Here is a 72,089-nt window from a genome sequence, read left to right as displayed (position 1 = left end):
GGCTCGGTGGGACCCCTCCCGGGCGGATTACGAGACTCTGATACCTCTATCTCCTGCTCTGATTCAGGACTTGGACTGGTGACTTTGCACTCCCAACCTGGAGAAGGGGGTGCAGTTTTGTCTTCCTCCTCCCCTTATGTTGACGACGGATGCCAGTCTCTGGGGTTGGGGGGCCACTTTAGGGTCCTTGGAAGCCAAGGGTCGGTGGTCTCAGGGGGACAGAACCCGTTCCTTGAACTGGCGGGAGTTGGCGGCTGTCTGGGAGGCGGTGCAGTTCTTTCAGGTTCCTCTCCTGGGGGCGAATCTGTTGGTTCGTACCGACAACCAGGTGGCTCGTTGTTACTTGAACCGTCAGGGGGGGACCAGGTGCATGTCTCTGAACATGTTGGCCTCCATGATTTCTGCTTGGGCGGAATCTCATCTGTTGGCCTTGAGGGTGGTGTACATTCCGGGACGGTTGAATTTTCATGCAGACGCTTTGAGCCGCGACCTTCCATCTTCTGTTCTGTACCATCTCTCTCTTCCTCTGTTCCTGTCCCTTTGCCTTCGGTTCGGGATTCCTTGGATTGATCTTTTTGCATCCCCTCACAACTCTCTCCTGCCCTGGTTTTGTTCGGAGGTGCTGTGTCCTCAGGCTTGGGCGGTGGATGCTCTTTCGATTCCCTGGCCTTCGGGCCTTCTGTATGCATTCTCCTCCTCCCGAGGGTGCTGCAGAAGATTCGGAGGGAGAAGGTTTCGGTCCTGTTGATTGCTCCTTTCTGGCCTCGCCGCATTTGGTTTCCTCTCCTGCTGAAGCTGGCGGAGGGTCGGTTTGTCCGGCTTCCTTTGTGTCCGTCTCCTCTTCAGTTTCACTCCTGTCTCTGCCTTGTCTTCGTCGTTTGCAGCTGACGGCTTGGCTCTTGAGCGGTTGACTTTGGAGTCTTTGGGTTGTTCGTTGGTGGTGGCTTGTTACATGCAGTTGTCTCGCCGCCCTTCTACCCTTAAGTGCTATGGCCGCCATTGGGGTTCTTTTGTTTCTTGGTGTTCTTCTCATGGGGTGGATCCTGTACTGGGGGTTCCTACTTCTGTGTTGGAGTTTCTCCGGGATGGTATTTTGAAAGGCCTTTCCCCTTCCACGTTGTCTGCTCAGTGGGCTGCGGTTCGTACTTGTCGGGGTCCTGGGGCCTCCTTGGAGGGTGTTGCCCCTTTGGTTAGTCGGCTTCTTCGGAGCTTTCTGCTTCGTCTGCCGGTTTCTCCAGTTCTCGTTCCTTCTTGGGATTTGCCTACTGTTTTGCGTGGTCTGCAGTTGCCCCCTTTTGGAGGCGGATTTATTGTGGCTGTCTGCTAAGGTGGCTTTCCTGTCGGCCAGTACCTCCGCTCGCAGGTTGGGTGAGTTGGGTGCCTTGCTCTTTTCGTTTCCCTATTTGCAGTTCCTCCTGGATCGGGTCGTTTTGCGGCTTGATCCGGCTTTTCTGTCTAAGGTTTCTTCGAATTTTCATTTGCAGCAGGAGGTGATTCTTCCTGATTTGCCTGCTGAGGGGGATTCCCTTGTTCCCCCTTCTTTGGATGTTCGCAGGGCTCTCCAGATTTACGTCCAACGTTCCCTGGGGTTCCGGAGTTCTCCTGCCCTGTTTGTCTCCTGTGGGGGTGTGGCTAAAGGGAAGAAGGTTTCCACTTCCACGATCAGTCGGTGGGTCCGTTTTGCGGTCTGTCAATCTTACAAGTCTTTGGATTTGCCTCCTCCGTCTCATGTACAGGGTCGGTCGACGAGTTCTGTGTCTGCTTCCTGGGCTGAGGCGGCGGGGGTCTCTATCCAAGAGATTTGTAGGGCAGCGACCTGGCAGTCTCAACACACATTTGTGCGACATTATCGGCTTGATGTTTTACATGCCTCTGCTGACAGTTTTTCTGTTGGCGTCTTGAACGCTTTTGTTCATTGATCTTTTATTGATTAAAGTTTTGTACTCTCTATGGATCCCTGGTGTCCTGCGTGTTTTCTTTATTGGTTCTCTGCTTGGGAGTTCCTTACGTTGTTAGGACTGGGACGGGGAGGACCCACGAGGGGGTAATGTCTTATTACTTACCGGTAATCTTCATTACCCCGATTAGGGTCCTCCCCGTCCCAGTCCTCTTCCCTCCCACCCTTCCGCTGTGTTTGTGTCAGAGTCTTGTTGATAACAGGCATGGCGGTAGGTGGGCGGGGCTTATGTACTATGGAAATACTGGCGTTGTGATTGGCTGGGTGGAGGCAGGACTGCCTCACGTTGTTAGGACTGGGACGGGGAGGACCCTAATCAGGGTAATGAAGATTACCGGTAAGTAATAAGACATTTTCATTTCTAGACCCCTATCTTTGGAACAAACTTCCCTTACACTTACGAGAATGTACTGTCCATCGTAACTTTAGGAAACTATTGAAAATCGAACTGTGTTTAGTATCCAAGGCCACTGCCGGCATTTTTGCTTCTACTGCGCCGAGATATCCCAATGGGGGTGATTCATGAGCATTACAAATAACAAAAATTAATAAAATAAACTACTACTAATAATAATAAGAATAATCAGTTTTGTCATTATTGCTAATTATATTATTATTGTTGTTGTTTTGTTGTTGTTTTTATTATCTTCATCACAACAAGATTATTATTTTTAGTAGTATTAGTTTTAATATTAATATTGTTACACAAGAAAGATATTGAAAGCTTTGAATTCATTATATATAGAGAAATGGCTTTTGATACAGTTAAACCCCATTGAGACCTAAATTATCATTTCCACCGGGTGGTTGCTTAACTTTAATGGTTGTTAATTAGTGAAGCAAGTTACTTAACTAAATATACATGTACAAACAAAAAACACAAAGAAACCTGAAACAAATTAATACTGCATAACTGTATTCTGAAGTGCTTTAAAGCAGATCTGTGCTGTAATAAAGGTCTAGTCAAAAACATCTTACCAGAGGCCTGCAGCATGCAAAGGTATTTTAAATCACTGTATTTCTATTGCTTTGGGCTCAGTGGTTAATCATTTTTATGAGATCACGATGGGGCAGGAGGTTTACAATGGATGAATTGTGTGAAGGCAAACTTCCTCTAGTCTACAGAGCTTCCTAATCAAGAATACTGAATGCATTTCAAGGTCTACATTAATCTCTGATGGCATTATAGCAAGGTCAGTTTAAGCTAGATAAGCAAATATGTTTTCATACTAGGGATTTCAAGACAAACCAAAAACCCTGGCCTAAATCCTGGTCCTTTTTAAGACCTACAAATACAGTTTCTGTGGCGTGTCTTTGCATATGCTTCCCCCTCGAGTATAGTTTTATCTTCTTGAGAACGACGTCCAAAATAAACATTTCTTTGTAGATAGCAGCTGTCCCAGTGGCCTGTGCAGAGGCTTGGAGTAGTGATTTATGTGGTTATGGAGAAATAGTTTATATTCCGTGGCACAAAATGCTCGGCTTTCATAAAAATTAGTACTCACTGCCATATATATAGCAGTTTGAAAAGAAACACAAGGTCATGAGGGAGTAGGTGACTTGGTGTTAACACGTTTATGGCCTAGAAAAAAGTAATCCCGGGGGATTTTGCAGGATTAGCAGGCATGACAAGATACAAGGTGTTATTGTTGAATGTTTTTACTGCACTGAAGTGCTGGCAGAAGTTAAAACAACCATTATCTGGCTCCGGATCACGTAGAGTGTTTCATAAGCGTTCATACCCATGTTGTAGTTCCCTAAACTTTAAAGATAATATTAAGAAAGGAGATAGAAAAATACCTAACAGTTTCAGAAGTACAATAGAGTAAACTTGTTTTTCAACATATCCAGACATTAAATCAAGTAAATAAGAGATTGAGAATTAAAATAGTCTACAGTTAAAAACATTTACTGTGCTTGCCTATATATATATATATTTTTTATAACTTTGTATATTCGCATTTTCAAAGTGAACACAAGGCATATGACATGTTATAAGCATAGTAACTGTTGTTAGAGCGTCAATTAGCATATGGTAGTGTTACATACATGGATTGTACTAGTTATTCGGAAAAAAAACGTGCAAACCAAACAGATACCGGTCATACTGTGCTTGCCTATATTTAACAGCGGGACTTACGCATTCCTATACTAATTTAAAGTACATTCAGTAGCATTCTACTGTATAAAACAGATTACTGTTCACACTTAAGGAAAGTGAGAATACCAAATCGTGGCTCGTGTTAATAAATAAAGCAAAATATATTATTTTAAAATATATTTGACCCTAGTGTAAACTGTGGTCCATTTAAAGACTGTTTTTGTTGTTCTCACCAACTGCTTCTTTTTTTATTCAATAACGCTTTTTTCAAAGAACCCAAGAATACCACAAGTCATTTTCCGTCCAAAGTTAATTGATGGGTCCGAACCGTTCTAGGAAAACAGTCAACTATGGGCAGAGAGCATTCTAGAGCAAATTACCCTACGCCTCAAGCTCTACTCCACCTAAATATCTATACGCATGACAAGAATTCGCAAAGCCAATAGGACTGACTTTCCATAGAGAAGGCATATAGAAGAAACAAAAATATTAATTTGTCCTAAATACTGCGATGATTGAGTGTACTTTACCGATGTAAATTAGCTCCTCATTCATTCCAATGGAAGTACTTGTTGAGAGGAGAGGTGAGACACCAAATAGCCAGTTGCATGAGGAACAGAGAAGTACTGCTCGAGGTGAAACCAAAGTCCACTGCATGTAAATGTTAAAGAATTGGTAGCAATACGTCAACTACAGACAGCTGCCCTGTGAAGCCAGACACTAAAAATCAAGAACAGTACACAAGACATATGCCAACTTTAATCCAAATCTGTTATGACAATCTATTGGCTTGAAGGGTGCACCCTCTCTATCAAGAAAAAAAAGGAAACACTTTATTTTGAAAAGACAACTGTATCAGGGCTGAATATAATAAGTTTAGAAAGCTTTATTGAACAAAAAGAGAAAACATGGTACAAAAATGTAATACTAAGAATAAAATACAAATCCACCTAGTGACATATAAAGCTACTTATAAAGGAAAAGGAGAAAAATCTAATACAGCATAAATTATTAGAAGACAACCGATACAAAAGGAAAACAAAAGCTTTTTTGGGGGGAGAAAGACAGAAAAAGGGAAGAAGAGAAAGAAGAAGGAAAGAAAAAGAGAGAGAAAATAGAGGAGAGAGGAAAGGAAGGAAAGAAGAGAATAGAAAAAGGAAACCATAAAATTGGTAAAGCTTTCCAGTGACTCGTAATATACAGAATACAGAAATGTAATAATGAATAAAGAATCCTAGACTATGCAAAACATATATAGGAATAAGCAGAGCAATTCATGGTGGTTGAAAAACAAAATTGCTGGCATTGGCAAGTAGTGCATAAGAAGAAACATAGGGGTCTATTAGTATGGCGTGTGGATCGCCACGGCTCTGGAGAAGTGTGGCTCAATGGTTAGAGCGGCAAACCCTGATGCAGAGGGCTAGCCGGGGACCAGGGTTCAATTCCCCGCCTCGGCGGGTCTTGGGCTCAAAAATTCCACAGACCTGATAATTCTCGCCTCGGTGCCTATTCCAATCATGGAGTCCCACTCTGCAACTCTGGGCAATAGCTTGCTTAATCTCCACAACGGCCCCCACCACGCTAAGGATGCCTAGCCTCCACCTTGGGGCTGCCCAGGAGTGGATACCTCACAGGGAAAGCCAGGATGGGTTCCAAAGCGGTGTTCGTACAAGCGCCTTGAGACCCTTGCGGGTGAGTAGTGCGCTATACAAGTATTAATTTACCGGCAGTGGCGAGCCGCACGTCAAAACACCTCGGCGGTCGGCCTTTTAGCCCCGCTACATTAGCATGGCGGGGGGTACTGCGGTGGATGGAAAGACCGTCCGCGGCTTTTCCGCTGGTAGGCAATCATCACGATTGCCTACCGGGCGGAAATGGCCCACAATATGGTGGCCGTGCCTTGCAGGCACCGCCATCCATATTAGGAAGGTGGCGGTTTCATGCCTTTCCATGGCGGAGACTCCACCATGAAAAGGCATGCAGAGTTCTGGCTGCACTTGGGGGGTACCCATGGTACCCCCCAACATTGGCATGCACAAGGTGGCAGGCACCACGCGGTGCCTGACACGTTGTGCATGCCAATGCACAACATGCATATATTGCATTGTGGTGGGTGCTGCTCACAGCACCGCCCACCACAATACAATATACGCGGGATGCCACCGCCACGGTGGCATCCTAATTGCCAGTGCAGGACCGCCACACCACTGGTGGCCGGTCTCAGCACCACTAGGGTGGTGGGCGGACAGAATTCCGAACGCCATCCTAATAGACCCCATAGTTAGTAAGAAGGGACCAAAAGGCCTCTTTACGGATAAGCCGTCGTTACAAAGGCTCTATCTAGCCTGTGATGCTGACATAGTAAATTCCACCAAGCTGAGAAGGAGACTTTGGAGGAATCCTTCCAATTCGAAGTTATGACCTGGAAGGCAATGGCAATGGCTAAATCTATAAAAGTGCCAAGTTTTCGGACACCCAACCAGTGTGTGGAAGAACTACCCAAAAAAATTGAGATGATATCAAAGGGAAAATTAATAGAATAAATTGAGGCAATAGACTTGCAAATGTTTGTCCAAGAACTAGAAATGTTAGGGCAAAGGAAAAAAAAATGCAAATAAGTAACAGGAGTGTTTTGGCACGACCAGCAGTTAGGAGATAGGGCAGGATTACATTTTGATATAGCTAAAGAGGTTAAAAACAGTATCTGATAAAAATAAAAAAGTTTTTTGATAAGTACTGGCATTGCATGAAGTGTGATGTATCCGGGCCCAGACGGAGTCCCAAGTACTTGTAGGAAAAGTGTGTTGTAAATCTGTTTCCCATAAAAGTCCAATCTTACTTTTGAGACAAGGAGATAAGGGGAAAAAAAGGAATTTATAGATATGAGAAGCCCTAACAGCAGAGGAAAAAGATAACGATTGAGTAGAAGAATCAGAAGCAGAAGAAGAAATGTCCAATAGAAGAGAGAGCTGCTGGGTTACAGTCAGTCTCAGAGACTCAAATTTTGAAAGAGATGTAACTGGTAAGTTGTATTTAGCATGAAGATTCTAGAAAGATAAAAACTGCTCATTATGCAATAAGTGTCTAACCTGTAACACACCTTTGATAATCCAGTCTTTCCAGAAAATAGTACGATTGGAAAGTTTAATAGATTTGTTGTGCCTAATAGAAGAGTCTAAAAATAACTGAAGCGGAGAGCGTGATTTACTAAGAATCGGGTAAAGAGTAGATATAAGGTATGAAATAGTAGGGGATTTAAAGAAGCGAGGAGGATGGACAAAGTTATCTAACGAAGAGAAAGGGAAAGGATAAATAATTGATTCCTCTAATTTATGCCATACTGACACAGGAGGATTGCCAATTGAAGAAAAATAGGGCATGACTTGACGAAGTAGAAATGCGAAATGATATTGGCGAAAATTAGGAAAATTAACTCCACCTCTGTCTTTAGGAGCAGAAAGAGCAGAAAGAGAGATACAAGCTTTCCGATAGTTCCAAAGGAATTTACTCATTATACTGTTAAGGTTTTTGAGGAATTTTAAAGGGAGTTGTATCGGTAACATAGAAAGGTAAAAATTAATTACCGGCAACATCATCATCTTTGAGGTATCCAATCTACCCCACCAGGACAAAAAAAAAGGGGACCACTTCTCCATCATGGCGGAAATTCTAGATAAAATCTCATTCAAGTTCAATTGAACAGTTTTAGCTATGGACGCGGAGTATTTAATCCCTAGACAGGTGATGCAATTAGTGTTCCATTTAAAGTCCATCCCCTCAAACATACTTCTGTGGCAATATTTATTGAGCGGGAGAATCTCAAATTTAGAAAAATGTAACTTGTATCCAGAGATGGCAGAGTATGAAGACAGAAGATCAACAAAAGCGGGCAGAGAAGTAGAGGGGTTAGATATATGTAAAAGGATGTGATCTGCATAAGGAAAGTAGAGGAATTCCTGTGAGAATGAAGGAAAGGTTCAAGAGACAGAATAAAAAGCAAAGGGGACAAGGGGCAATCTTGACGAGTACCTTGTTGGAGAGTAAAATTGAGAGCCGTTAACAAAACTGAAGTGGCGGGCAAAGAATACAACCATGGGCGTCCGCAGAAATGTTTCCACGGGGGGTACATTTTTTACTTCATCACCATCCCCCTTGCACCCTTCTCCCCTCTGCCTTGCACCCTTCTCGCCCTCCCCCTTGCACCCTTCTCCTGCTCCCCCTTGCACCCTTCTCCCCCTCCCCCTTGTTCCCTACACCACCTCCGCCTTGCACCCTTTTCTACCTTGCACCATCCCCTCTGCCTTGCACCCTTCTCCACTCTGCCTTGCGCCCTTCTTCCCTCTGCCTTGCACCCTTCTCCTCTCTGCCTTGCACCCTTCTCCCCTCTACCTTGCACCCTTCTCCCCTCTGCCTTGTACCCTTCTCTCCTCTGCCTTGCACCATTCTCCCCTCTGGCTGCACCCTTCTCCCCTCTGCCTTGCACCCTTCCCCCCTCTGCCTTGCACCCTTCTCCCTTCTGCCTTGCACCCTTCTCCTCTCTGCCTTGCACCCTTATCCCCTCTGCCTTGCGCCCTTCTCCCCCTCCGCCTTCCACCCTTCTCTCAATCCGCCTTGCACCCTTCTCCCCCTCCGCCTTCCACCCTTCTCCCCCTCTGCCTTGCACCCATCTCCCTTCTACCTTGCACCCATTTCTGCCTTGCACCCTCCTCCCCCTCTGCCTTGCACCCTTCTCCCCCTCCACCTTGCACACTTCTCCCCTTCCGCCTTGCACCCTTCTCCCTCTCCACCTTGCACCCTTCTCCCTCTCCGCCTTGCACCCTTCTCCCCTCTGTCTTGCACCCTCCTCCCCTCTGCCTTGCACCCTTCTCCCCTCGGCCTTGCACCCTTCTCCCCTCTGCCTTGCACCCTTCTCCCTTCTGCCTTGCACCCTTCTCCCCTCAGCTTTGCATCCTTCTCCTCTCTGCCTTGCACCCTTCTCCTCTTTGCCTTGCACCCTTCTCCCCTCTATTTTGCACCCTTTTCCCCTCTGCCGTGCACCCTTCTCGCCCTCCCCCTTGCACCCTTCTCCTCTCTGCCTTTCACCCTTCTCCCCTCTGCCTTGCACCCTTCTCCTCTTTGCCTTGCACCCTTCTCCCCTCTGCCTTGCACCCTTCTCCCCTCCACCTTTCATCCTTCACCCCCTCCCCGTTGCACCATTCTCCCTTCTGCCTTGCACCCTTCTCCCCTCTGCCTTGCACCCTTCTCCCCTCTGCCTTGCACCCTTCTCCTCTCTGCCTTGCACCCTTCTCCCCTCTGCCTTGCACCCTTCTCCCCTCCGCCCTGTACCCTTCTCCCCTCTGCCTTGCACCCTTCTCCTCTCTGCCTTGCACCCTTCCCCCTCTGCCTTGCACCCTTCTCCCCTCTGCCTTGCAACCTTCTCCCCTCTGTCTTGCACCCTTCTCCCCTCTGCCTTGCACCCTTCTCCCCTCGGCCTTATTTTGCACCCTTCTCCCCTCTGCCTTGCACCTTTCTCGCCCTCCCCCTTGCACCCTTCTCCCCCTCCGCCTTGCACCCTTCTCCCCCTCCGCCTTGCACCCTTCTCCCCTCTGCCTTGCACCCTTCTCCCCTCTGCTTTGCACCCATCTCCCCTCTGCCTTGCACCCTTCTCCCCTCTGCCTTGCACCCTTCTCCCCTCTGCCTTGCACCCTTCTCCCCTCCGCCATGCATCCTTCTCCCCTCTGCCTTGCACCTTTCTCCCCCTCCGCCTTGCACCCTTCTCTACCGTGCACCATTCTCCTCTCTGCCTTGTACCCTTCTCTCCTCTGCCTTGCACCCTTCTCCTCTCTGCCTTGCACCCTTCTCCCCTCCGCCTTGCATACTTCTCCCCTCTACCTTGCACCCTTCTCCTCTCTGCCTTGTACCCTTCTCTCCTCTGCCTTGCAACCTTCTCCCCTCCGCCCTGTACCCTTCTCCCCTCTGCCTTGCACCCTTCTCCTCTCTGCCTTGCACCCTTCTCCTCTCTGCCTTGCACCCTTCCCCTCTGCCTTGCACCCTTCTCCCCTCTGCCTTGCAACCTTCTCCCCTCTGTCTTGCACCCTTCTCCCCTCTGCCTTGCACCCTTCTCCCCTCGGCCTTATTTTGCACCCTTCTCCCCTCTGCCTTGCACCTTTCTCGCCCTCCCCCTTGCACCCTTCTCCCCCTCCGCCTTGCACCCTTCTCCCCCTCCGCCTTGCACCCTTCTCCCCTCTGCCTTGCACCCTTCTCCCCTCTGCCTTGCACCCGTCTCCCCTCTGCCTTGCACCCTTCTCCCCTCTGCCTTGCACCCTTCTCCCCTCTGCCTTGCACCCTTCTCCCCTCCGCCATGCATCCTTCTCCCCTCTGCCTTGCACCTTTCTCCCCCTCCGACTTGCACCCTTCTCTACAGTGCACCCTTCTCCTCTCTGCCTTGTACCCTTCTCTCCTCTGCCTTGCACCCTTCTCCTCTCTGCCTTGCACCCCTCTCCCCTCCGCCTTGCATACTTCTCCCCTCTGCCTTGCACCCTTCTCCCCTCTGCCTTGCACCCTTCTCCCCCTTTGCCTTTCACCCTACTCTACCTTGCACCCTTCTCCTCGCTGCCTTGCACCCTTCTTCCCTCTGCCTTGCATCCTTCTCCCCTCTGCCTTGCACCCTTATCCCCTCTGCCTTGCACCCTTCTCCCCTCTGCTTTATTTTGCACCCTTCTCCCCTCTGCCTTGCACCCTTCTCACCCTCCCCCTTGCACCCTTCTCCCCCTCCGCCTTGTGGTAAATAAATAAATAATACCCTATTTTTGAATGTATAAATGAATAACAGATAGCTCAATAAATAAGAGTCAAGATTCGAGGTAGTAGGAGTTTCGCAGGTTTATTACAGCATAAAGGACAGGAACAGGACAACCTGCATAGGAATAGGATGGCAGGGCCCAGCAGCGCTGCTGGTGTCAGGATCGGGACAAGGAAAAGGAATGACTTTTTTAATAACAGTGCATGAGCATATATACATAACGCAAACACATAGCATTACATTGCAATAGGCGTAGCAGTGGGTGGAGCAGAAGGTGTGACGCGTAGCAGTCGCGAAAGATAAGGGTGAAAAGAGGTGTAACAGGGCGTATACATAGACATGTGATGCAAACGTAACAGAATATGTCATGAATGGGGCGGAAACCATGGAGGGGGCTACCTAAGGAGCCGGGACCTCTAACCTGATGGTGCGCGCAAACTAGCAATGACGTATCACTAGGAGAAGCTGGGGGCTATGAACTCTGTGCTAGGAGCAGAGACTGAAGTCTGGAGAGTCAGGGCGACATGTACCTAAGCAGTATCTAGTATCTGATGTTTAGAGAACATGTTGATATAAACTAGAAGTTAGGAGGGGAAAGGCTGACTTGATTCTAAGACTGGACCATGCATTATTCTACATGTAGTACGTGATGAAGAATATTAAATGACCATTAAATGCAGTATTTCTCTAACGTGGAGACGTGAAGGCTAGACAATGACGGAAACTATTGATGCGATTCAGTAGCTTAGGAATGCAGAGAAGGAGGACTGAACTGATAACTGGAACTATAACATACTTTTGGCAGACTCAGAGGCTGAGCCAGGCTGAACCGGGCACTGTGAGGCAGGAAGTAAGTGAAGGGTCGAGGATACAGGTGGGGGCTGTATCGCTCCTCAGCGAGGCTTTAGGAGACAGGAGCTGAATCTGATGTCCGGGCCCTTTTGAGGCCTAGAAACGGGGACTTTACAATGAAATAACGTGCACACTGAGAAACGTGGCAACGTAACTTTACATAGGCCTGATATTCGTAGTATTCACGAGGACTAGAAACTGGCATATTAGAGATGGACACAACTATAATTGCGTCATTAATCGAACATGGGGAATGCATATGCATATTTAATCATGCACACATAACATATGATGGATGACACGTAGGGACACAGAACATGGCAAAATTTACTTTTCCACATTCCCTCCTTGTCACTACGTTTCCATCAGGAAACATCAATATTCATGATACCATCTATTATTTCATACAGTATCATTTGCTCGTCTCGAATTATCCTGGAACGGGATTTAGAACGGGGCTTGGGACTAGGAATACAAGAGGTAGCACAAATGCCGCAAATCGCAGGGCCACATTGTATACAGAGACAGCAGCTGAATATGATCGCTACTGCAATACCTAGGAAGGACAATATTTTCCATCCCCATGCGGAAATTATATTCCAGAACCAACCGGACCATGTCCAGGTGCCTGGATCTTGGTGTAACAGATGGGCAATTTTATGGAGTCTGGTTATAGCTGAATAAACAGACGGCGCGTTATTTGGAATGAAAATGCAGCAACTAGATCCGATGACTCTACAGGCCCCGCCCCTATCGGCCAGTATGACGTCAAGGACGAGACGATTCTGTAAAACGACAAATCTCATAGCAGATTGCTCTTCAGTTAAATTACCTAGAGCAGAAGCAGTCTCATTTACTACAGCTTCGAGGGTTCTGGTTAACCTGCGGATTAGCTTACTATTCTGGATAGGTCCTATAAAGAAGAAGAAACCTCTGTTGAAATCTGTATACTGTTCTAGAGCAGTTTCAGTATAATCGACAATTGGGGACTCCCTTCTATGTCTAATGTGTACTAGATGTGTGTTTCTATGATAATCAGGTGGGGCTAGGAAAACAGGTGGCCGTAGGAAGGCAATGTAACAGGTTCCCTCCCAACCGAGGGGCAGACGAACATATGCAGTTTGACCACAAATAAAATAAGAATGACGTGAAGCTTTGAAAATAGATTTCCCACTGTCACTATACTTGACAATAGTAGTACAATCACTATGTCCTACATGTACGGAACCATTATTTCGGACACATAATTCGCCTTTGACTGGCAGTACTGAAATAGCAGGTAAGTCTGGAGTAGTATCAGACTGAACATTCAAGACCATGAAATTCGAAGAATAATTACCTAAATTATACACTTCATTTTCTAGATCTAACCCTGTTCTGTGGGGAAGACCTTGCTTGTCTGGAAAACATGTATTGTTAAGAAAAGACATATCTGTTGAGGATGACGTTAACGTGGACCATGCTCCACACGAACCATTATGTGAAAACGGATAAGGAAAAAGTGGCAGAACTCCCTTCGGTGTCTGGAAAGGGGGGAGTCGACCACACACCCAACAATTAGTGGCATTGCTGGTCTGATGTGAGTAATGTAACATGCGGATGAATGAGTTATTTCGCATAGCGAGGCGGTAAGAGAGTTCATGAGGAGGCAGATCACTAAACGTGTGCTCTACTGTAGCATTAGCAGACTTATTTACATGAAGAACTGGGAAATACAAGAAAAATGCATAACTGGTGCAGGAAATCATAATGCTGAGAAACAATATGAAACATAGAAAAACGATACATCGAATTGAGTTTTGACTAACTCTCTCACTATGGGGGTCTATTTTATACATGTCTGAAACAGTCTAACCGTTTCACCTAGGGGAGGACTTAGACAATCAAACTGACTGACTTATTTTACTAGACCGGAGTTTTAACTTGTACTCCTGTTGCGGAGTTTTCTCTAACAGGGGAGGGGTTGTAGCAATGTCTTTTGCGGGACAGTCCTTGAGAACAATATTTTGGCAATCCTTCAAATCCTGGGAAATGTTCTTTAAGACGGGTTTCAGTCCATTAAACTGTTTTACATGAGAAAGGTGCACCCAGCCTTTGCGACCTTCCAACTTCACGGCTGTACGGGTGGTGAGGAGGACCTGTCGGGGCTCTTTCCAGCGAGGCTCCAGCGGACTTGATCTGTCGAAATTCCTCACCAATACCATGGATCCTGGAACGATTTCATGCGGTGCCACCTCGGTATTGTCTGGAAATGCGGCGGCAACCTGTGAACGACATGAGTTGAGGGCAGACATCAAGGAAGCTAGGTAATCTGTCAGCATATTACTTGAAACATCGGTAATACTTCGGGGTCTAGGAGTACCCCACATGTTAGGGGGGCGGCCGAAAACGACCTCATACGGGGACAGACCTGATCTGGAATGTGCGACCATGCGCATATAAAATAAAGCGACTGGCAGAGCTACTAGCCAGTCCACACCTTTTTCTTTGCATACTTTGGCGATACGGATTTTCAGAGTCTGATTATGTCTCTCTACAAGACCGGCTGCTTCAGGATGGCGTACACGATGAAACTTCCACTGGTACCCTAACAACAGGGAAACATGCTTCATGAGTTCAGATGAGAATGGCTGGCCGTTGTCAGAATATACGACTCTAGGGAGTCCATAACGGGGGAAGAACTCACGAACCAACTGCTTAGCAGTGGTCGCGGCTGTGTAATCTGGGACTGGATATGCTTCTGTCCACCTGGACAAAGCGCATACAACTACAAGGACATACTTGAAACCTCGACATCGCTCCATCTGAATATAATCCATCTGGAGGACTTCAAAAGGGTGGTCAGGGGGCTGGAATCCACCTTGTTCCACCGGGACACTTTTACCTGGATTAAACTGACAACATATCATACAGGTACGGACTTTCTGCTTGGCTGCAGCTCGTAAATGCTTGTTGAACCAAATGTTCTGGATACTGTCTAACATAGCTTTTTCTCCTAAATGTGCTGGACTATGTGCGGTATTAATAATGACTTGAACCATAGAGTCGGGGAGAAACCAGGTGGCTCTACCCTTTGTTAACCATCCTTGATCTGTCTGGACCCCTCCTTGTTCGGACCATTTCTTGATTTCTTCGGGAGTAGCATGTAACTGTATGTCTATGACATCTTGTGTAGGGTCTTTAACTGTCATACATGTAATCGGATCTGGAGTGTGTGTCATGTTAACTGGAATGTCTAGAGTCTGTGCTGTGAGCTTGGCTGTGCGATCTGCTAGATCGTTACCTTGAGAAATGGTGTCAGTAACTTTCGTATGTGCTTTGCACTTCATGATAGCGATAGATGTCGGTAAATGTATGGCATCTAACAGAGCTTGAATAAGGAGACCATGCTGAATCTTGGTTCCATGAGAAGTCATGAAACCTCTCTCCTGCCAGAGCACTCCGAAGTCGTGTACAACTCCAAATGCGTAACGTGAATCTGTGTAAACATTAACTTTCAAGTTCTTGGCGTGTATGCAGGCTTGTGTCAGAGCAACTAGCTCTGCTGCTTGAGCGGACAGGGTATCAATACGGTGTGTTTCAATAACTTCAGTGTCAGTAGTCACTGCATACGCGGCGACTAGTTCTCCTGTACTTGTTCTCATACATGAACCATCCACATAAAGTGTCAGGTCGGGATCTGGTAACGGAGTATCTGTCAGATCTTGTCTTGGCTTTGTCGTAATGTTAACTACTTCCACGCAATCATGTGTGGCTGGATTTGAATTAACTGATGGTAACAGTGTAGCAGGATTTAAAACGTTGCAGCGTCTGATTTCTATGTGTGGCTGGAACAGTGTCAATTCATAACCTGTTAAACGTGCAATTGTCAAGTGCTGAGTTTGTGTTCGGTTTAAAAGAACTTCCACGGAATGTGGAACTTGTACTGTCAAGGAGTGTCCTAAGACTATGGAATCACTTTGTCTGATAGCTAGTGCTGTGGCTGCAACTGACTTGAGGCACGCAGGCAGAGCCTGGGCTACAGGATCTAATGTGCTCGAAAAATAAGCACAGGGCTTGTATTGTCCTGCTTGATCTTGTGTGAGAACAGATAATGCTGTACCTTCGCGTTCAGTAACGAAAAGTGTAAAAGGCTTACTGTAGTTCGGTGTAGCTAGAACTGGAGCTTGGCATAGGGCTTTCTTTAACTCATTGAAACTAAGTGTATGTTCAGATGTCCAAGGGAGGACAGTCGATACGGCTGCCTCCTGTGTCGTTAACTGTATCAGTGGCTTGGCTAGAAATGCATACTGAGGAATCCATTGTCTGCAGTAAGAAGTAAGGCCAATAAAAGCACGTACCTCCTTCTGGGTCTTGGGCTGAGGAAGACTCGCTATTAACTGGATACGGTCTGGTGTCAACTGTCTACCCCTCTTGGACAGTAAGTGTCCTAAGTAGACCACTTGCTGGACACAGAATTGAAGCTTAGAAGGGGACACCTTGTGCCCCATCTCGGCTAGGAAATACAGAACTGTCAGTGATGCTCGCTCGCAAGTACGTTCAGAACGGGCTGTGATCAGTAGATCATCGACATACTGGAGCAGGGCAGTGTCAGTTGGCATGTGAATGTTGTCTAGTTGTCTCTTGAGTGCTTGACTGTAAATACTAGGACTTTCTGTGAAACCTTGAGGAGCGCGTGTGAACATATAGCTCCTTCCATTTAAACAAAATCCGAAAAGGAACTGGCTGTCTGGATGAATAGGGACACTGAAAAATGCGTTCTTGAGGTCTATGACAGTAAAGAACGTGGCTTCGGAATCAATGGCCGTTAATAGGGAAGAGATGTCTGGGACAACTGGGTACTGCGGAATAATACATTTATTAAGCTCTCGTAGGTCAATCACTAATCGATATACTGGGGGTGCATTTGGATCAGTACGTTTCATGACTGGAATGATCGGAGAATTACATACATTGGAGTCAGTTTCTACAACCACTCCTTGAGCCATGAGCTCGTCAATAATTTTGGATAAGGCTGCTACAGCCTCAGGTGGCAATCTGTACTGTCTGATTCGTGGTAACACTACACCTGGCTTGAGAGTCACACGATAGGGTGTGATTTGCATGTAACCTACATCAGTTGGACCTTGCGCCCATAAGTGCTGCGGGACATTAGACAGTCTTGAATCAAAATCTCGTAATACATAGTGACCCTTAAAGTCACGTAGGAACAATCGTATTCCCTCTGGGGAACAGCATATAACTGCACCTAACTCTTTCAGTGTTTTAATGCCTAATAGGTTTTCTGGACATGACTTAGTAAGTAACAGGTCAGTAGTGCGGGACAATGGACCTACTTCTAGAGAAACTGGTTTTGAAATCTCATTTACGATAGGTTTTCCTGAAAATCCAAGGGAAACATTTCTTGAGCCTGAGAGCGGAGCCCCTGGAACTTCGGCGTGACTAATTGTGGTCCTACTTGCCCCTGTATCGATCAAAAACTTTCTGTCTTTCCCTAATACTTGACTATGAACATAGGGACCTCCTTGATCTACAGGTATCTCGATGAGAGGCAAGCCTACCTCCCTCTCTAGGCTGTTTCATGAATACTGCTGGTACTCTGGATACTCAGACTGTGCATACTGGTACATCTGCTGTGTGACATGCTGTGTTGCAGCGATAGGCTGCGGAGCTGTAACTGTCTGTGGCGCATTCTGTGGCTGAGGAATCTGTGAAACTTGTTCTTGTCTAGGCGGACGTGGTCTTTCTTTAGTCTTACCAGTAGCTATGTTGTGTTTCAGAACTGCACACTCATTTATAAAATGACCTGGCTGTTTACAATAATTGCAGTTCCCTTTAACGGGAGCTGCAGGATGACTGGCTTGATTCGGACCCCTCTTCTGACTGTCTTGAGGAACAGATTGTGCAACTAGTACTTTCATCTTCGTGTCTTTCATACGTTTTCTTTCGTGTTCTTGTTCTTCTCTGATTCTATTCTGGTGGTATTGAAGCATCTGCAACATCTGGGACGGGGTATTAGCTTGCCAGGTACTTTCGACTTTCAAAACTCGATTTTTAATTTGTGGGCTTGAATTCTCGACTAATTTAGTAACAAAAAGGTGAGGGTATGACTCACTACTTGTCTTGAGGCCACTGTTGATGCTAAAACATTTTTCAAATCTAGAATAAAAATCACTAATATCTTCGTCTTGTTTCTGTTTACAGGCTGAGATTGCATCCCAGTCTTCTTTTCTAGTTGTCAATAATCTGGGTAAAACTTGTATTAATAATTCCGGTAATTCTTTACATTTATCTCCAAGACCGGTACCTGGTACTCGTGCCTTATCCTCAGCTTCTAGAACTGCCCAATCGATCTTTTTCTCCCCCACCTCCCATTCTTTTTCCTTGAGCTTTTCATACACCCCTGCGGGCAGCAGAACCTTTAACATTTTAATTATATCTGGATACGTGTATTCTCCCATACAGAGCATGTCTTTTAATTCTCTATGGAACCCTGCTGGATCTTTGTCATGACAGGGAATTAATTTCTTCATCTCGAGGAGTTCCATCTTTGTAATCGGAGTGTAAACAAACACTCGTTCTAGTTCGCCACCCGTTCCTCTGACTGGGTGGACTTCTCGTAACGGATTCTGTCTCTCCATGTAAAATGGTTTACCTTCTGGGGGTGAGGCAGGAACAAAATGCGGATTCAAAAACGTTCTATATTTGTGGCGCTGTTCTAGAATGACACTAATTAAATCGGTACTTAGACCTTTCCATCTATACTGGAGTAACTCGTTCAGGACATCATGTAACGGGCCTGGATCAGAGTGCTGACCCTCATACAATGTAATGAGGTGCTGAATCATATACATACCCACCAGTCGTTGTTCGGCTGGGGGCATTTTCAGAAACATCTGTGCCACTATTTCGTCTGGAAAAGTGGTAGAATCAGTAATCCATCGGACTGCTGATCGGGCTAGTTCTTGTTCATGCATGGTACTTAACTCACTGTAACCGATTCGTGATTTCAAAATGTGATCGGTAGCTTGAAACACTTGTTCTATGGAACCTTGTTCTGGTGCTGGATGATGAAAAATAGACTTGTGTTCTAGGCGTAAATGGCGATCTGGAAATCTAGATTTTCCTACATACGCTATTCTGGCGGGATTCTCGTCCTCTACCTCTTCAGTATCAGAGTTACTTTCTTTCTCGCTTACTTGTGCTTCTTTACGCTGTTCGTGTAACTTTATTATTTCTTTACGGATTTTCTTGTACATACTCTCCATAGCACCGACGGTCTTGTGCTTACCCTCGGCTATATTATCACTCCACCTTGTCAGGGTTCTCATTTCAGCCGGATCTTTAGACGGGTAATCTTGTTCTCTTATTAGACAATTGATCAGAAACTTTAATATCATGAGCTGGATCTCGGCTTTCCTTTGAGACATGGCCTCGCTAATACTTTCTGGATCATCCCCTGTACGGATGAAACGATATATTCTGTCTAGATCTTCTTTCATATTCGGTAAGGTGACTAGATACTCGGCCACCTTTCTTACGCGGAATGAATATAAAACCATATTATCCTCGCCTGGGACTGGATCATAGCCGCATTCGGCAAGGGATTTTCTTATTTCTGCTACAGTCTGATGTCTAGGCGTACGCTGTGACGCTTGTGCATGTAATTCGGCTGTCGTTAAACGCTTGTGTGGCGGCGGGGTTTGAGGAATACCTCCCCCTGCGGCCCCTAAACTAGAGTCGTCTACTGAGGCTCTTCGTCCTGGCAGAGTGGGAAATGGAAATGCAGGCTGGACTTGTATGGCGGGCTGGACCGGGGGTACCGTAACAGGTACTCCGGTGTCTGGAGGAGCGGGAAGTGCCTGATTTACAGGGACTGGCGGAGCGCGAACAGGATTTGCATATTCTGGGACTGTGTCGTCCAAATAGGACGAAATAAAAATATCAGCTGCGGTCTGTTTGTGACGTAGTTTGGTCGGAACTAATGGTAGCGGGAAATTACTGGATGCCTCTGGGGTCGCTTTTGGCAAGCCCTCGGCAAGGAGAGGATACATACCCCTAATAAGGGCATGCCTCTGTCTGTCTGACTGTTCGGCTCTGACTTGTTCACCTATCTCGATTAGTTCTTTTTCTTGTGCTCGTTCTAAGGATTCTCTACTTAATTCTGACTTTATGATTTCCTTTTCAGTTCTTTTATGAGCTTCTTTGCGCCATAACTCGATGGCATCTTTCTGTGACTGTCTGGCTTTCTTTTTCCATAATGCTTCTTCTACTCGCATGATGCATTCGGCATCCCATGTACCCGATACGGGCCATCTATACTTTTCTTCTAACTGTTTGGTATACTCTACCCATAAATCTAGATACAATATGGCGCTTATGCCATGCTTCTGATACATAAAATGACCTGGACTGTCCCTAGGCGGAACTGGAACTGCTGCTTCCAGCAGACCCTTTCTGGTTTTTAGCTGACGTAATTTCGAAAAGAGCGGCATGACTGAACTATAATCTAGACACAATACAATACACAATAAACACGATACTTATTCCCCATTCATACCACGACATTAAAATACATGAAGAACATTTAAAAATAACAGTTCGAACAGAATACTACCTGGAATACGGAACACAGAATACATGAATTTTCTCGAGAACAGAACTGACTAGAACAGGAACTAGATGCACTGCTGAAACAGTACGAAACTTACCGGTCTCATAAAGAGACACGTCAGGACCCGCATCCACCGAAGTGGACACTTCGTTTGTGGGTCTGTGTACCACCAACCCACGGACCAGAGTCAATTAGATTGACCCTGTCTAGATACCACCCCAGTAACGGTACTCACCGGGCAGCAAGAACGGAAGGCCTCAGACTGGACGGGACTGCTTGGACGTCGGACGGACGAACTTCGGACTTCAGTTACGGGTGGACCTCCGGATACCTCGGACCTTGGACTCTCGGCTTGGGCTCTGGTCGGGACTCGCCGCGTTCCTCCACCGTCTCGTTTGGATGCTGGACCGCCTCCTCCGTCTCCTCCGTGGGCCTGAGGGATACTTGAAGCAGAAATATCTGCCGGTGCGCAGAAGAGTTCCGTCACGACTGCAGAGGGTCAGGGGGTCGGCGTGGCTTCACCGACGCGTGGGGAAAGGGCAAGTCCCTGTTCGGGCGCCATTATGTGGTAAATAAATAAATAATACCCTATTTTTGAATGTATAAATGAATAACAGATAGCTCAATAAATAAGAGTCAAGATTCGAGGTAGTAGGAGTTTCGCAGGTTTATTACAGCATAAAGGACAGGAACAGGACAACCTGCATAGGAATAGGATGTCAGGGCCCAGCAGCGCTGCTGGTGTCAGGATCGGGACAAGGAAAAGGAATGACTTTTTTAATAACAGTGCATGAGCATATATACATAACGCAAACACATAGCATTACATTGCAATAGGCGTAGCAGTGGGTGGAGCAGAAGGTGTGACGCGTAGCAGTCGCGAAAGATAAGGGTGAAAAGAGGTGTAACAGGGCGTATACATAGACATGTGATGCAAACGTAACAGAATATGTCAAGAATGGGGCGGAAACCATGGAGGGGGCTACCTAAGGAGCCGGGACCTCTAACCTGATGGTGCGCGCAAACTAGCAATGACGTATCACTAGGAGAAGCTGGGGGCTATGAACTCTGTGCTAGGAGCAGAGACTGAAGTCTGGAGAGTCAGGGCGACATGTACCTAAGCAGTATCTAGTATCTGATGTTTAGAGAACATGTTGATATAAACTAGAAGTTAGGAGGGGAAAGGCTGACTTGATTCTAAGACTGGACCATGCATTATTCTACATGTAGTACGTGATGAAGAATATTAAATGACCATTAAATGCAGTATTTCTCTAACGTGGAGACGTGAAGGCTAGACAATGACGGAAACTATTGATGCGATTCAGTAGCTTAGGAATGCAGAGAAGGAGGACTGAACTGATAACTGGAACTATAACATACTTTTGGCAGACTCAGAGGCTGAGCCAGGCTGAACCGGGCACTGTGAGGCAGGAAGTAAGTGAAGGGTCGAGGATACAGGTGGGGGCTGTATCGCTCCTCAGCGAGGCTTTAGGAGACAGGAGCTGAATCTGATGTCCGGGCCCTTTTGAGGCCTAGAAACGGGGACTTTACAATGAAATAACGTGCACACTGAGAAACGTGGCAACGTAACTTTACATAGGCCTGATATTCGTAGTATTCACGAGGACTAGAAACTGGCATATTAGAGATGGACACAACTATAATTGCGTCATTAATCGAACATGGGGAATGCATATGCATATTTAATCATGCACACATAACATATGATGGATGACACGTAGGGACACAGAACATGGCAAAATTTACTTTTCCACATTCTTGCACCCTTCTCCCCCTCCGCCTTGCACCCTTCTCCCCTCTACCTTGCACCCTTCTCCTCTCTGCCTTGTACCCTTCTCTCCTCTGCCTTGCACCCTTCTCCTCTCTGCCTTGCACCCTTCTCCCCGACGCCTTGCATATTTCTCCCCTCTGCCTTGCATCCTTCTCCCTCTCCGCCTTTCACCCTACTCTACCTTGCACCCTTCTCATCTCTACCTTGCACCCTTCTCCCCTCTGCCTTGCACCCTTCTTCTCTCTGCCTTGCACCCTTCTCCCCTCTACCCTGCACCCTTCTCCCCTCCGCCTTGCACCCTTCTCCCCTCTGCCTTGCACCCTTCTCCTCTCTGTGTTGCACCCTTCTCCTCTCTGCCTTGCACCCTTCCCCCTCTGCCTTGTACCCTTCTCCCCTCTGCCTTACACCCTTCTCCCCTCTGCCTTGCACCATTCTCCCCCTCTGCCTTGCACCCTTCTCTACCTTGCACCCTTCTCCCCTCTGCCTTGCACCCTTCATCCCTCTGCCTTGCACCCTTCTCCCATCTGCCTTGCACCCTTCTCCCCTCGGCCTTGCACCCTTCTTGCCCTCCCCCTTGCACCCTTCTCCTCTCTGCCTTGCACCCTTCTCCCCTCCGACCTGTACCCTTCTCCCCACTGCCTTGCACCCTTCTCCTCTCTGCCTTGCACCCTTCTCCTCTCTGCCTTGCACCCTTCCCCCTCTGCCTTGCACCCTTCTCCCCTCTGCCTTGCACCCTTCTCCCCTCTGTCTTGCACCCTTCTCCCCTCTGCCTTGCACCCTTCTCCCCTCTGCCTTATTTTGCACCCTTCTCCCCTCTGCCTTGCACCTTTCTCGCCCTCCCCCTTGCACCCTTCTCCCCCTCCGCCTTGCACCCTTCTCCCCCTCCGCCTTGCACCCTTCTCCCCTTTACCTTGCACCCTTCTCCTCTCTGCCTTGTACCCTTCTCTCCTCTGCCTTGCACCCTTATCCTCTCTGCCTTGCACCCTTCTCCCCTCCGCCTTGCATATTTCTCCCCTCTGCCTTGCACCCTTCTCCCCCTCCGCCTTTCACCCTACTCTACCTTGCACCCTTCTCCCCTCTACCTTGCACCCTTCTCCTTTCTGCCTTGCACCCTTCTCCCCTCTGCCTTGCACCCTTCTTCTCTCTGCCTTGCACCCTTCTCCCCTCTACCCTGCACCCTTCTCCCCTCTGCCTTGCACCCTTCTCCCCTCTGCCTTGCACCCTTCTCCTCTCTGTGTTGCACCCTTCTCCTCTCTGCCTTGCACCCTTCCCCCTCTGCCTTGTACCCTTCTCCCCTCTGCCTTACACCCTTCTCCCCTCTGCCTTGCACCGTTCTCCCCCTCTGCCTTGCACCCTTCTCTACCTTGCACCCTTCTCCCCTCTGCCTTGCACCCTTCATCCCTCTGCCTTGCCCCCTTCTCCCATCTGCCTTGCACCCTTCTCCCCTTGGCCTTGCACCCTTCTTGCCCTCCCCCTTGCACCCTTCTCCTCTCTGCCTTGCACCCTTCTCCTCTGCCTTGCACCCTTCTCCCCACTGCCTTGCACCCTTCTCCCCTCTGCCTTGCACCCTTCTTCTCTCTGCCTTGCACCCTTCTCCTCTCTGCCTTGCACCCTTCTCCCCTCTACCTTTCCCCTTCTTCCCTCTGCCTTGCACCCTTCTCGCCCTCCCCCTTGCACCCTTCTCCTCTCTGCCTTGCACCCTTCTTCCCCCCCCAGTTGCACCCTTCTCCCCTTCCGACTTGCACCCTTCCCTACCTTGCACCCTTCTCCTGCTCCTTGCCTTGTACCCTTCTCCTCTCTGTCTTGCACCCTTCTCCCCTCTTACTCACACCATTCTCCCCTCTGCCTTGCACCTTTCTCCCATCAGCCTTGCACCCTTTTCCCCCCAACCTTGTACCCTTCCCTACCTTGCACCCTTCTCCTCTCTGCCTTACACCCTTCTCCCCTCTGCCTTACACCCTTCTCCACACTGCCTTGCATCCTTCTCTCCCCTGCCTTGCATCCTTCTCGCCCTCTACCTTGCACCCTTCTCTACCTTGCACGCTTCTCCTCTCTGCCTTGCACCCTTCTCCCATCTGCCTTGCACCCTTTTCCCCTCTGCCTTGCACCCTTCCCCCCCCCACCTTGCACCCTTCCCCCCTCCCCGATGCACCATTCTCCCTTCTGCCTTGCACCCTTCTCTACCTTGCACCCTTCTCTCTGCCTTGCACACTTCTCCCCTCTGCCTTGCATCCTTCTCCTCTCTGCCTTACACCCTTTTACCCTCCGCCTTGCATCCTTCGTCCCTCCGCCTTGCACCCTTCCCCCCTCTGCCTTGCACCCTTCTCCTCTCTGCCTTGCACCCTCCTCCTTTCTGCCTTGCACCCTTACCCCTCTGCCTTGCACCCTGCTCCCCTCTGCCTTGAACCCTTCTCCCCCTCCGCCTTGCACCCTTCTCTACCTTGCACCCTTCTCCCCTCCGCCTTGCACCCTTCTCCCCTCCGCCTTGTACCCTTCTCCTCTCTACCTTGCACCCTTCTCCTTTCTGCCTTGCACCCTTCTCGGCCACCCCCTTGCACCCTTCCCACCCAAAGAAGGGGTCTGCCACCAGGAACAATGGCACCAATTCAAAGGCATGATGGACTAGGGCCGGCCCCGACTGGTCCCACATCGGACTCACTGACGATCCAGGGGGGGCTCCCCCTTCGGACACCCGAGAATACAACTGACTAATAAGAGATAAAATAGCTGGACCGAATCCATGCCATTTAAGGGCACGCATAATAAAAAGCCAATGAACGTGGTCAAAAGCTTTCTCTGCATCTAGAGTGATAGCTGCAAAAGGGGTAGAGCTCTATGAAGCAAGATGTATAATGTTTAAAAAAGTTTTGGAGTTGTCCGCAGTGGTTCTACCTTTAACAAAACCTGTTTGTTCATATCCAATTAAATCAGGAATGACCTTGTTAATACGAAGAGCAAGGACTTTAGTAAAATCTTACAATCTAGATTATTCAAAGAAATAGGATGATAATTAGCACAAGAAGAGGGGTCCTTGCCTTTCTTGGGAATTAAACATATCATAGCCTCCAGGAAAGAGCCACGGGCTTCCTTACAAGACAAGATGCGTTGGAATAGAGATAAAAGGCGCTGGAGTAAAAACTGGGAAAAACAAGAATGAAAGTCAGCAGTAAAACCGTCTGGACCAGGAGATTTGTCCTTTGGTATCAAGAGTAGAGCGGTCTTGAGTTCAGAGAAAGAGGTATTTTTCTAAAATTGAGCAGTCGGGAAGTTTAGAGGAATGCGGAAGAAGATTTTCGAAGAAAAAGTCCAACTTCACCTCAGAGGGGGAGGATTCTGGCATGTACCATGTCTTATAAAAATCTGTAAAACAGTTTAAAATGTTTTCATCTTTAAAATGATCCACTCCATTAGAATCAGTAATTTTGAAGATCTTGGAACGTTGGGACATAACCTTTAAATATTTAGCTAGTAACTTACCAGCCTTTTTACGACCTCCATAGAATTTAGGATTAATCTTGAGTAAGGTGCCAGAGGCTTCCTCAGTTGATTTTTTTATTAAAATGACAGCTTAGCTTGAACTAACTTCTTTAGATTATCCTCACTATTGGAAGTAAAATATGTATGTTCCATGCATTTAATAGAAGCTAATAATGAAGCAGAATATTTAGAACATTTCTTATTTTTAGCCGCCACATAATCAATAATAAACCCTCTGGCTGTAGCCTTCAAAGCATCCCAAATGGTAGAAAAACGGATGTCAGGGGAGGCATTCCTAAAGAAGAATTCCGGCAAGAACTCTTTAAAACGCTCTAGGAATTTATTATCTTTAAGTAAATAATTATTAAAGCGCCAGCTGCGTGACCAAGAGGATTCAGAGGGGAGAACTAGATTAATCAGAACTGGAGCATGATCAGAAATGAGGATGGACCCGATATCTATGTGTGTCAAATTAGTATGGAGAGACAGGCTCAAAATGTAGTTTATTCTAGAGGAGGATTTGTGAGCAGGGGATTAAAAAGTGTACTCTAATGTATCCGGATGAGAAATTCTCCATGCATCTACCAAAACCCTTGTGTGAATTGTAGTAAAAAAGGATTTTTGAATTTTGTTGGGAATGTATCTAGCATTGAATTTCCTACCTGTGAAAGGATCTAAAGCCTGATTACAATCCCCACCCACCAATAAATTGACATGAGGACAGGAGTGAAGAGTGTGTGACAAATCCTTCCAAAACTGTACATCAACACCAGCTGGGCAGTAGATATTTAGAAAAAGAGATGGGGGAACCATTTATAAGGAGATGTAATAAGAGCCATCGACCCTCCGCGTCCTTCTCCTCCCCTTCCACAACAAGAGTAAGTGATTTATGAATCAAAGTAATCACTCAATTTTTCCTATCTTTTGGACGGGGAGCAGATGACATGTTCAATTCATTGCTTTTTAAGGGAATTAATCTCTTTTAAGGGAATTAATCTCATTTTCATTGGAGAAGTGTGGCTCAATGGTTAGAGCGGCAGCCCCTGATGCAGAGGTCTAGCCCGGGACCAGGGTTCAATTCCCCGCCTCGGCGGGTCTTGGGCTCAAAATTCCACGGACCTGATAATTCTCGCCTCGGTGCCTATTCCAATCATAGAGTCCCACTCTGCAACTCTGGGCAATATCTTGCTTAATCTCCACAACGGCCCCCACAATGCTAAGGATGCCTGGTCTCCACCTTGGGGTTGCCCAGGAGTGGACACCTCACAGGGAAAGCCAGGATGGGTTCCACAGCGGTATTCGTACAAGCGCCTTGAGACCCTTGCGGGTGAGTAGTGCGCTATACAGTATCAATTTACATTACATTAAGATGAGTCTCCTGAAACATAGCTGTTTTACAGTGCAGCCTAGACAAGTGAGTGTGAACCCTGTGCTTCTTAACAGGATTAGGTAATCCCTTAACATTTCATGAAATAATGCGAACATTTTCATTCATGATAATCAGAAAAAAACATAATGATACAACAAAATAGGCAATGGGTAACTTTAAGCAATAACTGTAACAGATGGTGAAGCTGAAAATAAAACTAATTATAAGATAAACATGGAAAAATAAAGAATATAAAATACCAAGGAAAACAGAATGAAGAATAACGAGGAAAGTGAATAGAAAAATGATAATAAAGGAAGCGAAAAAGGATGATAACAGTGGCACATATTGCGTTGCAGTGAGGAGAATCTAGTGCCTGAGGACAGTAAGGAAAAACTAGAATGGAGAACCATGAAGAGAAAAAAGAAGAGACGAGAAAAAGAGAAAAGTGATAGACATGTAAAAGTTGACGAAAAGCCGAAGGACTTTAGTCAAGTGTAACAAGGTATGGAGAAAAAGTAGAGAAAGAAGCACAGGGAAGCGGGAAGCCGCGAAGGAAAGAAAGAAGGCCAAGACAGCCAGAGCAGCGATGACGGTGGGAACCAATGAATAGCAAAAAGGAAGAACTAAAGCTCAATATAACAAAGAGCCTATAAGAAATTATAGACATCAGGAACAACCAAAAAACAAGTCTAAGCAATAAACGCGAAAAAAACATACAATGGAATCGAGAATGAGAGAAGTAGTACTTAAGACTTACCAACATGAGGGCAACCGTGGACAACTAGGGATGAGGTAGCAACATAGGGAAGGAGGAAACATCTGGGATAAATGTTTCTACAAGAGGAAAATATGTCTGTGGAAAGAGACGAAGAAAATCAGTGGTGAGAGATGACTGATCTAAAGGGCATCGCCCCACATTAAGCTAAAGGAGAACATCAACCAATCAAAATAGACAACAACGTAACAAGCAATGGGCACTGAACTAGAGAAAATGAGCCACATAAAACTTGAGAACAGAGCCTAGAGGTTACTGGAGACATTCAGGCCCCTCCATAATCCATCTCATCTCCTTTATGTCAAGAAATAAATTGGTGTAGGTCTTCAGAACAATCAAAGAAGTAAGACCTCTGCGTATAAGTAATTTTGAAGAAACAAGGATGTATCAGACCATATCTGGCGTCCATGGAGCGAAGAGCTAGTTGGTGAGACAGAAATTCCTTGCGACGAGCTGCAGTATCGCGGGCAACATCCTGAGAGAAGAAAGCCTTGTGACCAGACCATAGTATCTGCTTTCTTGGTTTTTTTGCCCGAAAATACCAATAACAAGTCAGTATATTCCAAAAACAGTACAATGATCCCTCTGGGACGGTTGAGATACAGATGCAGATGAACCTCCCGATTTGGCACGAATGCGATGAGCGCATTGCAGATTAGGAGTGTAACCAACCATTTTAGGGATGTGAATTTTCAAGAAGGTCAGCATGCCTTACCCTTACTCGCCCCCAGGAATGCCAAACAAATGTAGATTATTGCGACAATTGCGATTTTCTAAATCTTCAGTTGTGACTTAAGAAGAGCAATCTCTTTAGACAAGCTGAGGTAACACATCTTGAACATCACTGACTTTCTGTTCCACCACCGACATTCTGGAATCTAGGTTTGACCATTTCTCATCCAATTTTTGAAGAGTGGCGTTGGTATCAATCAATCAGCGTACTTGTAAAGCGCACTACTTACCCGTAAGGGTCCCAAGGCGCTGAGGGGAGGGGCGGAGGATGCTGCTACTGCTCTAAGAGCCAGGTCTTGAGGAGCCTTCTAAAGGCGAGAAGGTCTTGGGTCTGCCGTATGTCGGTAGGAAGGGTGTTCCAGGTCTTGGCGGTGAGGTAGGAGAAGGATTTTCCGCCAGAGGTCGTTCGTGGGATGCGGGGGACAGCTGCGAGGGAGAGGCTGGTGGAGCGGAGATGGCGGGTGGGGGTGTGGAAGCTGAGTCTGCTGTTCAGGTAGGCTGGTCCGGCATTGTGGAGTGCTTTGTGTGCGTGGGTGAGGAGCTTGAAGGTGATCCTCTTGTTGACGGGGAGCCAGTGTAGGTCTCTCAGGTGGGGGGTGATGTGGCTGCGGCGGGGGACGTTGACGATCAGTCGGGCGGAGGCGTTTTGGATGCGTTGTAGTTGTCGTAGGTGTTCGGCCGGGATTCCTGCATAGAGTGCGTTGCCGTAGTCCAGTCTGCTGCTGACGAGGGCCTGCGTTACCGTTCTTCTTGTTTCGGTGGGGATCCACTTGTAGATCCTGCGGAGCATGCGGAGGGTGTTGTAGCAGGAGGAGGAGACAGCATTGACTTGCTTCAACATGGAGAGGGAGGAGTTGAGGATGAATCCTAGGTTGCATGCATGGTCGGTGGGTGTTGGTGCTGTTCCCTGTGTGGTCGGCCACCAGGAGTTGTCCCAGGCTGAGGGGGTGGGTCCGAGGAGGAGGACCTCCATATTGTCCGAGTTCAGCTTCAGATGGCTGCTCCTCATCCAGTCGGCGACGGCCTTCACTCCCTCGTAGAAGTTGGTTTTGGCGGTGTGTGGGTCCTTGATGAGGGATAGGATGAGCTGGGTGTCGTCGGCGTAGGAGATGATGTTGAGGTCGTGATGGCGGGCCACTGGTTTCAGGGGGGCCATGTAGACGTTGAGCAGCGTCGGGGTGAGGGATGAGCCCTGGGGGATGCCGCAAAGATGATGTTGGTGGCTTCGGATCGGAAGGGTGGGAGGCGGATGCTCTGGGTTCTTCCAGAGAGGAAGGACGTGGTCCAGTCAAGAGCCTTCTCTTTGATTCCGGCTTCTAGGAGGCGTGTCTTTAGAGTGCGATGGCAGACCATGTCGAAGGTGGCTGACAGGTCCAGGAGGATAAGGGCTGATGTTTCGGCGTTGTCTAGTTGGCGGCTGATGTTGTCTGTGGCGGCAATGAGATTTCGTCTGAATCCGGACTGGGACGGGTCCAAGATGTTGTTGTCTTCCAGGTGGCAGGCCAGTTGTATGTTGACAATTCTTTTGATGACCTTTGCCGGGAACGGGAGCAGGGAGATGGGCCGGCAGCTCCTGAGGTCCTTGGGGTCCGCTTTGGGCTTCTTGAGGAGGGCATGCTTCCAGCTTTCTGGGAATGTCGCTGTTTTGAAACAGATGTTGATGACCTTCCGTAGTTGGGGTGCGATGGCAGCATCTGCTTTGTTGAATACGTGGCGTGGGCATGGGTCAGACGGAGATCCTAAGTGCAGAGCCTTCTGCACCCGCCTCAATCGGGCTTCCGGGCTTTCTACTCTACAGAGTCTGCCTTACTCCTGGCCACGGAATCCATCAGACAGGGGGCAGACGCTGGGCATACGATGGCCCTGGTTATGCTGGACCTAAGCGCTGCCTTTGACACTGTGGCAAATTACACCTTGCTGCAGTGTCTGAATAAAGGCGGTGTCTCTGGCCCAGCTTTGAAATGGCTGAAATCCTTCCTGGTAGAGCATAGCTTTCAGGTCAGACAGGGGGCACACTACCCCAAGGATGTCAAGCTGGAGCAGGGTGTGCCTCAGAGCTCTGCTCTGAGCCCTACCTTGTTTAACTTATATGTTACTCCTTTGGCCGAGATAGCGCAAGTTGTCTCTTATGAGGATGATACCCAATTGGTGATCTCCCTATCTCGAGCACCAGATGTTGCTGCCTCTAATTTCAGGGCATGCATGCAGGAGCTTGCCTCCTGGATGGCTAAGAACTGTTTGAAGCTAAATGGCAATAGGACTGAGGTGCTTGTGGTGGGGGGTAATGCATCAAGTTGGACGTCGGCATGGTGGCCTCCTAGCCTAGGCCCCACTCCGGTACCGTGTACCTTGGCAAAAAAACTTGGAGTCTGGTTGGACTCCACTCTCTCGTATGAAACTCACACGAGACGTATAGTGGGGAAATGTATTGGAGTCCTTAAAAAAGTACGGAAAACAATGGATCTCCTTCCCTTAGAGGCTAGGAAGACGTTGGTGCATGCCCTCATTACATCTCAACTAGATTATGGCAATATTCTTTATCTGGGCGCCACGGCTAAAGGCCTTGGGAGACTGCAGGTTGTGCAGAATGCCGCTGCGCGACCTCAAAAAAAGCCTTAGATACTCTGCACAGGCTACCTATTAGGAAGCGAGTGATGTTTAAAACATTATGTACATGCCATCGTATCACCCAGGGCAAGGGTCCCTCATATCTGAAGGACCTTGTCACCAGCCATGTACCTGGAAGGTCTCTGAGATCCAGTGGGACTGGCCTGTTGATAGTGCCTAAGGCGAAGAAGGCCAGAATGGGAGGTAGATCCTTCCGGTTCTTGGCAGCCAAGAATTGGAACAAACTCCCGCTAAACCTCCGTATAGAGACCTCTGAAGTTAGGTTTAGGAAGGCACTTAAAACCCATCTGTTCTCTGCATAAGCAAGGTTTGAGTGCCTTGGAGCCGGGCGATGCTACTTTTCTCTCACCTCAGTGCGGGGACATGCCGAGATGGCGTAACCATGCGCTTTATAAACTCTCTTATTATTATTATTATTATGGAGTTCATGACCTTGCGTGTCTCGTCGTCGTTGACGTTGGACCAGGAGGTCAAGTGGTTGGCGCTGGTGGTGTTCACAGGGAGGGTGGTGTCTGGCACAGTCGGGCGGTCGTGGTGTTGAAGCTGTCATGGATGTCAGTGATCTTGTGGTGGAAGAAGATGGCCAGTGATTCCCACAGTTCTTGTGAGGGCGGGATGTCATTGGCGTTGGCACTGGGGTTGGAGAGTTCCTTTACGAGGCTGAAGAGCTCTTTGCTGTCGTGTGCATTGTTATCCAAGCGGTCTCTGTAGGAGGATCTTTTGGCTAATCTGATGAGGTTATGGTGTCTGCGGGTGGCGTCCTTATGGGCTGCGTGGTTGTCCGGTGTGTGCTCGTGGAGCCATGTCTTCTCCAGTTTCCAGCATGCGTGTTTGGAGGCCTGGAGCTCGTTGGTGAACCAGGAGGCTCTCTTATTGGTGTGGCTGTTGGAGGGTTTCTTAAGCGGGGCAAGGGTGTTGGTGCAGTCGTCGATCCACTGTCTGAGGTTTGCTGGCTGCGGCGTCTGGATTGGTGGGGTCGGTGGGTGGGTTCTTGGCGAGGGAGGTGGTCAGCTGGACTTTGGTGACTTTGCTCCATCAGCGGCGAGGCAGATGTTGAGTGGGGTAGTGGTTGGTTGGTTTCTTGAAGGTGAAATGGATTCAGCGGTGGTCGGTCCAGTGGAGTTCGGTGGTGTGGTCGAAGGCGACGTGGGAGCCTGTGGAGAAGATGGGATCAAGCGTGTGACCGGCGGCATGGGTGGGTGCTGTGACGAGTTGTCTGAGGCCGAGGTTGGCGAGGTTGTCGATCAGGGTGGCGGAGTTGGCAGCGTTGTTGTTCTCGAGGTGGAAGTTCAGGTCCCCGAGGAGGATGTAGTCCGTGGAAGAGAGTGCGTTTGTGCTGGCGAGGTCGGCAATGGAGTCGCTGAACTGAGCTCGGGGTCCGGGGGTTCTGTAGATGAGTGTTCCTCTGAGGGTGGTGTTGGGGTCGGTGTGGATCCGGAAGTGTTGGTGTTCGGCGGTGTTGAGTGTGTCGTCCGTGTGGGTGGCGACCTTGAGGGTGGACTTGTGGACGATGGCTATTCCTCCTCCGATTCTATTGGCGCGGTCCCTGCGGGTGATCTTGTTGCCGTTCCGGATGGCTATGGCGATGTCGACCGCCGAGGAGATGTTCCACCAGGTCTCTGTCGGGAAGGCCACGTCTGGAGCGGAGGTGTCGAGCCAATCCCAGAGCTCGATGGTGTGTTTGCGTGCGGTGCGGGTGTTCAGGAGTATGCAGCGGAGGTGGTTGGGTTCAGTCTTGGAGGTTTGGTGGTTCTGTCACAGGTGAAGCTGCAGGTGTGGCAGGAGAAGGGTCTGTGGGTCCGTTTCGGGGCGTCTTGGAAGCAGGTGTGGTTGCGGCCGGTGTTGAGTGCACGGAGGGTGCTGGCGTCGTAGTGGATTCTGGTGTTGTGGCATTTGCGGGGACCAGGGGTTCTGGCACTGGGCGCGGTCCCGGCGTGGACAGGCGCAGATGGGCTTGGCTTAGGCGCGCCTTCGGTGCGCCAGCGGCGCGTCCGCTTCTCGGCCTGCATATGAGGTGGCTTGGGAGGGAGGAGCAGCTGGGAGGCGGGAGCAGGGAGGCCAATGGGTGTGTAGGGGGGCTGGGCCGCAGGGAAGCAGTGGCTGTAAGGACCTGAACGGGAGCATAGGGGGGTGGGGGGTAACTGGCGCACGGGCAGGGGAGGCGAGAGCAAGCTTAGCAACACTGAGGCAGCAAACAGGTGACGAGCAGCGGCGTGGGGGGGCGACCTGCCTGCAAGCAGGGTCAAAGGTCGCTCCTGCTACCGCTATTCGGCCTGCATATGTGGAGAAGTGTGGCTCACCGGTTAGAGGAGGCAGACCCTGATGCAGAGGTCAGACCCGGGACCAGGGTACAATTCCCGTCGCGGCAGGGTCTTGAGCTCATAATGTCCACGGACTCGATAATTCTCGCCGCGGTGCCTACTCGAATCGTGGGTTCACACTCTGCAACTCTGGGCAATACCTTGCTTAAACTCCACTACGGCCCCACCGCGATGGGATGCCTGGTCTTCACCTTGGGGATGCCCAGTAGGGGTAATCTCGCAGGGAAAGACCAGGACGGGTTCCCAAAGCAAGCGCGTTGAGACCTAACGGTGATAAGGCGCTATACAAGAGCGTATGATTACGATTACGATATGAGGTGTCTTGGGAGGGAGGAGCAGCTGGGTGGCGGGAGCGGGGAGGTCAATGGGTGTGTAGGGGCCGGGCCGCAGGGAAGCAGCGGCGGGAAGGTGCTGAATGGGAGCGATGGGGGGCGGGGGGAAACTGGCGCATGGGCAGGGGAAGGCGAGAGCAATCTTAGGAACAAGGAGGCAGCAAGCAGGTGATGAGCAGCGGCGTGGGGGCGACCTGTCTGCAAGCATGGTCAAAAGGTTTAATCATTTTTATCTCCTCCATAAGTTCCTCCAACGTGATAGGGAGTGGAGATTTGGTGGGAGAGTTAGGCTCTTTCCTGTGGCGCTTAGGAGGAGCAGTAGAGTTAGAGTCCCTACGAAGAGAGAACATATTGATATTGCTTTTCTGCCCAAAGGGTGAAGCAGGATCCATGTGGGTGATAGAATGTTATGCTGAACAACCCTTAAGAAAGACGAGCAAAGTGCTCTTCACCTACTATTAAGATTGAGTAAGAGGCCAGTACCAGGGCTGGAGAAAACCGCCCGCAATAAATAATGATCACAAGTAGAAAGGAAGGCTTACGTAGCATTGTAGGTGACATATAGAAGAACAGTCTTGCAGTTGCAGTCACCAAAAACCTCATAGGCATGAAAGGTTGTATCAAATGCATTCAAAAATAGAAACAATGAAGCTCCAGTGCTTAGGAAAGTGTGAGAACATTAAAAATCACTTCAGTCAGGATAAAAATGAGCTCATAATTAAAGCGTCCACTTGTAGGTACAAGAAAAGTGGATAACAGACATTCCTTCCATGAGAAGGTAATGCGGTGCTAGAAACCTCTGCGCCGCTGTTCGAGCGACGCTGAAAAAGCTTGAGGTAAAGCAGCGCCCTGCCGGAAACAAAATGGCGGGTGCTGCTGGTATCGCTGAGGGAGATGGAGCGAGACTGGGACAGGGTGATAGGCAGTACAAAAAAATGAAATACAGGCTCCTACCTCATCCCCCGCGCCCGCTCCTCAGCTGCCGATAGTTTTTTGGGTCATACAGTCAGGGAGAGGGTCTGATAGATCCAGAGACTCCGACCGAGTCACGGAGCTTCAACCAAATGCGGCCATCTTGGTGGCGGCTCAAGCCGCGCCCCAGGGCTGAATATAATCAAAACATACCGATGTATTTGTTACATGATGTTCCTTTTTATTGTGCAATTCAGAAATAATAGTATAACTGTCTGCAATCGTCTTCCCATGAATGCCTACTTTTAACATGCTCTGTTCTTGCTCTATTGCCACTCACAAGAATTGTTTACACATTTCAGTAAGATGGCTGCTTGCAATGGTGGGCTTTACCACTGATAGCTCCAATCTCAGAGTCACAGTTTAAATAGAAGAGAGCATACCTCTAACCGAGTTAAACATCAAATTGCCAGTACTTTACCTTGATCCTTTTTTGAATATCCTTGGTGTCAAATTCAAACATTCACTGGATATTGTATCATCAGAGACCAAATCTTTGCATTTAAAATTAAGATTGGAGAAGTATGAGGGGGAGCCTAAGTACTAAATAGGTCCCCTTGCATAGCAGTTGCGGTTCCACCTTTAAGGTGGAGGAATGTCACTTCGCCTGATGCGAGCGCAGCAGCCAACTTAAATTAATAAAATGATCACCATAACATTACCATTTTATAATAGGACTTATTACCACTATTGCAGCTCGAATGCAAAGGCGGGAGCGGGGCTATTTCTGCTGATTGACAGCAGGGATGACTTGTTATGTTATGTTATGTTATGTTAAGATGATTTGTAAAGTGCACGAATACCCTAGGGTGTCTTTTCGCTGATTGAACATGAAAATGCAGAAGTTGTCCAGACTTAGTTGTCAAAAAGCCATGTCTCTATCTCCTTCCTAAATGCGGAGAGGGATGGGATGGCTCTGATGCGGGCCTGAAAGCTGTTCCACAATTAGGTTGTACTGACAACAAAACTCCTACCTCCCCAGTTGGCTTTCCCGACTCTGAGGATCACAAGAGTATTGGATCCTGCAGAACGTAATGGTCTGCTGGGGATGTACCACTGAAAGGCATGCCTTAGGAATTCTGGCCTGTGTGGTAAAGACCTTTGTGTTCCAGGCAAAGAGCTTTTAATTTTACCCTGCTGCCAACCGGAAGCCAGTGCAACTTTCGGAGACCAGGGAAAATTGGCTGAAATTTTGGGTGATCCAATATCATACTAGATGCGGCGCTCTGAACAAGTTAAAGTCTACTGGCATGCTTTTCTTGTAGGTTCATATATAGGCCATTACAGTAGTCCAACTTTGACAGAACTTTGGCAGTAATCAAGTTTTTCCTGGAGCTATCTGGAATGTATGGCAAGATATTTCTGATCATCCTGAGAGTATGATAGGATGAGGCTACCACTGCTGAGACTTGGGCTCTGAGATTAAGTTTGTCATCAATAATAAAGCCTAGGTTTTTGTCTTTGAAGACAGGGATTGTGGGTGGGGCCAAGCAGATCTGGCCACCAAGTTGGGATGAGAGGGGAAGGGGGATTCCTAAACAGTATGACCTCTGTTTTCCCAGAATTGAGTTTTCAGCAGTGTTGCTCATCCAGAGGCTCACTGCCCTAATGCAATCTTGAAATTGTAAGGGTCCAGATGGATCACTGTTGAAGGCTGTGACTACCAATTGGGTGTCATCAGCATGGGAGTTAAGAATCAGGTTAAAACTTTTAATAAGAGGGGCCAGTTGGACACATACATATAGAAAAGAGTCAGGCTCAGTGTGGATCCCTGTGGGACCCCGCATGGCAGAGTCAAAGCTGTCGACTTGACTCGCCTAAAAGTTTAAAGTGCGCATGCCGGATTTGCCCACTCTCTTGCCACGGCCAACCTGATGCGCACTTCAGACTGCACTAACCCGAGCATTTTTAAACAGCCAGGCAGATTGCACACACAGGCCCCCAGTCTGAAAAGGAGCACTGGGTTATCCTGCTCCCCCTGATCCTGGCACTTCTCTCATGCTGAAACCAGCATGAGAGCAGCTCCAGGATTGGTTAGGTTTGTTGATTGTGCTGAAAGAAAGTTAACCACCTTCCCTCCCTCTGGACTGGAACTGGATCAGGCTGCAGTTGGAATGGACACCCTCATAGTGACTGGAATTGCAAATGTGGAGGTATGGGATAACTTACCCACACGAGGCACATATATTGAATGAAGGCTGATTGCTTTCTTATTTACAGTGCTCTCTTCTTGGCGAAGTGTCAAAATCTTCCACTGCAATCACAAAGATCACTGTGGCTGGCGAGTGTGTCGGAGCGGCACTTGTGCTTTAAATTAGCACAAGATTACATTTCACAAGGCCAGTCTTTTTGGCTCGGGGAGAAGAAGTGATTTACATAGAATCACAGAATGTTGAGTGGCACAGGAATTGGAACCTGGTTCTGCAGTTTTAAAGTTAGCAGTTCTGGCCATTAGGCCACATCTCCTTCCTGGTTCAGGGAGGGTAGGTATCCTCCCTTCCCCCCAACAACAAGTTATAGTACTTTTTCAGTCATTTCGATTTATCACTAGTGTCAAAGTAAGTTTGCTGTTACTAGGGGTGCACTTTTTGTTCGGACAGTGATTTTCCTTTTGCAACTTTATTAAGACCATCACATTCATATAATGAGGTTGTGCAACCCTAAGCAAAAAAGGCAACTCCGTGGCAAAAGGACACAACTTTACAATCCGTGTCTGTCCTCTTGCAAAGTGTTGTTTTCAGGTGCGTAATTCCAGTTCATTCAACTAAATAAAACAATGTTACAGATCTTAGACTGCAGTGATTTGTTGTTTCAAAGGCAAATACTGGAACAGGAGACACACAGTCACCTGGCTGGTCATCGAACCCTTTTCCATCAAGTTTTGTTGTTTCCCATTTTGGACTTTTATGTGTTGTCTTACAGGCTAAGAGGCCCAGGTGCCAGACAGGTCATTTCACAACAAATTGCACACTGGCAGTTTCTACACACCAGTGCTGGTGGGGTCATGGGACAGGTTGTCTAGGTAGCGTACCACTGTGAGCAGCCGCAAGTAGGGGGAGGCAAGAAGTAAACACCGCCCTGCCCCTCCCCAGGGTGCCTAGAAATCCTCCCGGCAGCAGCTGGGTGGTGGCTGTGCAACTCCACAGTAGCCTCGCCTGCTGGTGTGTCCTTGATAGATCTTGAACTACACACAGAGAGGGCATTTTGCACAGGCTCGTCAATGACTGCCCGGCAAGGGTAGCGTGTTAACCTCTTCGGTGCTCATGACGAGCCTTGCTCGTCATGAGTCACAATGGAGCTGTGCTCATGAGGAGCTGGGGACGTCATAATGGCTGGGCGCCGCCCACGCGCCATTGATTCCCCGCTTGTGCGGGCGAATTAATCAGTGGGCGGGGTGGTGACCATACCAGCTCGTCATGAGCACAGCTCCACTGTGACTCATGATGAGCTGGTCTCGTCATGAGCACCGCTGCGCCGCGCTCCCTCCCCCGCCCCCCGCACCGTGGGGGAATGTTGTAAATTCATACTTAGCTCTATATGGCTTCTTGGTGTCTTTAGTCCTTTCTTTGTGTTTCTATCTTCTTACCTTGCTGTGTTCTATCTGGTGTGTTGGGATTCTAGCCCTGGCAGTTGGTCTGGTCAGCTGTGAGGTTTACTGCTCTGCTGTCTTATCTTATCTTGTAACTTAATAAATCCAACTTAACTACTGGAAGACGTGTCCTGCTGCCTACTTAATTTATGTACAACAGGAACTACCCCCGCAGGGAAGGGGTTAATATAACACTGCTTCTTCAAGTGTTCAATATTGCTTTTGCGTGGTTTAGAAGGCTGTTTTGATGGATGCTTGGGGAGCCAATGTGAGACGCAAGTGCTGGCTCCTGCAACAGGTTGCAGATAAGTTACAAGCTACTGGCAGGCTGTGAAGACTCTATTTATGATTATTCTAGCTGCAGGAGGTGGCCAGGACCCTGCTCACTTCTTACTACTTATGGCACCCGAGTCCCCTGCAGGCATGCGGTGCAGGACTCCCCGAATGGACTAATCTCTCCCTGCTTCCCTGCTGTGAGCCTCCCAGTGCTGTTCAGTGTATTCCTTTAAGCACCCTGAGGGAAGGCATTTCTCACAGTTGATGCTTCTGGCCTGACATTGTGTCTGCAAACAAAGTGCACTCGGCACCTCTAGATTTGTGTTGTATTTGATTTACGTCTCACAACTTTCAAATGTCACTAGCCGCTACTGATGGATAGAGAAGAAAAAAGAAGAGGCTCTAACACAATGTGGAATTTGGAGTCCCCACAAGAGCAAATCCACCCTGTTCAAGCATCTTCCATAAGGCAGACTTTATGAAATAGCATGTGCACAGTGAGATGAAAGTAGCAAGTGCTCCTAAAGAGAGAGAACATGACTGACCAACATCCACAAGGAGAATATCCTAACCTTAAAATACATACTCACCACTTCTGGGGGCAGAGAGTCAGGGACATTAAAAATCACCTTGCTAAGACTCAAGTACCTGCAGAGGTGAAGCATGGAGCATGCAGGTGTGCCTCCCAGCAGATATAAGTAGTTTAAAACAATACATCAACAACTAACGTGATAATATCAAGTTGTATATGGAAACAATTTAAACAATAGGCATATATCGGCAGCAAGAAAAGAGTCCTTGCTATTAGTAACAAGAAACCTTGTAGAAGTGAGTGTATACATTTGGTTGTTACATCAATGTTATTTTTCTTTGGGAAAAGTTCAATTAGCACACAATATTCTTGTGATATTTTTAACTTCTACTTTATAAAAGTGCACATTTGGAAGCAAAATAAAAGCCTCCAGTCTTACAATAAATTATTTTTTATGAAAACAGTTGGCCGTTTCATCAAAAGTATCACAGGAATCCACAATATGCCTGCCAGCAATATACTTTTGCACCCCTAGGAATGGAAACTTTTGGCTTACAACTTTTTTCTACTGTTTAATTCATTCCAGCAAAATAATAAAAGTCAGAACAGATAGCGGACACTCAAAAGAATAACACCAAGCTTTTCTCATCCTAGCTCTTTGTACACTAGACTCAATGAACAGCAGTTTTAGTGGGATTGCTTTATGTAACTATACAAAGATCAAAAAATTACTTTGCTGCCAAAACCTGGAACGCACATTGAACTCGGCTTAGAATATGTTATTCTCTCGTCACTTGTAAGAAAATTAACTAATATTGTCCAAAAGAAGTTAATATAACCTTATAGCCTGAGGTAAAGAGCTGATCAGACAATTAAATCCCTGCTCCAGCGTTATTGGCCTAATCCAAAGATGAGGACCCGTATCAACCGACCGCACCCTTATTGGGTAGTGTAGCTTGATATGGCAGACAATAAGGCTATCAGAACATTCAGCCCCATGGCAGCAGAATATCTTAATTAAAAACAAGGCCATCCAGGAGATAGAGGGGACTGAATCCCACCCCCACGGATCCAAAGCCTTTGTTGCCATAAATATTCAACAATTACAGGAATGCACAGGGCCACACTGAACATACATAGCAACATCTGTGAAAGGAAGCTGAAATAAACCCCCAGTATTTCCTGGGCTCAACCAAGCAGCTTTTCCTCTTTCAGCCAAGCCAGGGAGACCCAAGAGCTGAGAAGAAGTACATCCTTCCACATTCTCAGACTCCAGCTACTATATGAGCTATGGGAGGAGTGAGGGAGGTAGGCTCCTGTCTCTCTCCTTACCCTGTCAAGCCACATAATCCTGAGAGGGAGGAGCTCGAGAGAGGCTGTGGACATGGCATTTTAATGTTGAAACTGCTGGCCTATACCATTGATTGAAGGCCACTTCTGCTGCATTGTCTTCAATAAATCTCTCAATATTCCAATGTTCTAATAAAGCCTTATAGTCCACAGCTGAGAGCTATGCAGGTTGAAAGTACTTGTCCAAGTTATGGGCCTGAACCACAGGCGAGGGCCTATATCAAGGGAGAGGACTGGCACAGCGGCAGTGGGATTAAGGAATTTAGAACATTCGACCCACTAAGGGTAAAATGTTCTAATTTTAAAAGTGAGAAAAAATATAAACACTGTAATGTTGGAACCCCTGGCCTATACCAGCCACTATTAGCCCTGAGACACTCCAATGTCTTAAGTCGAGTTCTTATCAAATCAATGTTCAAATATCTATTATGTTCTTCTTGGGCAAAGGTGTCCTCAGGTATTGTTGGGATGAAAAAGTTTTCTATATTGTAAAATATATGTACCCCTGCTCTCAGTGCCCAACTTCACTCTTGTCTGAATCCCCAGTGCTAAGTTTTGTGTCATAGGTAAACACAGATCATGCGTGTGTGCCACAACATAGGTCTCTCTCACTAATGGTGGTCTTGTTGGACCAGGAGGGGCACCCAAAGAACTACCCTGAAAGTGGTAGAAGACTACCACCTTTATCAAGAGATGAGCAGCATAAGCGCAGTGATGACAGCAATCCGCGCAGTGACCAGTACAAGTGAACAGGCCCTGATTACCTTGTCACACTGTAGAAAAACCCATAGGCTCACTCACCTTTGTAAAGGTTCCTCTGCTGTGTGCTTAACTCACCCTTTGCCTACTTCAGGTAAATGCAGAGTGTTGCGGAGCGCAGGAGAAGTGCCTTTGCGCTGGATGTATGTGTACCTGGGAAGGATACAGTAAAGGGATAGAGCTGTACTGTGCAGTATATGTGTGGTAAGTGCATGTACTTATTGTATTTATGTCTGCGAAGAAGACATTACAAGAGAGGTGTATTGCTCTGCAGTGTGCGTGCAGTGGAAGCATGTACTGGTTATTCATGCTTGCTTGAAAAACAATACATGAAGGATGACATGTTGTTTAGCGCGCACATGATGAGTGTGTGTTCTGGCAGTGTGTGTGCTTGAAAATAGCACACTTGGAATACATAAAAACTACAGTACTGAACAGTGCCCACAGACCGAATGACTATGCTGAATGCATGTGTGCTTTTAGTGGCACAATGCATGGAGGAAACAGTACTGGAGAGTATGTGTGCTATGAATGTACACTGAGGGCTAGTGTACCTGCAGTGGTACATTACATCAGGGACCCTGGATTGCATTTTGGGAAACTCAACCTGTCTGGAAGACATGAGGAGTATAGGAATCCCCCCAAACAGATTAGTGTATTTCTATATTCCCGTGACCTGGGTGAGACACACAGTAAGGAAGGGAGAAAGAGGCTCCCGCTTTACACTTCAAAGTGGTGATCTTCTATTCAGTGAAAGAACACATGAAAGGGGTCTGGACACATCTCAGGAAGGAGTTGGAGTTGATAAGGGAACCATAAAGAGAAGGGCTGCGGGCCCAGGATGAACCTTTTTATGCACATATCACACTGACTTAGTCCAGGTGTGAACTCTGATCACTCCCATGAATTGTGTTGTATGGTCTATTAAATTCAGAGTATTTTCTGCTGTGACAGATAGCCTTTCAAGAGAAAAGAAAACAAGGAAAAATGCATACTTGAAAAAAAGCAGAACCTCCAACACAAAAATTAAATGAACTAGACCCCAAATCACATTTGGTGTCTGGAAAAGGACTATAAGAAGGGGAGATTGGGATCACAAAACATGTCATCTGCCAATCGGCTAGACAGGCTGTGTGAGAAAGGGAAGCTCTGCAAAACATCTGCCTGTGACTAGTACTGGGGGAACAAAGTCTGCTAGCCACCCTGTTGGGTGAGGGGATATGACCCGGGGAAACCAAGATCACCTGCCCAGAGTACCTGTGCCTGCCTGCTTGCTAAGACCAGTGTGCCCTGTGAGGAAGAGGGGAGCCTTGGCGGGAGCCAGGTCCAGTTGGGTGCCTTATCGAACGGACTCCCTGTGCAAGGTGTGAGGGGACAGCTATGCACTGATTGGGTCATTGTCCATGTGCAGAAGCGATTCAGCGACACGCGTATGCCAGTAGTGGGTCGCCGTAACCTAAGTTTTGTCACGAGCGCTGTGCAAAAGCACCTGGCCCACACCTGCTTTTTGCGCTGACCTCCTATGCCAGAGGGGGCCACTGTTAAACTGTTTGTCACCAGAGCGTCGAGACTTGCTACTACCTTAATTGTCAACCCTATATGCCCGTAGGGTTTGCAGTGATGCAGGAGAGTGTACTGGTGGAGTCTGTACTTAAGCAGGGAGTACCGCAGCAACCCCATGTGCCAAAAGGGGCTGTCGTTATGACATTGCCAGACGTTTAGCTCATTACCCGGGCAGAAGATTATGGCTGTGATTGGTGGGTCAAGCCTACATACTGCACTGGACTAACAAACCTCAAGAAAACAGTGAAACATACAGAATCACCCTCAAATTTTATGCTTGAGTTTTTAACAGTAGGAATTATTACTATGAGTCTAAGAGTTATAAATGTCCCAGGCCTGTTTATTGAAATATGTAGGTTTTTAGAGAATTGGTAATTGATTGCTAACATATGTTCAAGGGATTGGATGCTGTTTATAGTCGAAACGGCCAGGGAGGCGATGTTCATCCTCAATAAAGAAATAGAAGAACGTGAGGAGAAGATAAAAAAGATCTAGCTTGCTAGATGAAGCCATAAAAAAATGTAATGAGATCAGTTTGAAATTAGGCTCCTTTAATGGTAATCTGTTGAAAAAGAAAATGGAGAAACTAAAGAAAGCCACAATTCTTTGCTTAGGAACAAGTGTACTCATATCTGAGAGAGAACTATTATTCCTCTAGTAGTTCCATGGAAAACTTGGCAAACTATGGATGGAGTAAAAAACAAGTAGTCTCATTCTCAGATACATCAAAGTCAGAGGGAAAGGGAAGTTCCGATCTATTTGGCCAATATGGAGAAAGGGGCCCTGGACAGAACCCCCCACCCCCATAAGACTTTTTTATTAGAACAAAGATAGGTAGGATATCGCTGTCGTTTTCAAGGCCAGTGTATGAATTTGATTGTGCTTGCGTGACTCACTTCTGGATTGCCACTGAGAGTTGCCATTTTTAAGCAGAGCGCTCTCTAGTCTTGTGGTGGCCGGGCCCTATTTAAATGCGCGCTGCGCAGACGCCGGCGTCTTGAGGTGTTCCCTTTCTGTTGACCCCTTTTTCCCCTACCTCGCTACTTTGCACAGAACTGCGGCTTGGACATAACCCTTCAATCTGTTTTAAAAAACTTTATTAATTTTTAAAGGAAAACGAAAAAGGTATCTTTGCACCTTACTTGTTTAACGTGTTTACTGTATGAATTTGATTGTGCTTGCGCGACTCACTTCCGGATTGCCACTGAGAGTCGCCATTTTTAGGCAGTACACTCTCTAGTCTTGTGGTGGCCGGGCCCTATTTAAATGCACGCTGCACGGACGCACAGCGGACGCGCGCAGCGGGCGCACCGCTGGCGTGCCGAAGACAACCCTTCTGCACCCATCAGCGTCCCAAAAGTGGCCAGCCCCAGCCATGCTGCCCGACAAACTCCAGGTTTGGAGGGAAGATTGTGCTAACCCAGGGATCATCTGTGGGCACTCTGTCCCCGGTCCTGCCCCCATCAAGGTAACTGGGATGTGGCGGACTGCATTAACATCATATACCCGACCTGCGGCTTTAAGCTGGGCGTGGGTTCTGTCTCTTCTGCCCAAACCAGCTCTTCTTTGTGCAGTGCCCCACCCATCTTTGCTGCGCTACTTAACGTTTGCTCACTCAGGAAACATCATGTAGATGTCTTTGAGCTCCTTGTCGACCGTCCAATAGACCTTCTTTTTATTACAGAGACTTGGCTTGACTCTACATCTGATCCCATTGTCACCCTGGCTAGACCAGAGGGCTATAAGATCTCCAGAGCAGATCGCACAGAGGGGAGGGAGTTGGAGTGGCCATTATTTATAAGAATAAGTGGGACCTTTGCAGGGGCGATATTACTTCTTGGGGGTACTGTGAGGCCCTTGATTTTAGTATTCGCTTTTCAGCTCACTTCCCTATGGCAGGCTCTCGGATTTACAGGCCCCCTGGTCCTGTGGGCCCCGTTCTGGAAGTGTGGGGTGATGCTGTTATTTCTCAGGCCTTGCAATTCTCCTATTACATTGTGTTAGGAGACCTTAATATTCACTTTGATCAGGCAAACAACAAGGATTCGCCTGACTGTCTGGACACTTTGCACCTGGCTCAACTTTCCCAGTGGATCAATCTTCCCACCCACAAGACAAGCCATATACGAGACCCTTGTTGCACTAATTTTCCCATTTTGTTGGAGGATCCATGTCCTGTCTATGGTCCGACTACTTTTTAACGTATTTTTCCTGGAAAGTTATCAATGGCAAGGCATCAGCGCGATCGTATGGCAAACCAGCCTTTGGCAAAATTAATCCTCTTGTGCTTAGCCAGGCCTTGGAAGATCGAGGGCTGGCTTGTTGATTTTACTAACTGGGTCTCCAGTGCAGCGGATTTGCTTGCCTCGCCACCATGTCCAAAGTTGTCTAGGGATTCTTCATCTAAACCAGACCTCAAAGCAATCAAACATGAATGCAAGATCCTCGAGCGTGCTTGGCGTCGCAGCAAATATTGTCCTGCGGCCAAGGATAAGCTCTGACTCAAACAAAAAATCTATTATGGGGTTACAACTCAGGCCAAAAGGCAATTCTACGTAACTCGCATTGACTCGGCCAAAAACAATGCCAAAGAATTGTTTTCAATTGTACAGAGTTTTACGTCCTCTGCCGCTCTATCTAGGGAGTCTCCATCCACAGACACCTGGTACGAGAGCCTCTCCAATTTCTTCAGGGATAAAATCCTTTCCATTCAGGTGGCCTTCTCCGCCTTTAGGCCTGTGGACCTCTCTGAGTCCCTTAAAATTCTTTTGGGACTTAAGTCCAGCTCTCCTTCTGACCCCTGTCCGGCCAGAATGGTGGCAGCAGTTGCTGAGGCCATTAATAATGAGGTGAACAGTATCATCAATTTGTCGTGTTCAGGTTGCCTACGTTCCAGAGGTCTGGAAGCAGGCCAAGATTCTGCCTCTTCAGAAAAAGCCGTTGTTCGACCCACTAAGCACAGTGCATTACTGCCCCATTGCCCTTCTATCCGGCTTGGCCAAGGTGTACGAGAAGGTGGTGAACAAACAACTCACAGAGTTTGTTCAGAGAGAGGGCCTGCTGCATCCAGGCCAGTCAGGGTTCAGAGCCTCCCACAGTACAGAGTCTGCCCTGATAGAGGTTTCAGAGGCAATTAGGGTGTGTCTGGACGCCGGCAGGAAGGCAGCATTAATTTTGCTCGACCTATCGGCGCGTTTGACACTGTCCGCCACTCTCTCCTTCTCTTGCGTCTAACCAAGATCGATGTGTCGGCCGCTGTTTGGAGCTGGCTCAGGTCCTTCTTGGAAGGACAGGCTCAGCAGATATGGCTTCCACTGTCCTCTTCTTTTTCCCAGGCAGTGACCACACGAGTCCCACAGGGGTCCTCCTTTAGCCCCTTTCTTTTCAACATTTATATCACACCTTTGGTGTACCTGGCAGAGGACCTTGGGGCTAAGGTCATGGCCTACGCGGATGACACCCAGCTTCTTTTAATTCGGGATAAGAATGTGGACTCTGTTTCCTCTGCTCAATACTATCTGTCTTCCATTTTTAATTGGCTAGCTGCCGCACAACTTAAGTGCAACAATGATAAATCGGAGATTCTCCTATATGGAAAGTTTCCTTCTAATTTTAGAGAAGTTCTTTGGCCCCCTGAGTTTCCTTTCCCCACTTCTACAGGGAAGCCCACCAAGAACCTGGTGGTGTGGTTTGAGGAGAATCTTTCCTTTTCTACACAAATTAGGAAACTTGCCGGGACCTGCTTTGGCCTTTTGAAATCTCTGAAGAAGTGTCTCCCTCGCCTGCCTAGGGCGGTGAAAGAAATTGTCATCTGTGCCCTTATTCTGTCTCAGCTGGACTACGCCAATGCCCTTTATGTGGGCATCCTGGGCAAGCTGTTAAAAAGCTCCAGGTAGTCCAAAATGCGGCAGCCAGACTACTTCTTGAGATTCCCACTAGGACTAGCATGAGACCCCACCTGCGCTCTCTGATCTGGCTTCCCGTAGCCGAACGTGTCAAGTTTAAATCTTAAGTTATGGCCCATTATGCTCTTCCTGGGTGTGGCCCCATCTATCTGCAAAAACGATTCTTCTTCTACACTCCAGCGCGACATCTGCATTCCACGTCCCAGCGCCTCACCCAGGTAACCCACTTTAAACGTCAGAGGCTTGGAGGCAGCTCTCTAGCTCGGAAAGCTGCTGCTGCTTTGAACGCTCTCCCTTTCGCCCTCCGGAACATTAAGGACCCGCTGATTTTCAAGAAGAACTTGAAAACATATCTCTTTGCTTAAATCTCAGAGGTTTGCTCCTCTTTGCTCCGTGCCGGGACACTCTTGAGTATCTGTGCGTGCTACAAATTAAATTAACATAACATAACATAACAGATGAGGGGCAGATATCAGAATATGGATCAATCACATAATTATCTACAGGCCCGCCGGCAACTATATTGGAGACCATAGATAACATTCCCATATTCAATCTGACACAGGCAGAAATTGAAACTTCTGCAACAAATTTATTGACCAATAGTATTATATTTGTACCTAGCCAAAATGTCATGAAATTTGAACCTATGAAAGAGCTACACACTTTTTTTCGGCGTATAATATTTAAAAAAACGTTTGCAGGTGAAGTTTACCCGCAGGAGTCCAATCGAACAGTACTCAAACCACCATCTGATTATAGTCCTAGCTTAGATACATTAGGGCCGTAAGTTAAACTGTTTGAAAAATGTACGTAAATAATAAACAGAAGGCCATAAGATATATACATAAATCTGAGGTGAATGTCATTTGAGAAGTGAATTGCGCCCTTATTCAATTAGAGCATAATTAACGTATCACAGTAAAACATTGTGATAAGAGGAGTGACATTGTACTATTGGATACTGAAGACTACAAGAGAAAGATCAGAATGTTTATATCATGGCACAACGAATACCATTACCACACATGCCACATATTTTTACAACCCATGCCTTTGCAACGTAAGTGGAAGCATTTCACAGGTAAGTATAAAACATTTATATATATATATATATATATATATATATATATATATATATATATATATATATATATATATATGCCGCTCACAACTCCATCGGGTAATCGTACCCGTAACAGAGATGGCACTCACGAGGGGAGGAGTTCAATAGATTTTATTCAGAACTCCGGGAAAAACAAGACGCGTTTCGGCGCTTAGCCTTTCTCAATTTCTGCACACAAAACTCCTTTCCTCGTGAGTGCCGTCTTCTGTTACGGGTACGATTACCCGATGGAGTTGTGAGCGGTATGTTGAAGCGGGAACACCTCCACTTGACGAGCACCCGTCCTTGAGTGCAACTGGCTGGTGTTTTGGAGTAGTGATATATATATATATATATATATTGAATATTTATAAATATTGAAAAAAATGGAGATACCCATACCACTTACAACAACCAATTCAATAATTCCACCATCTATATACACATGCACTAATTCACCAACAGTTCTATATAGTCACTCCTACATATACTCACTTATCATATGATCATATGTAGTGATACACCTATACATCCTGTTACACACCGACAGTCATCCAAAAGTTACTCACACATGCAAATAAACTATTGAACATCCATTTATTTGCATATACAGGTATACACACACTACCACTTTACTTCTAAGGAAACTTACACATACTTACTCTCTTAAACAATCACTTATAGAAACACATACTAATTTAAATAGGAACTCCTACAATCTCTCACTCTCACATATACTCACTTATATACAACAATATTCACATATACTAGATTTAAACTTATGTAGTTACTGATAAGGAAACTAGTGAGACACTCATTCACTCAGTAACACACACATATACACAGTCATCCACCCATACAGTCCTGCACATATGCTGTCTTCAAAACACATACAAGCAGAGAGTCAGTCACTCATGCATCTATGTGCTAAGTAATACCCCCACCAAACCATATAGACACTCATAATGATATTAAAACAAACATCTAATAACCCATATACACACACATGTAGCTAATCACCAACCCATGCAGCCACTTATACACAAAGTGAAACACTAATACATATATTTGAATATTTAAACATTACTTGTTAATAGATGTATTCACTAAGATACACTTAATAAGCCAGTTAAACAATCAATTTTTTTTTTAAAAACCATCAATGTAAACTCGTATTTAAACATTTATTCTTCCAGCAACTTTTACATATACATATATAACAAATATTTATTTTTTAAAAATACACACATTCACTGGATGGTCTCATCAGTGATGTCATGAGTGATGTCACTGACCATGTCATGAGTGATGTAATATGTGACGTCATCAGCAGTGCATTGCACGCGCAAGTTATAGTGAGTCCAACTAACTATAACGTGGGAATTTCAATGGTTTTATGCGAGTAAAACTTTCAGCTAACTATAACTGGTGTGAAACCTATGGTTTTTTCAGTGAATTTAATAGTTTTTTTTAATGCTAATTCCTAACCATAACTGGTGTGAAACCTATGGTTTTTTAGTGAATTTCAATGGTTTTTTAATAGCAAATCTTTATAGGTATAAATAGTGAAAACATTTAAAACGAATTTTATATTGTATAAATATGTTAATTTTTTATTTATTTATTTTTTATTTTTCACCCCAGGGCGCTCCCGGGGCGCGTACCGGTGAACGCACGGGTAAGCGCAATGTTACGGCGCGCCCCGGGGCGCGTACCGGTGAGCGTCCCGACAGCGCTATTGCCGCGAACGAAAACAACATTCTGACGTATCGCGTAGCCGCCACGCCTTGCGTCATAAGACACGTATCGCGTAGCCGCGAGATGCGTCTTATGACGCACCGCGTAAGCGCACCCTGAAGCGCAAACGATCGTGCAACGTAAGCGCCCCAACGCGCTTATGCTACGCGCCCCGGGACGCGCCCCAGGGCGCGTAGCATAAGCGCGTCAAGCCATGTGACTTTAAAATAACACTTTTCATTGGTTCAGAACTTTTTTTTTTCAAAATTTTGAGAAACCCACCCATTTCTCTCACTATTGCTTTGTACTTGGAGAGAGCAAGAGCTGTTCTGTGTATTGTCTTCTTTTCCTAATTTTCCTGATCTACAGCAATGGCTGCAAGGGAGTCATCCAACAGTGATTCAGACGGTTTTTTGCCTGAGGACCCTCCTCACCAGAAAAAAAAGAACCATTTCATCTGGAAATTTTATGACATCCCTGAAGGCCAAAAAAAAGTTAATGCTGCAAAAGTAACCTGCAAAATATGTGGCAGTATTTTATCGAGAGGCAATCCTCTAAAAAAATATAGCTTTGGAAATGCCAATTTAATTAGGCATGTCAAGAGAAGACACCCAAACAACTTTGCCAGGGAGAGTGTCAGGGAGCTGGCACGGAATTTACCAACAGATGGCGGCAGCACCTCCACTGGTGGAGCAACACCTTCGGGACCACCACGTGGAAGAATGGTCCCTAACATACAGCCGGTGTTTGCAGGCATTACATTTCTGTGCGTGGAGTGTGAGGAACTGCTCTGTTATGGGGAGCAGAGCGTTGAACTCATTGCTATAAAGAGACAGGAACACCGCTGCCCTCCCCGTCGCTAAATTTTCAAGTTTTTTTGCTCCTGTTGAGCAGTTTTGGAATCCCTGTTTTTGTTTTTCCCCTGAAAAAAATCCCCAAAAAATATAAAATCGTTTTAAAAAGTATAAAAAAATATAAAACAACAAAAACAAAAAAAAAAGTTATTTTCAGAACTACCTCCAATTTATAAAAAAATGCTATTTAAAAAAAAAAAAAGTCTGTCATTCTTTTATCTCCAAGGTACGCTCCCCGGTATATTTTTTGTCCTACGGGACCCTTTTATGGCCCCCACATCAAACCTAGGGGGTCAGGGGGGGTGTACCCTGCCCCCTTTTGCTCATTTCCCCCTTTGATTTTTGCCACCTCTTGTGTCTCAATCCTACCGACACACAAGATGGCGGCCGCTGCGGACTGTTTCGAATGTTTACAGACACCTGAGAACCAATCAGCTTGCCGTGCGCAAGTCGCGTGGCGTGCCCGGAGCGCTCCTTGGTACGCGTACCGGGGCGCGGCTCTAGATATATACATTTTTTTTAACCTAAATTACTCAAAATTCACTGGAGCACATATCTTGAGACATAGCAAAGGCACATCGGGCTACCAGTCCCTACGATTTTGCCAAGTTTGGTGAAAATCCATTCAGCCGTTCGAGCTAAAAGTGTGACAGACCGCCCTATGGAAATGAACATGGGGAAAACACGTTTTGGGACCCCCCTTTTATCTCGGCCCCCGCTTGACGAATCCCCCCCAAACTCAGGGAAGGAGCGAGCGCCGCGAGGCAAAGTTGCTGAAAAATTCAGGCTGATTGCTCAACCGGCGCCAAAGTTATTCCAAATAGAATTTTGCGATTTCCCTATGGAAATCAATCCTAACTATACCTACCTACTGGCGACCGCCAGTAGGTAATATATATATATATATTATATATATTCACTGAAAAAATCATAGGTTTCACACCAGTTATAGAAGGCTGGACATTTTACTCATACAAAACCAAAGAAATTCCCCCGTTATATTTAGTTGTACTCACTATAACTCGCGCGCCCGCAATCCACTGCTGATGATGTCACATATTACATCATTCATGACATGGTCAGTGACATCACTGATGACATCTCAAATGACATCACTGATGACATCACTGATGACATCATCCAGTGAATGTGGTTTGCTTTGATATTTAAATATGTATTATAAATACACTACTTTGCATTGAAGAATGAGTGGATATATAAATATAAATGTGTGGACTGTGGATTTAGTAACAGTGTCATTGATTGTTTCCTTGACTAATTTGTAGAGTCTCACTATATATAATGTGTAGTTATTAAACTGTGTGAAAGTCTTTATTGCTTTGTCTTAATTGCTATGTTAAAGACTAAATTTGTTATTGGTTTCTTAACTGAGTATTTGTATGGGTAAATGAATGTCTATGTGGTTTGGTCGGGGTGTGTGATTGCTCAAAAATGTGTGAATAGTTCATTCAGTAGGTATATGAGGTTAAGACTACATGTTATAACAGTTTTTTCAGTGAGTGTATATGTTTATGGGTGTGGTGGTGATGAAATATTTCTCTCAATGGTACATCTCTATTAAACTTGAAAAAAGGCAGTGTATGTGACAGTTATATCTAATTAAGTGTGCTTAAGACTTAGCGATTGTATGAGTCACTATATGGATAACTGTATACTTGTAATAGTGATTTTATAACACACTAAGTGTGAATTACTATTTATATAAATAGATTAAGTGGTGTTTGTATAAGTGTGTAGATGAGTAAATGTAAGTATAATCAATTCCCCTTGCATACTGGGGGTCCCTGGGGGGCAACTAGTCCACCAGGAGCCTCCAGTATAAGCCAGTGGGCTGCATTGCAGAGAGGTGTAACGAGGCCATGCCCCTTTTTACACCTCTCTGCAACGCAGCCCCCTGGCGCGTTTGCAGAGGGGGAACCAATTCCCCTTGGAACCTCCAGTATGCGCCAGGGAGCTGCGTTGCTTTGCCCCGGGGTGGCGGTCCCCGGGGCAGTGTGAGGGGGGTTGGCCCCCCCACACTTCTTTTTCACTATGCCCCCGGGATTTGGTCCCCCCGGGGGGTAATTTGAAAAAAAGCAGACTGGGTTTTTGGAAAAAATTTTGGGGGCCTTGGGGGTCTGTGTGGGACTCCCTGAGCAGGCCTAGGCGGTCAGGGTGTTTCGACCCTGCTCCCTTTTTGCATTCTACACGTTTGTTTTTCTGCTTTCTTGTGCCTTGGTCTACCGAGCACAAGATGGCTGCCAACACTTCCTGGTTTGGAGTGTTGAAAGCCAATGAGCATGGTGCTCGTAAAGGGGGCAGGGTAGAAGCACCCTGACCCCCTAGGCCATCTCAGGGGGTCCCACAAGGACCCCCAAGGGCCCAACAATTTTTTTTTTTTTTTAAAATAGCGGGGTACCCGCACCGTACGCGTACGGTACGCATGGGACCCCCTGACAGTCCTAGGGGGTCAGGGTGCTTCTACCCTGCCCCCTTTTTGAGTTCTTAACGTTTGTTTTTCTGCTTTCTTGTGCCTCAGTCTACCGAGGCACAAGATGGCTGCCAACAATTTCTGTTGGGAGTGTTGACAGACAGTTGACAGCCAATTAGCATTCAGCTCGGGCTTAGGAGCGTACACGTAGGGTGCGCGCACGGGTGCGCACACGGTGCGCGCGCCTAGATATATATATTTTTTTTCTTTTAATTTTCTCAGGAACTACTGGGGGGATTTACAGCATTTGAGCAAAAGCGTGATCTGCGAATCAGACTGTACCATTTTGCCAAATTTCTTGTAATTCCGTTCAGCTGTTCGGGCTGTAGCCGTGTCTAATCGTCCTATGGAAAATAACATGGGGAAAACACGTTTTGGGACCCGCCTTTTTTCTCAGCCCCCATTAGACGAATCCCCCCAAAACTTTCAGGGAAGGAGCGGAGCAGAGCGGGCCATCTTCTTTGAGAAATTTGCGAAGATTCATCAACCGGCGCCAAAGTTATTCCCAATAGAATGTTGCGGATTTCCTAAGGAAACTAGGTCCTAACTATAACTACCTACTGGCGACTGCCAGTAGGTAATATATATATATATATATATATATATATATATATTCAGTACTCCGCAGTTTTGCCCCACTCCGGGATAACCAGCCAGGGCACACCAAAAAACTCACGGACACGGACCACAGAAATCTTTTCTTCAGTTTATTTTCAGTGCGGGTATGTCAAAGACGTTTCGGCTCCACGAGCCTTGTTCACCTGACAATGTTTAATGTGCGGGTGCAACCTTTTAAAGTGCCAGTAACATTGGAAAGATGTCACGTGTTAAAAAAATGTGTATGTGTATCAAGGACATAGAAGACATACTATCAAATAGAACTCGCATTTGTCCTTAAATTTGGCATTTCATTAAAATATGCTAGTAGAATACCACTTTATAAAAGTAAAATACTTAAATGAGGGTTCGCATAACATGGTATATACAGTTAGAGTCACTAACTTGTTATCATTTAATTAACGTATGGACCTAGGTCACCAATACCAGACATTCACTCCTGTACAGAGCTTGTTTTTAAAGTTGGATATTGTGTATTCTCAGATTTGATTTACTATACTAGTAAAATCGGTGAAATCCCAGATATCAACCTGGTTACCCTGTCGCCAAACAATTCGTTCATTCGTAATCATGAGTCAAATACGGATTAATCACAGTATAGCAAAATTTACAATAAAGTGCAAATGCATAAATCAGTAAAAAGGGTCATGTTGATGTACCCAATTTTTCGTGCAAATTACGCAAAAAATGTGCAAACACGCAGATTGATTGTGCAAATAACGCAAATATGTGCAAAACTGGAGCTTCTCGCTATTTTGTGAAATCCGATAAGTACATGAGCATGATACCAATTAGCAAGTAATTCGGGAAGGAAAAAGTTTTTTGGGTAGCAAATTATTAGGCAATACAACCCCATTGTGTCCAGGGATATTCTGAGAGAAAAGGAGGAAACTAAGTAGGAGTTCTACCTCCTGTGATCCTATAATACCATGCCTGCCCTCAACACCAACTTTGCGAGCAGTTTCAAAGAAGTCCTTGTTGTGTACCAGACGTGCAAGTACAATATGATAGTGTTATTGGGCTGACTTGGTTCAAGAACCCAGCACAGTCCAAAAATATTAAAAACACCAAACATGTGACAAAAAACAACTACCTTGAACTAACAGAAAACAGTACATCCCATAATGAACGGACCTTATCAATTTTCAAATACATTTTTTCAAACACTAAAGTTTAGCAGTTTTTTTTGCAGATTGTGGTCCCCAGCCGGATGACCAATCATAACTTTAGGGTAAACATGTGTACAGGTCCTCCGTGACATTAAGGCCGAAAGGTGACTTAGTATTGAGCAGCAGAATGTATTTGGTCTCCAATCTTCTCAATTTGGAATCTCTATCTCCCCCTCTTCTGCTGTATGGAATGGAGTCAATTACCCAATATTTAAGGCCACTATTGTTACTATGGTGGCATTCTCTAAAATGCCGGGCCACCGGGTAGGTGTTGTCCCCATGGGTGATGGCACGAAGGTGCTGTAGAACACGTAAGTGGACAGCATTCTTCGTGCTGCCAACATACCTAAGTTGACAAGGGCACTCCAAAATATACACAGCATACTCGGTCTTGCATGTTAATACCTGAGATATGCTGTGTGCCTTATCAGTGAAACCATCCTTATAGGTTCGGGTGTTCTGACCATGGATGCAGGCCTTACAAATCCTACATTTGTAAAAACCCTTATTCTCTTGGCACCACGTCGATTTCGCAAAGGGTTCTGGGTTAGTGACTACCAAGTGATCTCGTAATGAGGGTGCTCTGCTGAAGGTAAGGGAGACCTGATTGGGGAGATCTTTGCCAATGATGGTATCATGTGTGACCAAAGGCCAATGTTTGTTAAGTATCTTACGTATCTGTTGGTGTTGTCTGTTGTACCCAGTGATAACTCGGAAACAATTTCCCACCCCTGGTGCATATGCTGATAACTTTGCAGTCTGTCTGCTGCTGTCTCGGGTGAGAAGATCATCACGAGATGGTATCATGGACTTATCTTTTGCTTTTTGTAGCGCCTGGTTCGAATAGCCACGCTCCAAGAATCGCACAATACATTGGTCTTGTGCAGTTTTTAGGTCCATGGGGTTACTACAGATACGTTTCAATCGCAGCATCTCCCCATATGGGATACTGGATATCAGGTGAGAAGGGTGTGCACTCGCTGCGTGCAGTATGCTGTTGCCCGCAGTTGATTTACGGAAGAGCCTAGACTCTAGATGGTTTTCTCTGATATAGAGTTCGGTGTCGAGAAAGGTAACACTTTCCTGACTAAGGGTAGCCGTAAATTTGAGGTTAAGCTCATTGTTATTAATTTCATTACAAGACCGGAGGCTACATTATGCATTTATCCTTTAATAGCAACTCACACAGCCGCACTACATCACAAAGGATAAAGTTCTAGAGTCATAACAAAGGATGTATCTAGGAGATGATCTGCCTCTTTTAAAAGCGGCTCGCCAGCAGATAAGTCACTACTATTACTTGCTCCTTGTTTTCAAGCCTAGACTTGTACTTTGCTTTACCTTTTATCTCTATATCGCTTTATGTTCATTGTATTGTATAACCTAGGTACCTTTATGCCTATTTGGACCTACTTTCAGTGTTTTAAGCCTGTTTTTCAGCGTTTTCTGGCAACCTCGCCATGCTCTTCCTTCAACTCTGTGTCTCAGCACAGATCTTGATGGTGGTGGGTGGCGCAGGCTTCCCCCCTCCCACCCCACCTCCCTACTAATGGACTTCCAATTTATGGTTGTCCACCTCCCTTCTTAAAACGCGCGACCGCGCTTCCCCTCATACCGGCTTTCTGACCGTCCTTCCCTCTTTCCGCCTTAAACGCGCGTCGGATCTCCCCTTAAACGCGCGTCGGACCTCCGCTTCATGCGGCAGAGGCGCGCTTGAGATTTAGATCCATTTCCTGATTCGGGATTAGAGGAAAGCACGCTCGCGACACCCGCGTTGCGTGCCTTCCCTGCCAAGCCACTTTCCTTTCCCCCGGCGGCTGAGCTCGAGCGCGACTGATTTAGCTTGTCAGTTGCTCTGCTTCAGCCGCCGGGGACCTGCGACCACTGCGCTCGTCTCCCTGACTCATCTGGGAATATATCTAAACACGCTTTTAAGCGTCCCTTCATTTCATCAATACTTCCCTGCCTTTCCAATACTCTGCTGTAGCCTTGACCCTTAACTTCCCCATTGTTTCACCTTTTATTATACTGTTCACCATAATTATACCCCTTCACCTATAAATAACTACCTTAATTAAATAAATAATTACCTTAATTAAATATAATTAAATAAATTAAATATAAAAAAAAAAAAAAAAAAAGGGGAATAGCCTGAGGCTTCACCTGCAAAAAAAAAAAAAAAAGAATACCAATTAAAAAAAAAAAAAAAAAAAAAAAAAGGAGAGGAGTAATAGGGGGTCTAATTATTACCTTACCTGTTAATAATCTTTCTTCACCACACCATGTCTGACGTGGATTCTGATGATGCCACTGCTAGCTCACCTGCCCCCATTAACGATTCGCTTAAAAAATTCCTGCAACAAGAAATTAAGTCTTGCATGATGTCCTCCCTCAGGGATGTCATGCTCTCTAAAAGACCAGGTGACCCCCAGGATCTCCCCTTACACGGTAAGAGACCCAAAAAGACCAAGCATTGCGAAAGCACTACAGGCCCTAGCGCCTTTCAAAACATAGGAGGTCCTAGCACCTCACTTTGGATGGGAGGCCACCGCGCCCCACTTGAACCTGATGTCCCTCGGGACACTCCTTTGACCGGTGCCCATGGCGGCACAAATGTGTACGGTGTCCCTCGCGGCACACTTTGGAATAGTGCTATTCAAACAAATACAAATGTTGGTCTTGACTCCTCTCCCTCCTCCTTGGATGACAACTCCTCCAAAGACCCCTCAGACGAGTTCGTCTTTGACCTGGATGAGGTCCAACATGATCTCAACTCCCATTTCGATCCGGAACCTACTCCAAAGAATATTATTCTAAACCCTATTGGGGAGGAAATGTTTTCCCCCCTAAACATTTCTCACCCCAACAGCTCTAAATGGTTCCCGCAGGATCATGTTTCCAAATTTGTGGCACGCTGGTTGAGAAACCTTCTGGATAGAAACACCAGAAACACAATGAGGTCTGAATCCCCCAGACCTACCATTGATGACAGAGTCTGCCAAACTCCAAACCTAGACCCTAGCCTCATTAAATTCCTTTTTAAATTAGGACGTGACCCCAGAAAAGGCTTGGAGAGGGCCCTCAAGGGCTGCCAAGACCGACTCCTGGACGTCCTGGGACCCTTGGTTAGAATCCTAGATATGGCGGAGCAGTCCCACCTCTCCTCTACCCCCTTGAACGTCGACCTCGTTCGAGGCTGGAGCCAAAGGGCTATCGTCCTCCTTGGCAACGCCAACTCTGGTTTGAACATTGAGAGGAGGAGATCTATCCTGAACAAAATCAACCCCAAATTAGGTGACATGGCGGAGAAAGAACCCTCCCAGAACCCCAAAGGCCTCCTGTTCGGAGAGGACATAATCAAAGAAATTGGCAAATATGTTAACACCTTTACTGCCCTTGATAGAGCCCAGAACAACCTGAGACGGGTCTTCAACACCAACCTTTTTGGCCAGGCCGGCAGAAGGGGTCGCTCTTCCGGCCGAGGCAACCAACGACCCTACTCATCCTTCAGAGGAACAGGAAGGGGCTTCTACCCCCCTAGACAACCCTTCTTCCCCCAAAGAGGAAGAGGCCCGAGAAACCGTGGCTCAAGAGGCCGAGGCGCTCCCAACACCTCCAACTCTACAAGTAAGTACTACTCCTCCTTCTTCTATCCCCATAGTAGGGGGCAGGCTAAAACAGTTTTATCAGGTTTGGGATTCAATTACCCAAGATCCATGGGTTTTAGAAACCGTCAGGGGCTTCAAGATAGACTTCTTACAGATTCCCCTCCAGTCACACCTACCCCACCCCTTTGTCCTCTCAGAAGATCAAGAAAAGATCGTGGAGGAAGAAATCGCTTCCATGCTCAAAAAAGACGCAATAGTGGAGGTTCCTTGGTCCGATGCAAGGTTCATAAGCACTCTGTTTCTCGTTCAAAAAAAGGACAAGGGTTGGAGACCCGTAATAAACCTTCGAGAAGTCAACAAATTCCTAGTTTATCGCCATTTCAAAATGGAGGGTATCCACCTCCTGAGGGATCTCCTTCTGGAAGGGGACTGGATGGCCAAGTTAGACTTGAAGGACGCTTACTTCACGATTCCTATGTACAAGGAACATCAACCCTTCCTTCAATTTGCTTGGAAGGAACATCTCTACCAATTCCAAGCTCTTCCCTTCGGCCTCTCTTCTGCCCCTTGGTGCTTTACCAAGATCATGAAGTGTGTCGTTACAATTCTAAGAGAGAGGGGTATCCGCCTCATCATTTACTTGGACGATATTCTTATCATGTCCCAATCCCGTTCAGATCTCCTAAGAGACCTAGAAACCTCCATGAACCTGATAGAGAGCCTTGGGTTCATCATCAACAGAGACAAGTCCATGCTCTCTCCCTGCAGGACTATAGAATTCCTCGGCTTCACTCTAGACACCACGAAATGTCTCCTCCTTCTTCCGGCCAAGAAGATTGCCAAGATCCGAAAGGAGATCAGATCCGTTCTGAAACAAGAGTCTTTAACTCTCCGCGAACTAGCCAGACTTCTTGGGCTCCTCTCCTCGTCCATCCAGGCCATTTTTCCTGGCCCTCTGAACTACCGCGCACTTCAGAGAATAAAAAGGAAAGCCCTCAATTCAGGTCTGTGGTATGGGGACCTTGTCTCTCTAGATCCGGATGCGAGAACAGAGCTTTTTTGGTGGCTAGAGAACTTAGATGCCTGGAACGGCAAAGCCATCTTTGGCTCATCCCCGGATTTTGTCCTAGAATCAGACGCCAGTCTTCATGGCTGGGGTGCTCGCTTTGGAGACCAGGACACCGGTGGGGTTTGGACCCTATCGGAATCCTCCCAACACATAAATTTTCTGGAGTTGATGGCTGGTTTATACGCTCTTATGAGCTTCAAACACTCCATCCAAGGGAGGTCCGTTGTTCTGAAAATGGACAACGTCTCCGCTGTGGCCTATATCAATCGCCTTGGAGGGACGAGGTCTGCGGATCTCTCCAACCTTGCCAGGAGACTTTGGATGTTCTGTCTGGAACACAAAATCTCCCTCAGGGCGGAATATCTCCCCGGGAAATCGAACATTTCAGCAGACTGGAATTCGAGATTCCTTATAGATTTCTCGGACTGGAAACTCGACGTGAACGTCTTCAATTCCCTCTCCCTCTTTTGGGGTCCCATAGACGTGGATCTATTCGCCAGCAGGCTCACCTTCCAACTTCCCAACTACTTCAGTTGGATGCCAGACCCGGGCGCTCTTGCTGTGAACGCGTTTCTCCAACCCTGGTCCCACTTCCTGGGTTATGCCTTTCCTCCTTTCGCCATGATTCAGAGGGTCCTTCAGAAGGTCAGATCGGAGCAATGCTCCCTAATCCTGATAACCCCCTTTTGGCCGTCCCAAGCCTGGTTCCCGACAGCCCTGGAACTAGCATGCGACATTCCCTTTCTCATCCCAGCCTCTCCAGGCCTGGTCTCAAACGCAGACGGGGAAGACCACCGTCTTATTCTCGAGGGGAATTTGAACCTTCTTGCCTGGAAAGTGTCAGGCAATCTAACGAGCTGTCTGGACTTTCGTCGACAGCTCTCTCCCTCCTCGGAGAATCTTGGGCACCTGGGACACACCTTAGATACAACAGCATTTGGAAGAAATGGTTTCATTGGTGCCTGGAAAGGAGTCTGGATCCCGTGGAGACTCCTGTCGTGAATATCGTTAATTTCCTGGTCGAACAATTCGACAAAGGCCTTTCCTATCGCTCTATTAACTGCTTCAGATCCGCAATCTCCGCTGGTCACGCTCCTATCAACGGTAAATCGGTAGGTAAAAATCCTATCATTTGTAGGGTCCTCAAGAGTATAAGACTAAGGAGACCCCCTAGGCCTAAATACCAGACCCTTTGGGATGTCAAGTGCATTTTAGACCTTTTTTGTTCCTGGCCAGATAACTCTTCCCTTAATAGAAAGTTTCTCTCCTTTAAGCTTGCTACACTCTTGTGCTTAATTTCCTGTAGGAGGGTTTCTGACATCAGAAGTTTAGACATTTCTAATAGATGTTATGATATGTTTGGTGTCAAGTTCGAATTACTTAGAAGAACCAAAACGATGTCAGATTTTATCTTCTATCCTCGTTTTGACACCTTACCTAAACTTTGTGTGGTTGCTTGCATGAAGGAATATGACGCTAGAATGTCTCTCCTGCGCCCCAATGGCGCAAATCAACTCTTAGTTTCCTTTGTGAAACCTTTCAAACCTATCTCTTCCACCTCCATTGCTAGATGGGTTAAGTCTACCATGAAGCTCGCTGGTGTTGACCTCTCTAAGTTCCAAGCTCATTCTGTCAGAGGAGCTATGGCCAGTAAGTCCTTCTGGTCAGGTGGTAAGTTGGATGATATTCTGAAAGCTGCCGACTGGTCAAATGCTAATACCTTTGCTCGTCATTACTGTAAGCCTATCGAGCATATGTCTGAGGTGGTCCTTCGGGGCTACGAACATGCATAATGTAGCCTCCGGTCTTGTAATGAAATTGCGATTCTCCTATTGACATGACCAGAGAATCTGGATTTCATTAAAGACACGGAGGCTGACATTATCCCTCCCTCCTCCCTTTCACAACTTGAGGGGTGTCAACTTATTACATCTACATCTTTGATGTACTGTATTTGTGCATGATTTTATGAATTGCTTCAGATGGTTTTAATCTTTGTTATGACCATGTACTGAATTTACTCTTCAGGCTCTTGGTTCTTACTCATTTCTTTCTTTCAGGCAACTCCGTTTAACCGGCTGGCCTTCGACTTGCTGAAGTTCCTTCCTTGATGTTTCATCTCACGAAGTTGTTTCCCGTTACCGGATCTCTCAGTTCCTTTTGAAGTTCTTCCTGCTGCGATTCTTTTAAAAGAGGCAGATCATCTCCTAGATACATCCTTTGTTATGACTCTAGAACTTTATCCTTTGTGATGTAGTGCGGCTGTGTGAGTTGCTATTAAAGGATAAATGCATAATGTCAGCCTCCGTGTCTTTAATGAAATCCAGATTCTCTGGTCATGTCAATAGGAGAATCGCAATTTCCTCTATGAATTTGAGTGCCCCTTCCTTGCTGCCACGCCATATCACTAAGAGGTCGTCAATATAACGAAACCACGCAACCAAATTGTTGCGGATATTGTGGCGAAATTCGTGGCCAAGGACCAGTTCCTCCCAAGCTCCCATGTGGAGACACGCGAAGCTTGGGGAGAAACTGGCCCCCATAGCCACGCCCTGTAACTGGCGGTACAATTGGTGATTGAAGAGAAATACATTGTTATTTAGAACAAATCTCAACATGTCAAGCAACATTGCATTATGGTCAGAAAATTCAGGTCCTCTTCTAGAGAGGTAATGGTCAACAGCTCTGATGCCATCCTCATGCATAATGCTGGTATAGAGAGAGGATACATCTAAGGCGATTAGCCAATCGCCTGTGACCCAATTAACATCCTTGATTTTGAGCAAAAAGTCACCAGTGTCCTGAACATAGGATCCCAGCTGTTGTACGTAACCCTGCAAGAAATGGTCAATGAAAACGGAAGTATGTTCCAATAGGCCACCCCTGCCAGAAATGATGGGCCTGCCAGGTGGATGGACAGGGTCCTTATGTATCTTAGGGATAAAATACAACACTGGTGTCACAGGATTGTCAGTTTTAATATATTTATATTCAGAATCAGACAGCAATTTTAGTGACTTCCACCTAGATAGCTTGCGGTGGTAATCCAATTTCATGGTTGTTACTGAATTGATCTGTATACGCTCATAACAAGAACGATCATTCAGTTGGGCATATGCTTCTTTGTCATATTCACCTTTGGTCATTAAAACAACGTTGCCTCCTTTGTCGCTATTCCTAACAATGAGATCTTTTTCCTTTGTTAGTTTGGTGGTAAGTGCAATGTATTGTTGCAACCTGCTGTCAAATTTTCTTTTTTTGGTTTTTCCTATGCGTGTTTGTAATTCCTTCAGATCAGCTACCACATTTTCATGGAAAATGTCCAGATTGTCTCTAGGCAAGATTGGGCAAAACACAGATGCGGGTTTGAACTCTGTACTGGATGAAAATCTGTTTCCATGTTCGTCAAATTCCTCTGAATTTCCTATCCCTAAGTTGATGGGATCATATCCCGCACCTTCTGTAAGCCACAATTCCGTTATAATTTTGGTGCCTTGTGTAGCATTTGTTATCTCACTTTGTTGTTCAGATGGCTGAGTCCGGATGTTTTTCGGTTTTTCTTTTAAAGCAAAGAATTTGCGGAGTTTAAGCTTTCTCACTGCTTTATATAGATCGCATCTGGTCGCTGGGTAATCAAAGTCACATGGTGCAGCGTAAGTTAATCCTAATTGCAAGATTTCTTCCTCCTTATTGGAAAGAACTAGCGAAGTCAGATTAACGATGGTTTTGTTGGTGGTTGTATTTATTGCTGAGGGGCTGCAGATCCCTGACCCCTTCCACCTCTTTTCCATTTCCTTTGATACCCTCCTCTTTGACGCCCACCTCCTCTGGCGCCTCTGGTAATTGAGGTATTTTCTCCTCTCCCGGCCCGTGAATGAGATCTCAAGGTTTTTAGTCTCTCTTGGCACAAAAAATCGATTTCCTGGCCTGGAGTGGGTTTGGAGGTACCAGTTGCCTGTTCCAATCTATGACGTTCTGAGTCAGATTCGGTTTCAGGGTCTGAACTGAGTGTCGTTAGTGAGGACTCACTGAGTGTGGCATTTTCCGTCTGAAATTTGCGATTTTTTGTTTTGGGTATGGGTTTAGCTGTGCCCTTTCGTGCATCATCATACTTGCGCGCAAAAGTGAAGATCTGGCCCATCTCATAATCGTTGCGGTCACGCTGAAATTTATAGGCCTTCCTGTCCACGATTTTTACTTCTTCTTTCCTAAGGCGTTCATTCATAGCCTTCAGTAATTTATCGCGTTCCTCGTCCTCACCTAATGCAGTGATCTCGTCATGTATTGCGGCTATTTCACCCAACAGTACCGCTCTGTCAATGTCAGCATATTTGACCAAGACCTGTACCTGACGCCGTGACGCATCGAGATTGATCTCAGCCCACTCTTTCATAAGGTTAGGGTTTGGCTCATCGTATGTAGGCGCCGTCAGAATCCGCAATCCACGCGGTATGCGGTTTACCTCCAAGTAACGCTGCAGGGACTTGGACTCCCACCACTTAGCTTGTTCTTGGCGGGACTTTTTTTCTAATGTTTTGAACAGGTTCTTAATTTTGGATGTGCTGCCACTGTTAGTGTCTGTAGTAGCCCTCCCCCGGATGTCTGCAGGGAGGGGAACATCATCGGAAAACGTAGTAGCTGCCAACGTTTCCCGGTCCCGAACATTGTCAGTTGACATATTTCCGCAATACTGTTCCTCCTTTGATTACAAGCGGCTCCTAAGCTTCCTGGTACAAATCCACACAGGGGTTAAAGGACTCCCCTTGATAACTTCTACCACTCGCAAAACTGTTACCGGACAACCAGAGGAGCTTACTTGGTTTCAGTGCTGCTTCTTTTTACCGGACTTCAATCTCCGCCGGCTCACCACTCGAGCCCGAGTAGCGATGCACACACCAAGCTGATCCGCTCGTCACTGGGTTTCTTCTTCCGGTCAGTAAGGGTCAGGCGTCCTACTCCTTCCGGAGTTACAGCAAAACTCCCTGAGCAAGTCCGAGAGGCAAATTCGATTTAATCGCCGACCAAAAGTTGAGTGGGGTCCCGTGTAGAGCCGGTTCGAATCCAACACGGCTATAGATTCAGTACTCCGCAGTTTTGCCCCGCTCCGGGATAACCAGCCAGGGCACACCAAAAAACTCACGGACACGGACCACAGAAATCTTTTCTTCAGTTTATTTTCAGTGCGGGTATGTCAAAGACGTTTCGGCTCCACGAGCCTTGTTCACCTGACAATGTTTAATGTGCGGGTGCAACCTTTTAAAGTGCCAGTAACATTGCAAAGATGTCACGTGTTAAAAAAATGTGTATGTGTATCAAGGACATAGAAGACATACTATCAAATAGAACTCGCATTTGTCCTTAAATTTGGCATTTCATTAAAATATGCTAGTATGCGGTCGCCAGTAGGTATATATAGTTAGGATTTTTTCTCTATGGGTTTTTTGAAAATTCTATGTCTAATAACTTTGGCGTTTGTGGACGGAATTGGCTGAAATTTTCAGGAAAATGGTGCATTTTGTTTCTGAGCAGCCCCTGAAAATTGGGGGGGGGTTCGTCCAGGGGGGGTCGAGAAAAAAGGGGGGTCCCAAAACGTGTTTTTAACATTGAGTTTTCCATAGGGCGGTTGGCCTCACTTTTAGCCCGAACGGCTGAATGGATTTGCACGAAACTTGGCAAAATTGTAGGGACTGGTAGTCCGATGTGCCTTTTGTAGGTCTCAATATATGTGCTACAGTGGATTTTGAGAAATTAACGTTTAAAAAAAGATATATATCTGTAACAGCGGACCGGGCAGCGCTCCGGTTCGCGGACTTTTCGCGCAACGGAGCTTTGTGAAGCGAAGCTGATTGGTTCTCCGGCGTCTGTCAACATTCCAAACAGTCCGTAGCGGCCGCCATCTTGTCTCTCGGTAGGATCGAGAGACAAGAGGAGGCCAAGGCGAAGGGGCAAATGACCATAAGGGGGCATAGTAGATCCTCGCTGACCCCCTAGGTTTGATGTGGAGGTTTTAAAAGGGCCCCGCGGGGCAAAAAAAATAATAATAATAATAATCGAACGGCTGAATGGATTTGCACGAAACTTGGTAAAATATTAGGGACTGGTAGCCCGATGTGCCTTTGCTAGGTCTCAATATGTGTGCTCCAGTGGATTTTGAGAAATTAACGTTAAAAAAAAGATATATATCTGTAACAGCGCTCCGCTTCGCGTACTTTTCGCGTTACGGAGCTTTGCGAAGCTGATTGGTTCACCGGCGTCTGTCAACATTCCAAACAGTCCGTAGCGGCCGCCATCTTGTCTCTCGGTAGGATTGAGAGACAAGAGGAGGCCAAAGCGAAGGGGGAAATGAGCATAAGGGGGCATAGTAGATCCTTCCTGACCTCTTAGGTTTGATGTACCATTTTGCCAAGTTTGGTGTAATTCCGTTCAGCCATTCAGGCTGTAGACGTATGTAAATGTCCTATGGAAAATTGCATGGGGAAAACACATTTGAAAGTGTTGAAATTTAGAACCAATTAAAATGTTACTTTGGTTTTGTATTTGTGTGTGATGAAAGTTAATTGGTTATGTATACATGTCAAATGAGAGGAAACCACAGCCATTTTGTGATACTACTGTCTGAGGTACATTTGTGAGGAATTTTTGGTGGTGAATTTCTGGTGTTTGATTTACACAGTACTAACACTTCTCCTACTTTTAAAAAGGTGAGTTGTTAATTTGTAAGGGGAACTATGTTGTACACTTGAAGATAATTTGAAAAATGTTTTCTGTTATTTATTTGCAGTCCTTCTGTTATACTAAATACTTGATAAAGTTAGTTTTATATTATGTATTACTAAAAACGATAAATGAAAGTGATTATTTTTTTCTGCAATTTACAGCAAGCAATTTCAAAATAAAATGGCTCACAATGAAGAGACCGTGGCAATTTCTTTTGAATTGTCCACTACATTGATTGAAATTGAGAGCACCAATAATGAAATATTGTCACAAGGAGTAGATGACTTGTATGATTCCATTAGATTGATTGAAATGGACAGCACCAATAATGAAATATTGTCACAAGGAGATGACTTGAATGATTCCACTACATTGATTGAAATTGAGAGCACCAATAATGAAATATTGTCACGAGGAGATGACTTGAATGATTCCACTACATTGATTGAAATTGACAGCACCAATAATGAAATATTGTCACAAGGAGGAGATGACTTGAATGATTTTTTTGATCAATCTGTTGATGGCGAATTTATCGAATGTTTGGAGACCATAGAGTTACAAGAATCATCATTGCAGACTTTTCATGAGGAAATTGCTGATGAGGACATGTTACTAGTTCTTTCAAATTTAGAAAATTCTGAAGAATAAATTTATATTTAGAAATCAAAAATTGTTTGAGACATTATTCATTTTTATTCTTAATTTATGAGGTTGTAGCGAAGTGATTGTAGTATAAAATGAGAGTTATAGTATAGAGTGCAACATTTTTATGTTACATGGTAAGTTTACTCATATTTACTTCCCTTCTGCCACTATATTATCTCCAATGTGTATTTGACATCTCTTCTTCATCTCCGGCCTCCTTTCTCTCACTGTGTGTCTCCGATGCATCTTATCGCTGCTATTTTGTGTAATTACAGAAGAGAGTAAAATAAAATAGTTCGGAACGTGAAAAGGGGGCAAAGTAGAGTACCCCTCACCCCCTAGGCCTTTTTAGGCGGTCCCAAAAGGATCAGTTTCTGCTTTCCTGAGAGATTATGGTATGAGTTCCATATACCACAATAATTTGCATTACAACATGCAAGATATCTATCTCCTATTACCAACTTTGAGATATTCGCGCTAAGCGCGAATATCTCCAAAAAGTAACACCTGCCCTGAGCAGTTCTTAGCCATGTTATCCAATGGGAGGTGGATAACATGGCTAAGAGCATTAGCTCGGTAATGCATGAATATCGCTGACTTTTTAGCGATATTCATGCATTGCGGCCGTTTATTATCGCATTTGCGATAAACCTTGATAATAGCAAGGTTTATCTTCGATAATTTCTGACGATGCTTAGCGGTAAAAAATTCGTTGGTAAGCATCGTTAGCGATAAATATCGCTTAACTTTGGTAATATGCACCAACGTCTGTTAACGTTCGATTCGAAGGAAATGAGGAAGTGTTGAAAAACATTGTCTGCGCCATCTTGCCTTTTTTGAAATGCCACACTTTTGTCGTGCACGGCAGCCATTTTAGATGCCTTGACCAGACCCACTCTCTGCACGCTGTCGATTCGTAGCATGGCTCCCCACCCTCGCAAGCATCTTCCCCAGGCACTGGTCACCCCCGCTCTCTGTCTTATGCATCGGCAATAAACCTCCCCCCATCTGCGCTGCTCTTCCCTGAAAATCACACTCTGTGCCCGCCCGACACCTCCCTTTCGCCCTATTCACTACCGCACCCTCTGACACTCCTCTTCCTCTGTGTCCGATTGTCCAGGCTATCACCTAGCCCTGCAGATGTAGTTTATGGCCCCAGCTGTAAAGAATCACCCCTCTTCAAAGGAGTTATAGTAGATCAAGGCCCACACCCGATGAGATCCGTCACACCACACGTGTTCCTACTATCTGAAAACCATCCTGTATTGTGATTGGGGAGGGGACCGAGCCTGAAGCGGAAGATTCCAGGAATGACTCTTTGTACATCAAAGTTTTTACAATTATGTGTCACATTAAAAATATATAGCACTCCAACAAAGTAGTAGGAATATAAAACTTTAATAACATATAAATATATACAACAAAACAAAAACAGTAAAAACATTTAAACAACGAAGAGACCGTGGCAATTTCTTTTGAATTCCTGATGAGGACATGTTACTAGTTCTTTCAAATTATGAAAATTCAGAAGATGTTGCCTGGGGGTGGGTCGTCAGTAGCAGTCTGTTGTGCGAATAGTTCCAAGGCAGCAGAACGCGCTGAAATCTAGATGGCACGAAAGTGATGTCTAGTAAGTTGCCGCCCAGCAAATAACGGCGTGGGGCGCCGCGGGGTGAGTGAGTCCAGTAGGCACCACAGCTATTCTTACCGGCATTGCATAATTACTGCTGTGGACAATGCCTGTGCTGTAGCAGGGTCACAGCAGAAACAAAAAGGATTCTGTTGAAGATGTTGTTGGTTTTCAATTTGAATAGAGTTCTGGTGTCAACTGCTATGCTAATGTAGTGGTTAATGTTTTGTTTTCTCTAGAAAATGTAAAAGAGGGGGAGGCAGTCCAAAGTTCCGTTAAAAGGGCAAAGGAAAGGATCGGTGGTTTGAACTATCAGTCAAAAAGGGGAGGGGGTGCAACAATTTTTCCTACCGGGTCACACTGTGCTTTCACCGGAACTGAGGTCTGCAGGATTCTAGTAATTCAAAGTGAGGCTGGCGCCAGCATGGGAGCGCCGACGTCCCACGGATACAGTTTCGTCACTCCACGGGCGATCATGGCAGTCATTCCCCATCGGGGGTCGGAGACTCCCGCGGCTCCTCTAGAATCTTCAAGGTCGTGGAGGACTACGGTGGTGGAGTCAACCAGTGACCGGGCCATTTCTTTATGCTGGGCCCGCTCTTGCCAGGTCGACCGCCATTTTGAGAGTTCGGTAGCTACTGGCGATCGCGGGGTCAAATGAGCGGACGGGCTCCACCCTGCCGGGCGAGACGTTGCAGCATGGCCACAGTGGAAGAACCCTTTTCCGGGCGCCTGGAGCGCTGAGGGTGCAGCTGGGAAGCCTCCACCTGGGGAGGCGGGAGAGGCCTGTTCGCACCGTCTCTCCCTCCCAGTGCACCCCACGGCGTCTCGCTTGAGATTTGTTATGGCCGGACCAGGTGATGAGGACGAGGGGGGGGGGGTCGGAGGCATGTGCAAGACATCCCCCCCCAGTGTTGTCGCAGCCATTATTCAAGAAAGAAGAAGTGTCCCGTCCGTCTTCGGGCCGGGCTTCCGGTAGATGTCGGCCGGACGCCCCTGGCTCTGGCCCCATGAACGGGTTTCTTGGTTTATCGGCTGCAGCCGGATCCCGTCGGCCTCGGCCCCCCGACCGTTGGTGGCCGGACCGGAAGAGCATGTGGCGGGACTACCTGAAACTGTCAAGGGCCACCGCGGCCGGACTGGGAGAGAGAGGGGAGGGTCGAGGAGACATTCCCCCCCCCTGCAACTGTTCAGCGTTGTAAAGGCAATCCCCTGGCCGGGTCCCGCTGGCCTCGGCCTCTCCTCCGGCTACACCCTACGTTAGGATCTCCTGGCCGAGGCGTGGCAGCAGGACCCGCCTTATATGGGCTGCTCCCGGCTGGGCGTAGCCGCAACCCTGCCCCACCTTGGAAGTTTCCAGAGTGGGGGCGGATATTCTACTGACTTGCATTTTCCCTACTCTATCGATTTTTTTGGCGTGGCAGGCGGTGGGACAGCGAGGGGTGATTTGGTTTCTCTTACTGTTTTTCTGGTCTCTCACCACTGGCATATTTTAACGTTTTCTTGTTTCTAGGACAATAATAGGTTTTATCATTACGTTATGTTATCGTTTCTTTGTTCGTTGTTTAATAAAAGTTCATGTTCATCAGTGGCCTACTGATTTTCGTTTTCGTATTCTTTTCTTTCCAGGTTGTTTCATGCTAAAGTTTCTGTTAACAGGATACAGTGATCACTTCGTTATTATTGCATATGTCCTTTTCACTAGGGGTGCTCTCTGGTCGGGCCAGATGACGTATCTCTAGTAAATGGTCCGGGTGAAACAGGTGCATCAATCAGTGGGGAGTAGATAGGCATGACAGATTACAACGGGGGAGAAAGGTCCGCATTACGTACCCTTTCACTATTTGCAAAGATTTTCCTACGTATATTTGCAAACAGGGAATACCTCCAAAAAGAACCAATTCCCAAACAGTCAATGTTTGGGGAAACAATCAATCAATGAGGAACGAAATAGGCACGACGTGTTAAAGGTTTGCGTTACCTACCCTTCACTATCTGCAAAGGGAGAGAGAATATTCCTATTCTTCCTCGTTTGCAGGCAGGGAAGATTCTTAAGAGAATCAACTTCGAACAATTCAATGCTCGATTCAAACAATCAACAAGGGGTACTGTGAACACAAATGAACACCGCTTATGTACATACACATTGGTATTATCAACAGGTTGTTCCTAATGTTTCTATTTTAGGGAGGTCAAAAAGAGATCCCATTAGTGGCCTACTGATTTTGCTCGATTCCTTTAGTTTTTTTAAACGATTTTTCGCTATCTGCAAAGACTAAACAGAGTATTGCGACTCTGTGCTTGTTTGTAAATAGAGAATGAACCAAAGAGAACAATCAATCAAATGGAGAGAGAAGCAGGCACGACGGATTACAACGGGGGCAACGGGGGCAAAGGCCTGCGTTAACTACCCTTCACTATCTGCAAAGAGAGAGTACTCCTAATAGAAATGAGGGGTGGGGGGCAGCATTCAAAGCAGATCAGTGTGCATAAACACGAAAATGTTTTTACTTACCACGTACTTGACATTCGACAGCTTATGATATTTGCTATTAAAAAACCATTGAAATTCACTGAAAAAACCATAGGTTATGGACCATATATAGTTAGGAATTAGCATTTAAAAAACCTTATTTTACTCACACAAAACCATTGAAATTCCATATATAGTTAGTTGCACTAACTATATCGCGCACCCGCAATCCACTGCTGATCATGTCACATATTACATCATTCATGACATGGTCAGTGACATCACTGATGACATCACTGATGACATCTCAAATGACATCACTGATGACATCACTGATGACATCTCATTTGACATCATTCTTGTGCTAATACGATAAACCTCTTCAGACTCTAATATAACCTTAGATACACTCAGTGTATACAGACACTCACACACTGCCACTCATCCATGGAGTTACTCACACACCCAGTCAGTCATGCAAAGAAACAATCTCACCTCCATTTCTTCAACTATACAGTTAAACACACCTTACTTATTGAAACATATACTAACACATATTTACTCTCTTATACAATCCCTGATACAAGTTCACAATGATCGATACAACCACTCACTCATTCAGTGGCTCTCATGCACAGTTATTTATATATGCCAACTCTCACATGTACTGTGTTTAACATATGTACTTACTATGACATGTAGCATTGAGATATCCATTCACTCACCAATACACTCATGCACACAGTCAACTGCCCATACAGCTGTTTCCACATGCACTTTTGAACCCATACATCTAGTCAATCATCTGCTCACACATCTATGCAGAGAGTCATACACCTCCCAGCCACCCACACACACACTCAGTCTCCCATACAAATGCTTGGGCAACCAATCAATAACCCATATAGTTAATCATATAGCTACTGATCAACACATGCAGCAGTTTACAGAACAACAGACATAATGATGCACAAATTAAGACAGTTTAGTCACTAACCCATGCACTCAGTGAGACACATTTAATCAGTCACTCATACAGTCAGTCATGCCCCTACTAAATCCTTCATCAAGACACTTATACATCCACTCATTCTTCAATATGTAAGACATATTTTAACTTTACAGAATTATACAGTCACTGGATGTAGTCATCAGTCATGTCATCATTGATGTCATTTGAGATGTCATCAGTGATGTCATCAGTGATGTCATTTGAGATGTCATCAGTGATGTCATCAGTGATGTCATTTGAGATGTCATCAGTGATGTCATTTGAGATGTCATCAG

The sequence above is a fragment of the Lissotriton helveticus genome, chromosome 11 (genome assembly GCF_964261635.1).
Source record: "Lissotriton helveticus chromosome 11, aLisHel1.1, whole genome shotgun sequence".
NCBI classification, from domain to species: Eukaryota; Metazoa; Chordata; class Amphibia; order Caudata; family Salamandridae; genus Lissotriton; species Lissotriton helveticus.
The sequence above is the reverse complement of the archived record's forward strand: the minus strand, read 5'-3'. Positions refer to the sequence as shown.